The sequence below is a fragment of the Olea europaea genome, chromosome 1 (genome assembly GCF_002742605.1).
Source record: "Olea europaea var. sylvestris chromosome 1, O_europaea_v1, whole genome shotgun sequence".
Lineage (NCBI taxonomy): Eukaryota > Viridiplantae > Streptophyta > Magnoliopsida > Lamiales > Oleaceae > Olea > Olea europaea.
In genome coordinates, this window is record NC_036237.1 from 20,027,378 (window position 1) to 20,099,466 (window position 72,089).

At 33.2% G+C, this 72,089-nt stretch overlaps 5 protein-coding genes across 10 annotated transcripts; 3 read left to right on the forward strand and 2 right to left on the reverse strand.

The window, feature by feature from the left end:
* The first annotated feature begins 31,315 nt into the window (after positions 1 to 31,315).
* LOC111405667 (mitogen-activated protein kinase kinase kinase YODA-like) lies at positions 31,316 to 37,456 on the forward strand. Its single transcript, XM_023034664.1, has 12 exons — positions 31,316 to 31,423; positions 31,551 to 31,645; positions 32,998 to 33,285; positions 33,543 to 33,630; positions 33,736 to 33,798; positions 34,071 to 34,231; positions 34,342 to 34,417; positions 34,901 to 34,960; positions 35,050 to 35,157; positions 35,344 to 35,556; positions 36,280 to 36,371; positions 36,571 to 37,456. Exons 1-12 carry the CDS (start codon positions 31,316 to 31,318, stop codon positions 37,058 to 37,060), a joined length of 1,842 nt encoding a protein of 613 aa, XP_022890432.1. The 3' UTR covers positions 37,061 to 37,456.
* A 3,790-nt stretch (positions 37,457 to 41,246) lies between these two features.
* On the reverse strand, positions 41,247 to 49,359 carry LOC111396678. 5 transcript variants are annotated; one of them, XR_002703047.1, is made up of 11 exons: positions 49,096 to 49,359; positions 46,779 to 46,970; positions 46,355 to 46,491; positions 46,139 to 46,183; positions 46,007 to 46,060; positions 44,954 to 45,058; positions 44,635 to 44,841; positions 43,690 to 43,775; positions 41,848 to 42,818; positions 41,541 to 41,759; positions 41,247 to 41,432 (listed from the first exon to the last, which is right to left on the reverse strand). XR_002703047.1 is itself a non-coding variant. In XM_023023141.1 (11 exons), exons 3-11 carry the CDS (start codon positions 46,957 to 46,959, stop codon positions 41,602 to 41,604), a joined length of 1,944 nt encoding a protein of 647 aa, XP_022878909.1. In that variant the 5' UTR covers positions 46,960 to 46,970; positions 47,486 to 47,776; positions 49,096 to 49,359; the 3' UTR covers positions 41,247 to 41,601. The 5 variants fall into 5 exon arrangements, 3 of the variants coding, with proteins under 3 accessions (XP_022878909.1, XP_022878901.1, XP_022878923.1); XR_002703048.1 differs by having other exon boundaries at positions 41,247 to 41,435; XM_023023141.1 differs by adding an exon at positions 47,486 to 47,776 and having other exon boundaries at positions 41,247 to 41,759.
* Positions 49,360 to 55,754: 6,395 nt separating this feature from the next.
* Positions 55,755 to 56,847, forward strand: LOC111405676. Its single transcript, XM_023034676.1, has 4 exons — positions 55,755 to 55,858; positions 56,002 to 56,065; positions 56,379 to 56,471; positions 56,627 to 56,847. Exons 1-4 carry the CDS (start codon positions 55,755 to 55,757, stop codon positions 56,729 to 56,731), a joined length of 366 nt encoding a protein of 121 aa, XP_022890444.1. The 3' UTR covers positions 56,732 to 56,847.
* Positions 56,848 to 57,635: 788 nt separating this feature from the next.
* LOC111396697 (60S ribosomal protein L36-2-like) lies at positions 57,636 to 59,994 on the forward strand. The gene is made up of 4 exons (XM_023023163.1): positions 57,636 to 57,758; positions 58,034 to 58,138; positions 58,749 to 58,948; positions 59,637 to 59,994. The coding sequence occupies exons 2-4, from the start codon at positions 58,037 to 58,039 to the stop codon at positions 59,665 to 59,667; spliced, it is 333 nt and encodes a 110-aa protein (XP_022878931.1). The 5' UTR covers positions 57,636 to 57,758; positions 58,034 to 58,036; the 3' UTR covers positions 59,668 to 59,994.
* Positions 59,995 to 62,465: 2,471 nt separating this feature from the next.
* LOC111396704 (signal peptide peptidase-like 1) lies at positions 62,466 to 66,468 on the reverse strand. Of its 2 annotated transcripts, none has more exons than XM_023023176.1 (4): positions 66,322 to 66,468; positions 64,808 to 65,699; positions 63,288 to 63,488; positions 62,466 to 62,810 (listed from the first exon to the last, which is right to left on the reverse strand). In XM_023023176.1, exons 2-4 carry the CDS (start codon positions 65,612 to 65,614, stop codon positions 62,694 to 62,696), a joined length of 1,125 nt encoding a protein of 374 aa, XP_022878944.1. In that variant the 5' UTR covers positions 65,615 to 65,699; positions 66,322 to 66,468; the 3' UTR covers positions 62,466 to 62,693. The 2 variants fall into 2 exon arrangements, with proteins under 2 accessions (XP_022878944.1, XP_022878953.1); XM_023023185.1 differs by having other exon boundaries at positions 62,526 to 62,810; positions 64,808 to 65,688; positions 66,322 to 66,450.
* Positions 66,469 to 72,089: the final 5,621 nt, after the last annotated feature.

Genomic DNA, 72,089 nt, shown 5'->3' on the forward strand with positions numbered 1-72,089 from the left:
CAAATTACAAAAAAAATAAAAAATAAAAGAAAAGTAGAGACTTGAGGGTAAAATGGGAATTTTGTAACAAAATAGGCTAAAACATGGTTTTTGGAAGTTATAAATTTATGTGTGATGTTACACAAACAGGGTTGGTGACATGGTGACACATGTCGATCATTGATTGGACAGTTTGAAAAATAAAAAACACTTAAACAGACATGATACACAAGCGCCTATCACCTCTCTCCTATCACCAACCCTAGCCAAGTATCTTTACTCTAAATTTATTTAGGTGTATTGTGTATTATTGTATCTCGATTAACCTTTGGCATGAATTTTGAGGTCGATTGACAGATTTTTGTATGAAAGCCATTTGGTCTTTTCAGTGCACATTTATTAAATATTCGGGACCGCGCTGCAATTTCTAAAAGGTTTGGAAACTCTGATGTAAATTTTCCTCGTTTCAATTAATTAAAAGTAAAATACCATTTTGCTCCTTTTAAAATAGTCAAATGCTTGATTCTTGATCAACTTACTGATTTTGGATGGAAACCGTTTGGATGTCCTTTTACCACACGTTTTTGAAAGGTTTGGAACATATATGCTATGATTTAAAAGCTTGACACCTATATACACAATTTTGAAAAGTTTAGAACCTTTGCTGCAAAATTCCGTATTTCCAATGAGGTTGAAAACATACAATGCTTATTATAAGATACTGAGCTTTGCTTGTGTGATGAACAAAGTCAAAAAGAAAAGGCTTCCACTAATATGCAAAGGAGATTCGGTCCAATTTCAAGTCAAAAAGAAAAGGCGTCCACTAATATGCAAAGGAATTGGTCCAATTTCAAGTCAAAAAGTTGGAAGAAAGTGTTAGACAGCTAACAATGATATTTAGTCTTACGGGTGATTAGCACCAATTTACGTAACAATCATGCTACTTATACATTTTATTTAACATCAAGTTTGATATTGTGTCACGTGTCGTAACATGATTAAACAATTTTTAAAAATCATAAACTTTCCCGCCAACAACATTTTGAATTTCCAAAGCATGTCAAATTTCATGTACAAGAAACTTTATTGTTTACGTAAAGATAAGGTTACTAACACATTGTCTAATTTATAGAAATATATTATGATTTTATTGGACAATATAACAGTGATCCTATTGTCATATAAATTAAGCATCCATGAAACTGAATATCATTACTCTTAGATAACCTCGTATGAAAGCATTTGTTATATAAAAGAGTGACATTGGCAAGTTCCTCATTTTTATTTTATTTTTTTCTCGTAGTTAAGTCCTCAACTACGACGACTATCGGAATGAGGTTGAGTATATTATAGATTTTCCTAGCAGAATGGTTAGGTGACGAATACTTCTTAGACTACAACGATAGCAGCTTACTAGCTGTTTTAAATGATTCTGAATCATCATTTCGACAACTAACTAATCTAGGTCTGTTAATTTTAATTGTACCTAAAAGAAATCCTCCAAGCACAAGTTAAATTCTTTTTTTCGTGCACGATTTTCATGAATGGAATTTGTAAGACATGAAATCGTGACCTTTGCTGTTTAATATGATTCCTTTTCTGAAAACTTAGTTTGTTAGAAAAGTTTATTTATTTACTTAAGTGTTCAAGGGGAGGTTCTCATCAAAATTTTCATAGCATAACCTGACTTCTACACCCCGTTTAACAATATGATGTGATTCTGTGTTCAAAATGCCTTTTGACAAAAAATAAAAAGAAGGCCGAGCGTCACCAGAAACGGAATATGAACATGAACTGATCTTTGATCTACTTGTATTAACAGAATCTATAGTCAGGAATGACGCATATTTATAGAAATACCGTTTTAGGCCCCATCTCCTTTAACAGTAATAAAAAAGAAGCAAATGTGGAGGCAAACTTGGTCCTATTGGTGGTTGCAGCATTAAATTCAGCTGTAATTGCCGTCTGAGCTTATAATAGAAAAAAGTCTCTAAACCTCGCTTGGGCTATTCTTGATAAAAGTTTTCTTGATAATTTTGTTACGTCTCATCTAACAAGACATCGGTCAAAGCCAAAAAAAAAATTCTGGCCTATATATGATTCATTTGCTATAGAAAATTGTCCTGCAGGGATATCAATTTTTGTCAAAATATTTTCTGCTGATATATATGATTTTATCACTTTTTTTGTATCAACAAATATGTCTGATAATTAATTTAGAACTTTTTGCAAATGAATGATTTTTTCAACCTCTTACTTGTGTTGATTGATGTGGGAATCAAATTGAGATAGAGTTGTTTCACTCCAAGAAATTCTATCTTGTTTTTTAGGATGTAGTTTCTTCTCTCCTAAAGTTGGGAAAGTTACTTCGTCAATACAAGCTAGTTGTTATTCCGAATGAGGCATTTAGGATGTTGTGTTTATTCCGAATTCGTGCATAGTGCGATGCATTTTCATTGGAGGTTCGAATCTATAATTATTTGTCAAATTACAACAAAAAAAAAAATAATAATAATAAAATAGTGACTTGAGGGTAAAATAGGGAATTTGTAACAAAATACGCTAAAACATGGTTTTTGGAAGTTATAAATTTATGCGTTGTGCTACACAAACAGGGTTGGTAACAGGGTTTGGTGACGGATGATATGTGTCGGTCACTGATTGAACAGTTTGAAAAATAAAAAAAAAACACCCAAATAGACATTGACATGCAGGCGCCTATCACCTCTCTCCTGTCACCAACTCTGGCCAAGTATCTTTACTCTAAATTTATATAGTTATTATTGTATCTCGATTAACTCATTTGGCATGAATTTTGAGGTTGGTTGACAATTTTTTGTATGAAAATCATTTGGTCTTTTCAATGCACATTCATTAAATATTTGAGTCCGTGCTGCAATTTTTAAAAGGTTTGGAATCTCTGATGTAAGTTTTCCTTGTTTTAATTAATTAAAAGTAAAATACCAGTTTGCTCTTTTTAAAATAGTCAAATGCTAGAATTTTTTTATCAACTTACTGATTTTGGATGGAAACCGTTTGGATGTCCTTTTACCACACGTTTTTGAAAGGTTTGGAACGTATATGCTATGATTTAAAAGTTTGAAACCTATATATGCAATTTTGAAACGTTTAGAACCTTTGCTGCAAAATTCCCTATTTCCAATGAGGTTGAAAACATACAATGCTTATTATAAAATATTGAGGTTTGCCTTGTGTGATGAGCAAAGTCATAAAGAAAAGGCGTTCACTAATATGCAAAGGAGATTAGGCGTCCACTAATATGCAAAGGACAATAGGTCCAATTTCAAGTCAAAAAGTTGGAAGAAAGTGTTAGACAGCTAATAATGATATTTAGTCTTACGGGTGATTATCACCAATTTACGTAACAATCATGTTACTTGTACATTTTATTTGACATTGTGCCATATGTCGTAACATGATTAGACAATTTTTAAAAATTATGCACTTTCCCGCCAACAACATTTTGAATTTCCAAAGTATGTCAAACTTCATGTATAATGTGGAATGTACAAGAAGCTTTATTGTTTATGTAAAGACAAGATTACTAACACATTGTCTAATTTATAAAAATGTATTATAATTTTATTGAATAATATAACAGTGATCCTAATGTCATATAGAGTCATAGACTAAGCACCTATGAGACTCAATATCATTACTCTTAGATAACCTTGTTTGAAAGCATTTGTCATATAAAAGAGTGACATTGGCAAGTTCCTCATTTTTATTTTATTTTCTTCTCGTAGTTAAGTCCTCAACTACGATGATTATCTGAATGAGGTTGCGTATATTATAGATTTTTCTAGCAGAATAGTTAGGTGACGAATACTTCTTAGACTACAACGATAGCAGCTTACTAGCTGTTTTAAATGATTCTGAATCACCATTTCGACAACTAACTAATCTAGGTCTGTTAATTTTAATTGTATCTAAAAGAAATCCTCCAAGCACAAGTTAAATTCTTTTTTTTCGTGCACGATTTTCATGAATGGAATTTGTAAGACATGAAATCGTGACCTTTGCTGTTTAATATGATTCCTTGTCTGAAAACGTAGTTTGTTAGAAAAGTTTATTTATTTACTTAAGTATTCAAGAGGAGGTTCTCATCAACATTTTCATAGCATAACCTGACTTCTACACCCCGTTTAACAATATGATGTGATTCTGTGTTCAAAATGCCTTTTGATAAAAAATAAAAAGAAGGCCGAGCGTCACCAGAAAAGGAATATGAACATGAACTAATCTTTGATCTACTTGTATTAACAGAATCTATAGTCAGGAATGACGCATATTTATAGAAATACCGTTTTAGGCCCCCATCTCCTTTAACAGTAATAAAAAAGAAGCAAATATGGAGGCAAACTTGGTCCTACTGGTGGTTGCAGCATTAAATTCAGCTGTAATTGCCGTCTGAGCTTATAATATAAAAAAGTCTCTAAACCTCGCTTGGGCTATTCTTGATAAAAGTTTTCTTGATAATTTTGTTATGTCTCATCTAACAAGACATCGGTCAAAGCCAAAAAAAAATTCTGGCCTATATATGATTCATTTGCTATAGCAAATTGTCCTGCAGAGATATCAATTTTTGCCGAAATATTTTCTACTGATATATATGATTTTATCACTTTTTTTTGTATCTACAAATATGTCTGATAATTAATTTAGAACTTTTTACAAATGAATGATTTTTTCAACCTCTTACTTGTATTGATTGATGTGGGAATCAAATTGAGATAGAGTTGTTTCACTCCAAGAAATTCTATCTTGTTTTTTAGGATGTAGTTTCTTCTCTCCTAAAGTTGGGAAAGTTACTTCGTCAAAATGACAATCTGCAAAACATGCAGTAAATAAATCACACATTAAAGATTTAAGATACTTAATAATAGATAGTGAATCAAAACCCATATAAATCTCAAATCTTCGCTGGGAACCCATTTTAGTGCCTTTTGGGGGGGGGGGGGCGTGAAATAGAGGCTTGAGCAACACAACCAAAAACTCGTAAATGAGAAATATTAGGTCCATGACCAAATGCAAATTGCAAAGGTAAATATTGATAATAGACAATTGATTTTATACGAAGCAAAGATGCAGCATTTAATATGGCATGTCATCAAATAAAAGTTAGGAGTTTTGTTGTCACAAGTAATGGTCTTGCAATAAGTTGTAGATATTTAATAAATGACTCCGCTAAACTATTTTGTGTATGGACATACGCAATTGAATATTCAATAACAATCTCAATTCTATGTTATCGAATATTTGTGATCTAAATATACCAGTATTGTTAAGGCGAATAGTCTTGATTGAGTAATCGAGAAATTGCGCTTGTAATTTTATGATTTAAGCAAGTAATCTAATAAAGGCTACATTCCTGGTAGAAAGTAGGTAAACATATAACCATCTAATGGAAGAATAAATCAATACCATAAAATAACGAAATTGTCCATATAGTGGATGTATTAGCCCACATATATATCCATAAATTTTTTCAAGAAAGTTGGAAATTCAATATGGACCTTTGTAATAGAAGGTTTAGTGACTAACTTGTCTCACAAATAAACAATACATGGATAATCATTGGGTAAAAAGAGTCTTCTAATTTTTTAAAGGATGTCCATGTGAGTTGTCTATTACTCGATGCATCATTATAGCTCTTGGACATACAAGTAGACAGTGTCAAAGTATAAAACTTTTAGGTTCAACGAACTTTTGATTTGTGACAATATTTGATTCAACTATTTTTGTAAAAGTATAATACATGCTAAATGAGAGTGTGTGTAGTTTATCTTTTATCTGCATTTGATCAGTTATAAAAGAAATTATACAGAGATATTCAATATTATTTTCTTGCAAACTAAGTAAACTTTTTCTGAATTTGCTAGAATATAGTGCATTATCAATGAAAGTACATCGTTAATATATAATTTTCTTGCGTTATTATGTCGATTTTTTTTTTTGTCTTGAAGAATAGTATGCATTGCTATATTATCAATTAAACACATGTCTTGACAATCTATCATGAATAAATAAATATGACAAAATAGATATACTAAAAAAATTCGAATTTAGAAAGTAAATTAATATATATATTCCATCATATCTCTCCCAATTAAATGGTCAATATTCTCATTTGAATCAGTAAAGAAATTAAAGATATCAAAATGAGTCTCATCAATTGGACCATCATAATCAACAAAATTTGTCTCAACCTTTTCCTTCTCTTTGATTGATTTTTGATAAAGATCCACGAGATGTTTTGTCTTACAGTAGGTACGTGCCTAATACTCTTTCATTTTACATCTAAATCAACCTTCTTCATACTCCTTTTTGTATATGCTACTTTTGTTTGCTTTGTACATTTTACAATTGTTTCCTTGTTACTAATAGTTTTGTTGATTATTGCGTCCATAATTTATTCCACATTCACACAAATATTCTTAACATGCATGGAATCAACACACTTTTAGATAATATCATTCACTGACTCAACCACCTCCAAAGTTATCTCACAATATTGTTAAGTAAAAGAGAAGTGATATAGGCTGATATAAATTTTCAAGCAACTCATAACATCTACCAATTCCAAACTTTCTTCATCAATCAAAAATGTTCACATCTAGATAACAATTAATCAAGACTATTTTGCTCAAAGTAACTAGGGATCTCACATGGACAAGCGAAATTTTTGAAGAGTTTTAGGCATAAATAGCATATTTGGTCATATATAATGATTTAACAACAATTTTAAACATCAAACAATCCTAAGTCGGCAAGACTATCTAACATGTCAACATAAAATCACCAATTTAAGCACAATCACCCCAACATAAATCACACATTATCCTCCATGCATTAAATAAAAAAAAAAAGGAGAGAGAGATAAAATAGAAGAAGGGTTAAAGAAACTTCTGGACATTTGTGAAGGGGTACCATGCTCAGTTTGGACTTATGATGCTCTTGAATAGCTCATTTTTATTTCACCTCCAAGCTTGTGATTGGGCCTCAACTTGATTTCAAATCATTTCATTCACAAGCATCTCATTGAATAACTTGTGGTGTCCTACAAAATCACAAGAAATATGCAAATTAAACAGGTTAAATTCAAAGTTGATGAGTATGACCAACATAGTCAAAATGAACCTTCAATATGTTGAGAACCATGATAAGAGTAGGACTTCAACAAGTTATTTAACTATAAAAATTATTATCTAATGACAAAAACAAAAAATAAAAAGATTAAGGTTAAAAAGTTGGATTGCCTTGCAACAAGCGCTTTTTTCTATTATTTAACTTGACTTTAACAATTGACTTATGGGCATCTAAAGAAGGCTTTGGATGTCTTGGCCCATTTTTCTTCTTTTGATTTGTTCCACTCTTTATTTGTTCTCTAAAACTCAACATCACTCATTCCATATAATAGGACTTGCTTATTCCATCCAATTCAAATTCAATAATGAAGATTTCTACCTCCTCATTCGGCTTAATCACAAAATCAATATCTTGGCAATCAATTAAATCAGAAAAATTTAAGTAAATTTTCTTTTCATTGATGGCCACATCCCCGTTTAGCTCTGTTGTGATTAAATTTTCACTCATTTTAGGCTATTCTTCAAGGGTTGAACTCTCATTGGATTGAATGATTGTTCCACAACCAAACTCCATGGGCAATGATAAGCCTTTCCTATTAACTCCGTCGAGTAAATTTTATACCCCAACAATTGAAATCCTTCTAGTACATGTAATCTCCCATAAGCATATCGCTTTCATCCAATTTGATAAGCTCTTTGAAGTACTTTGTAATTACCTTTTCGTTCAATAGGGGAGGACCATCTCCTACAAGTTTAATATCCTCATCCTAGTCGTTAAACACATAATCTCCCATGAGCATGTAAGTATTTTTTAACTCCAAGAAGTTTTGACATGTGCAAATTAGTGTATGAAAACAAGCATTGCTCAATATAATGTCTCATGTAACAAATATCACAACTTTGATGTCTTCCAAGCATATCCTTATAGTCCATGTAGAACCAACATCAATATTATGCGTAGAAAGCTGAAAAGTACATAGAGAAAATACAACACACAAAATATATTAAAACTAGGGATTAGCCAAAAGATAAAAAAAAAAAAAAAAGTAAATAAAAAATTGTTAAAACTAAAATTAACCAAAGTAGTAATCAAAGTTAAAACATTTATTGGCAACGGCGTCAAAAATTTGTTCACCAAGAAAGTGCACCACAAGTGCACTGGTCGCATTCAAGTAATCAAGTGAACTTTTTAAATCCGAGTTGTCAATTTCTCAAGAAATGCTTACTTTCAATTATACAACTTTAATTAATCAAATTATGACAAAGAAAACAAACGCACAATAAAAATTTAATTTTGGAAAATAAGGAACATTAACTAAAAATCTGAACAATAAGAAAACATGAACACTTGGAAATTTTGGAGGAAAAGGTGGTTGGGATTCATGGTTTCGCTTAACCGTTGTTTCATTAATTTCTCTACAAGCCAATTAACGAATTACTCAATTACAATGTTAGACCTAATTTTCCAAATTTATTTAACCACCTCTCTCTCGAGAAATTAACCCTAATTGATTGATTTATCCTACGAATCTCAATGTCGATTAAATCAAATAGCCACCTTTGTTAAAATAGCTTATTGCGTCGCCTAGGATTAGGGGTATATCTCTGTTTCCTACTCAAACTTAGTGTTTCTACTATGTGGTCTAAAATGAACAATCTTCTATCGAGCGATATATAATCAGTAAACATAATCGTTCATTGGCCACATAAATGAAAATGCAAGATATACAATAGTACAAACATATGAAAATAAGTATTTAAACATTAAAAGGCAAATATAGAACTTAATCAAGGCTAGGTGAAATTTCAATGATAAATCCCAACACAAATATTTAGCCCACGTTATATAAATGATAAAAAAGGAGAATATTTATAGCCATACATTACAAATATGGCAAAATAATTGAGAAAATACAAAGTTATAGATATAACCCTTTTTTGAATCTTAGCCTTGACTTTTCCAAATATTTCTTTATCTTCCTTAATGTATTCTCCTTTTACTCTAGATTGTATTTCCAAAATACCAAGAAAAATGAAAAGAAAAATGAAGAAGAAAGAAAGGAAAGAAAAGAAAAATGAGAGGAAAAAATGAAAAGCCGAAGAATAAGAAAGAAGACCTGAAGCTGCTGCCATTTTCAGGTTTTAAAAACCTAGCTAAAAGCAGAAATTTGCAGCACAAGTCCATGGGTTTTGATTGAGTATAATAAAGCCCCATGTTTTCAAAAGTGGCGCCTAAGCGCCAACTCTCTGCCAAAATCATCAATTGACCTCTTTTTTCCACCCTTTTTGCACACAAGTTCCCTAGATAACTGTGCACTAGTCTCTTAAGTTTGATCTTGTACAATTTGGTCCTCAAATTTTAACTTTCATATCAATTGTGCCCTTCATAAATTGTATCTTCAACTTTGATCTTGTGCACTTTGGTCTAGGTTTCACATTTTATCCTCATTCCATGGGTACTTTTGGCCCACACAAGCAAATGCTACCTAATTATGAGTAGAATCTCATTCATTTAATCAATAATTTATCAAATTAAGTGCCAAATAAGTGTGAAAAAACATGTCAATGCCCTTTCATTCCACATTTCAAGCAACTTTCTTCGTGATCCTTTTTTTAATGTGCCACTTTTGTTTTTTTTGTGCCCTCTACAATTATTACCTTATTACAAAAAATTTTGTTGATTTTTTCATCCATGGTTTATTCCACGTGCATGTGCACGTCTTGATATTGCATTTGCTTCAAGTAATGGTCCATGTGCTCTCTCTCTCTCTCTCTCTCTCTCTTACGTAGCTCATAGCATATAGAAGTCCCATAATATACCGTATGAAGCCATCGTCGAGATAGTATAGCATGTGAAGTTAGGCTTAGGCTGCGTAAAGGGTCACCATTCCTCATCCTAAGCCTCTTCACATCCTAAGCAGTTCCTTGGAAGCAGATAGGTCTTCCTATCCCAATCCTTCATTGTAACTTTTGCGAATCGAAGTAGCTTCCTTTGGATAGCCTATGACCCATGATTTTCCATCAGCGGTTTATTATTTTGTTCAATCACAAGTAGGCAAGATATGAGTTTTGAGTACTTTTTGAAATTATGCTCACGATATTGCTGGTTCAGAAGTACATTCGAGGCGTAAAAGGTGGAAAAAGTTTTTTCGAACATGTCTTAATCAGTTATTTTTTCTCCACAAAAGATCAATTTTAAACATATTCTGAACAGTTCAAAATTGTACTCACTAACAGTTTTGAAGTTTTACAAACGAAGGTACATTCACTCATAGCAGGCTTTGGGGAGGATTATAATCCTTTGATGATCAAATCTTTCAGTTATTTTTTTTCCAAAGTACCCATAGATTTTTCTCTATGAGATATTGAATTTTCAATTCATCGTGAAGATAATGACAAAGAAAGATGAGTACTTTTACATGATTCTGCAAGGATTCTTTGTTTTCTTCTTCTATTGTCCCTCCCATACCTTTTGAGACAAGATGAATATCAGTATCTAGTATCCATGATAAATAGTTTTTGCCAAACATGTCAAGTGCAGTAAACTCAAGTCTTTTTTATGTTCACCAAAAAATGCAATTAGTTTTGAAGAATATGATTAAACATCACATAATAATTAATCAAGTAATTAATATCAACATGACATAAGTTACATATTTTTCTTCAGGGATAAACACTAATTTAAAATAAGTTGTTCTTTAAAACTTGTGCTACTTCGAGAGCACATTATATTTTACTATTACTTCTTCAAGAATAATATGTTAATATTCTTCTAGAATATTGGAAATTATAATGTATACTATTCAGGATCATACAAATTTCAGCCCAATCTATGGAATATGAAACTATGAAGTTGTGTAAAGAAAAAAAGTACCCATATGCATTACCAAAAAAAAAAAAAAAAAAAAAGGAAGCAATCACGTTATATGTACACGTAGGTAAAAAAAAATTCACACGTGAACGTAAATTGGTTACTGTAACATAACTAAGGCAATGGAAACTGGTTATATTGAATTGGTACATATTTATGAATGTAAGCTGGTTACTGTAGCCTAATTGGTAACTCAGCGGAGCAATAGTAAGAGATGTAATTGGTTGTGAACGTAAGGCAAAAATATTGACATGCTACCAAATTAATTTTGGCATACTTCATAGATGATTATGTATATAAAAAAAAAAAAAAAAAAAAAAAAGAAAACTACCTTCACTAGATTTTGAAAAATAAGTGTTCGTGTTGATAACGTGTTATGAAAAAGAAAAAAAGAGATGAGAGAATAAAAGTCAATAGACTTGTGTATATTATAATGAGAACCAAAACCCCATACTTATAGGGAAAAATTAAGGATACATTGATAATGGCTTGTAAAATGCCCACTTGTTTCCAAATTTTGCAATGCTAGTTTTTGCTCATTGATACTTTTCAATGTAATAAAAGTGGTAGCAAAACAAATCATTGCTAAACATACAATTTTCCTCCATTCAGGTATTTTTCTCAACCAAGACAAAAAAAATTGTGGGATCATACACAAATATTGTAATCTTCAAAGCACGTAATTCAATGAAATGTAAGTGAGGCATATTACTAATATCTTTCAAAATAAGATTCAAGTAATAAGCAACACAAGACAAAAAAATGTGATCATATTTGTCATGCAATAACTTCCCATTCAACACATAATTAGCTGCATTATCAGTTACCATATACATAACCCATTCAACTATCTCAAAAAACAAATTACATTTTGTTCCAACATCTTTCACTTCATCTAATGCAATTTAAGAATTTATAAATACAATCCTAGAATAGCAGTATACTAAAAAATAATCAAAGTTTTATGTCTTTGATGGCTCCAAACATTGGCCACAATCATGCATCCATTATTTTATCCATTGGCATTGATAAGTATCAACAAGCAATTGATATTATTTCTTGCAACCTCTCAACAAATTAACACGAATGTCATAATAAATTGAACCTTTAAATTTTGGACCAATTGCAGCAGTAACATCAAAACCAAATTGAAAGTAAGGTGATTGCAAAGCATTAAATGGAATGCAAGCGTCATAAAACTACGTAGTCCAAGCTATATGAGCTCTCTTTACTGCTTGTTTACTCGCTAAATCATTCTTTAAACTAGGTTGAGATTCAATAATAGTCCTTGGAGCAAAATATGTTTAGTTCCTTCACTTGTTTTTCTCTTCCCTTTTTCTTGCTTTCATTATTCTAATGATATATTTATTTCTCGTTTTTTTCTCCAATTTTTAATCCGTTATACAATCATGAGCCTCTTTTACATCTTGTTTCTTTTTAGATAAATCTCTAAGAATTCCTTGGAAATTAAATCGAACATTACAAGGAGCTTTCTTACATTAAGATATTTGACCTTTAATTCTAGCAAGATGATACTTCACTCTACTAATCCCCCCATGTTTAAAGTTAGTTGCAATAAAGACATGTTAAACGAATTTTACTGTCAATATCACGACTTGAAGAAACATTTTCCCATGTAGAATCAGTCTTTGCAAGGCTAGAATATGTGGAACCTATATATTACCTTTTCGAAGATTGAAAATTGCTATCCATCCTAAATAAAAGCAATTATGGTAATATGAGTATTAATGCCATTTCTATTAATAAAATAATTGAAAAGAAGGGATTATTAGATTAAAATTAGATCAAAAGTCAAAATTCATTCAGCAGCAATGGTAATAAACTCATAATTTAACAATGCTAATAAATTTAGTATGATTTCCTTCTTTGCTGATTTGTCCTAAGATAAGGAAGAGGTTGACCACACCAAAGCGAATTCAACTTCCTTAGAGTGGTAGGAGAGAAATCACATTCGAAAGTCTTTCTTTGATTTTTTTCTTTGCTTTGCCTTTGAATAAGGATTTTGCCTTTAGTCTTGCTTAGGCAGGATACCTGGAAAGCATGATATCATCATGAACATAAAGTCTCAAAGTATGGAATCCCAGAAAGATACTGACCCAACTTAAATGAGATATGATAAATTATTTATGGTCTAACATTCTTTCCAACATTTCAAGCATAATTTGAAAGCATCAAAAGATTCTTCCTAACCATAAAATTATTCAATAATCACATGTTGTCTATATGCACATTGGAAAATCAACAGAGGAACTTACATGAGTTACAAATCGAAGAATCAATAATAACTTGATTACAAACTATTGAGAACGACTGCATAGATTCTCTATTCTTCACTGGATTTAGAAAAATTAGACATGTCAACAAAATCCTGAAAAATATAATATTATATAGAGAAAAAATGCAAAAAGTAAGATCCAACAGGTGCATGTATAATTTTCCTCTTGCAACACTCAAACAAATTATCTTTCTAATTTGTGGAGTTAGTGTAGTTTAAATCAATTTCAAAGGAAAAAAAACAGCTATAAAGAGGCTAGTCCACACAAATTTTGTGGCAGAAATTGATGAAGAGGCATAAGCAAACAAGGAATCTCAGTATGAGTACTAATAAGTGTTTTTACACAATCATTATGCACTTTAACGAGCTAATTATTGATGAGATTGAGTGTATTCTTATTTATAATTGTGTAATTATGATGTTTGTCGGCTAAAATTCCAAATTGGAGGAGAAAAGAGCCAAATGAATGAAAGGAAGACCAAAAGTGCACAAAAACATGACTCTGAGGACCAAAGCATACAAGTGTCCAAAGTTTATGGACCTAGTTTGCAATTTTTGGAGGGCTTGATTGAAAAGGAAAGTTAAAATTTGAGGACTAAAATGGACAAGATGAAAGTTGAGGGACCAAACGAGCAATTACTAAGAGGACATAGCTACAAAACAAGGAAGGTGACATTGTAGCGCCATTCTACAGGCACAAACACAGAGCCGTGGTGCTGCAGTGCACTCACGGCGCCTAGGCGCCATAGCTACCGAACAGGGGTCTATTTGGTTGTTGTTTTTAATGGCTGGACCAATATTGCTATTTTTAATGGCTGGACCATTTTTGCAATTAAGGGACAAGATTTTTGGTCCTTTTTAAAGGAAAATTGAACCCTTTTCTGGCATCTATCTTAATCTCTTAAAACTAGACTTAGAAAAAGAAGAAAGGGAAAGAAAGAGGAAATTCAAAACAAGATTTGGAATTTCAAAAGATGATTCAAGATTTCAACTCTATTTTTCTTCAAGAATACATTCAAGGGACGGGTTGCTTCTATTATTTTATATCCTTTCATTATCTCCCTCATTTTGTAATGAATTTCATCCCATTTTCCATGTTCTATCCCTATTTGGTAATGAGCTAAGTGTTTAAAGTTGGGATTTCTGATGTGACTCGACTTCAGTTTCATTAATATAAATATATTTACCATTTAATGCTAAATTGCCATTGTTCTTGTGTATTTTTTATTGTGTTTACATTTTCATCATTTATTAAGCCAATAAATGATTGGGTTAGGTGGTTTGTGCTATTATTGAGAGATTGTTGTATTTTCTAGACCAAAATAATTAATGCCCTACATTGTTTTAGGAGATAGAGATATACTCTTAATTCCAAGTGATCCACTGAGTTATTTTCACTACAATTTAATAAGGTTGAGTATGTTTTTATCAACGTAGAGATATAGTGGGTAAAGCTAATTAACTAGAGTTATTTTTGCTCGAGAGAGGGAACTAACTAAAATTGAAAAATTGGGTCTAACTTTGTAACTTGGTAATTTACGTTCTCGGTTTATTGCGATATTAATGAAATGATGGTCTAGCGATATCGTAAATCCCAAACCATCCAAAAAATCCACACTCTTTTTAATTTCACAATTTTTAATCTAGTTAAAGTTGAGAATTATTTTCTTTTCATTTCTAATTTCAAGGATTATAATTGTGTGTATCTTTATCGTTAATTTGAATCAGCTCTCGTGAGAAACACTCTTCGAGGGATCGACTCGAACTCAAAAAGTCCACTTTATTACTTGAACGCGATTCATGCCCTTGCGGCTTATAATTTTAGCGAACAAGTACTAATTGTAGGCCTAAAAATCATCATACATATCTTTAAAAAAATAAAAAAAAGCAATAATAAAATTTTATTACAAATCAATTTTTTAATGTTTCAATCTTCATTTTTTTTTTTTTTTTTTGCTTAATGGGTTATCCAACAATAATTTTACAAGTTTAAGGAAAGATTAATAGGCATGTGATCTGCTACGGATTGAGCCTTTATAGAGGATACTGAAGAGTTTAGTGCGCAACGCGGGTAGGATTGGCACAGGCCCACATACCACTCACCGGAAGAATTGGACTAAAATTTCGTAGGCCTAATAAAATGGGCCCTACTAGATTTGTACTAAAAGGGAACGATACATAACTCGTATATTCAATAATCATATTTCAAAACTATCAAACTTGTTAAATCATTTCAAAATTTAGGTATTTATTCCAATTAATAATATATATATTAATTGAAATTAATTATCCACACCCATACCCATCCCCATCCTCACCACCATATGCCAACCCCTACCCCCACCTCACCCCATGCCACTCGTAAAAGATTTTCAAAACTTTGAAAATCTTCTATGGAGACCTTACCCCATCCCACCCCACTTTACCCTACCCTATCCTATCTCATCCTACCCTACATCCCAAAAAAATTTCAGAAATTAAAAACGGGAAATAACACCCCATCCCATGGAACCACCTACCTTACCCTCCACCTCTACCTCCAAAAAAATTTCTAGAAATTAAAAACTAGAGATTACATCGTACCCTACCCACTCCAACACATCCCTCATATCTAAAAAATTTCCAACTCACTATATATAACCAAGTCATTGACATATGTTATGTATGATTAATTGTGACCAGCTGTGGTCGAAAGTTGTTGGAAAATTGCCGTGAATCTCACCTAAAAATTTGGGCAGATTTTCAGATTTCGAGAGCTAAATTTGTGGGCTTACTCCGGCCGAATCCTTTGGAGTTATAGGGAGATTTTGGGTGTTAATTGAAGAGCACATTGAGGGCTTTCCAACGACATCCAAATTCAGTGGTCTTGGTAGCCAGAGGTTGCCTGAAAATTTTCGCAAATCTCGCCCATAAATTTGAAAATTCTAGGTAGATTTTTCAGATATCGGGTAAGCTGACTTTGTGGACTTATTTCGATCGAATCCTTTGGAGTTATGGGGAGATTTTGGTTGATAATTAAAGAGGACATTGTGGGCTTTCCAATGATATCCAAATCTGACGGTCCTGGTGGTCGGAAGTTGCAAGAAAATTGTCGTAGAACTTGTCCAAAAATTTGAAAAATCTGGGCAGATTTTCAGATTTCGTGGAGCTGACTTTGTGGGCTTATTACGATCGAATCCTTTGGTTTTATGAGGAGATTTTGGGTGGTAATTGAAAAGGATATTGTGGGCTTTTCAACGGTATTTAAATCCGGTGTTCTTGGTAGTTGGAAGTTGTTCAAAAAATTGCAGCAAACCTCGCCCAAAAATTTAAAGAATTTGGGTGATCGTTTCTACAAGTTTGTAAACTTTAATGACCATTTTTGAAAGCGCTCCAAACGTCAATGACTATTTCTGTAAGTTTTAAACTTTAGTGACCGTTTTATATTTTTTAGGTAAGTTCAGTGACCGTTTGCGAAATTAATCCTAAAAAATATTGTCAACAGCAAATGAAAGTAAACTGCAAAGTCAGGTCATCAAAATAGTTGCACCAACGAGTCTAATGGCTTACATTCCAAAATAGTTACAATATTGTACTACATTAACTATTCTTCCATCATCAGTGTCAAAATGCTACAATTTACTCGTACATGAACTTAAGTAAAATGAAATGATAATCATATTACATAAATTAAATGTATTGCGGATTAAATGCATACACGATACACCTTTGAATAATTTCTAGGGTACATTTTTAAACTATTTCGATAGACAGTTAAAATGTTTATCCGAACAGTTATAAGATGTCGAGATGAACATTTCAAATGTCTATCTTGACAGTTTACAATTGTGGAATTGGATATTTAAGGTTAAATATGAAATATGTATGATTTTCTTGATTGTCTTTATTTTGTTGATTATGATTGGATGATTGTTAAGGGGTTTTTTTTTTTTTTTTTTAAGTTTTTAATTCATGGTACAATCTTGGGATTTTTGGTTTTCTCTCGTAAGATTTGATTCATTATAGAATTGTGTGAGAAAACTTTAGGATTATTTGTTTTGTTATGTGGATGTTTTGATTATAGATTCAAGAAGAAAAAATCAATTTTCAGAATTTATTTTCGATTTTTGGCTCAAGAAAAGAAAAATCTAGAAAAACCAGTGCGCTTGGCATCATAGTGCCAAGGTTGTGGGAAAAAAAATTGTTTGCACAATTGTTTTATATCTTAACACAAACTAAATTGAAGCAATATATTATCAAAGTAATCTCTATTCCGTAGATTTATTTATTTCGGGATATAAAGTTGTGTATGTTTGTTATTTTAGCGAGCAATGATCGGTCAAAAGGAAAATTATTGGTTGGCCAAATAATAAACATACCCATGAGAATAAATGTTTGGTGATTGTCTAGTTGTCATGTTAACAACAAACCGGCCAAAAGGAAGTTCATTGTATGATAGAATTTATTGTCAGCATTTGATTACTGCATGGGGAGCAACACCTACAAGTTCATGTTTCCATCCAAAGACTAAAGACTAATTTTGCGGAAGGTATCGTGGAATGGGCTCACCACTATCATGTGGTTATTTATGTTATACATATATGTGCTATTATTGAATGGTTTTATATAATTTTTTGTTACTTTTTTTTGTTCTCTATCTAATTACAGCTTCTGCTTCTACTATAACCACCAACATTAATTTCGTTCATGCGCTTAACGGTACAAACTTCAAGACCTGGAAAGAGAACCTTTTTATTGTTCTCAACTGCATGAATCTTGACCTTGCGCTGAAGAAATAACACCCCGTACCTCTCACCGCCCAATGTTACCTGAGATAAAAAGGAACATGAGAGGTGGGAGAGCTCTAATTGCATAAGTCTTATGATGATGAAATGTAGCATTTTGAAAGCATTCAAGGATGCTATGTCCGAAGAGGAAAATGCTAAGAACTTCCTTGAAAAAATTGAGAAGTATTTTGCAAAGAATGAAAAGGCAAAGACTAGTACATTTTTGGCTAACATTGTCTCAATGAATCTAAAGGAAAATGGAACATAAGAGTATATTATGGAAATGTCTAATATCGCTTCAAAACTAAAGGCACTAAATTTAGAGCTGTCTGAAGACTTGCTCGTACATCTGGTACTCATTTATCTTCCTGCACAATATCGTCAATTTATAGTGATCTACAATACTCAAAAGGATAAATTGACTCTTAATGAGCTCATATCTCATTGTGTGCAAGAAAAAGAAAGAATTATGCTGGAAAAGACAGAAAATGCTCAATTAGCCACTATCTCTAAGGACAAGAAATGACAAGGGGATAAGGGTAAGGAAGCAACAATTGGAACACAGTAGACCAAAAATAACAGTTTAAGAAGGATGCGAAATTTACCTATTACGTTTGCAAGAAAGCCAGACATATAAAGAAAGAATGGATGGCGAATCAAGATTGCTGAAACGAAGAGAAAAACAAAAGGTTTGGAGAATTCTTCAAAGGTACAATCTTTATCACGATTTCTATCTAAACACAAAGGGATCCTCAATGGGAATCGAAATAATTTTAATTTTTCGTTGTACATGTATAAGTAGATTCATAACAGTGGTATCAGAGTCTACTTTGTGTTTGTTAGAAATTGCTTTGCATGTTGGAACAATTAAATGTTAATTGTTTTTTTTTTTTGTTTTAGCGATTAAGGAAATAAATAATTTTTTTATGTTCTAAATTAGATTTTGAATAGAAATTATTTTTGGGATTGGAATAATTTATGAAATATGTTATTAAAATAAAAAATAAAGAAAGGAGTGGATCGGGATGGTGTCGCCGCCAGCTCTGGCGGCGGTGGCTGGAGCGGCAGAGACGCCACTGCATTCTGCAGCAGCGTCTATCGCTGTCGGTAGAGGCACAGACGCCACTGTAACAACGGCGTCTGCCGCTGCATTCAGCAGCGCTTTCGCTCTGCTAAAGGCGGCGGGCTCCTGCCGCTGTTGGAACCGGCGCCCCAAGAAGATTGGGTTCGATCTATGGTTTTCTTCCATTCGGGTGAGAGGTGATTGGAGACGGGGGCTTGATCTGCAATTTAGGAAATTGTATGCCCTTGGCTGCAATTATGAAAAATGGGTCACTCTTGCAATTTGAAGTAAGGGGCTATTTTTCAATAGTTGATATTGAGGACCCTTGCTTGCAATTCCACTACCAGGGTCGATTTTGTAAATAACAAAAAGGGCCTTTTATAATTTAAAGAAATTGGAGGGCCTGTTTATAATTTTAAAATGGGCCAATTTGCAAATTTCAAAATAGTTTTGAATTTGAATTTTAAAATGGTTTTAAAATTGTATTTCAAATGGGTTTTGACCTATTTTGACTAAAGATTTAATTTTGACCCAAATTAAAATTTTGTTTAAAATTGACGACATTTTATATGTTCGTTAAAATTGGATTTTGACTTAAACATTAAACTTTGACCCAATTGAATTTTTATTTTATTTAGAAGTGTTTTTCTAGATTAAAATATTAATTCAATTTAAATTAGAGTTTGACTCTAATTTAATACTTAATTAAAATTTGATTTTAATTAATTATTCACCCGAATATATTCTTGTAATTAGAACTGGATTCTAATTTCACATTTAATTAAGATTTGATTTTAATTAAATTTTCCTGCCCTAAATTTCTTCTTGGAATTGGAGTTGAACTCTAATTTGGTATTTAATTAAAATTTTCATTTTAATTAAATTAATTCGCCCTTAATTATTGGAATTAGAGTTAGACTCTAATTTTGTTATTTAATTAAAATTTGATTTCAATTAAATTCCACCTCCTTAAATTGTGAAATTAGAGTTTGACTCTAATTTGATTTTTTATTAAAATTTGATTTTAATTAAATAATCCTGCCATGTAATTGTTGAATTAGAGTTGGACTCTAATTTGATATTTAATTGAAATTAGATTTTAATTAAATATACCCGCTACTTAAATAATTGGTTAATATGATTAATTAATTATTTAATTGTTCCGATTCTTTTGTCTAAAAGAGTTTAGACAACTTAATTGCTAGAAACTTGAAACTTATTTGCACATAATATTAGATATTATATAGGTATACATTTATGTGATGAATGTATTATTACTGAACAATTATGAACTCGATCATATGGATATGTTGAATGGTTAATTTTTATTCTTATTGTTTTTTGGGCCTGCGAGCCCGTTATTATTATTATTATTTTGGGTTTGCGAGCTCTTGATCATTTTGGACATGCGAGTCCGTTGTTATTATTGCTGTGAGCCTGCGAGTCCAATTTCATTTAGGCTTGCGTGCCAACTAGTATAGGATACAGGTTGCAATTGGACTAATTGAAGAGACAAGAAGAGGAGGAGACCATGGAGATGGTGCATTGATACTGTTCAATGCTATACCCCCAAGGAATTGACCAACTAGTTTTCCTTATGGCTCAAGAAGATTAGATAGTAAAAGTCCATTATCGTCCACACTATTATATTATGTTATATATTTATTTATTTGCATGGTAGATGTATAATAATAATAATAATAATAATAATAATAATAATAATAATAATAATAATAATAATAATAATAATAATAATAATAATATATTATTGTTTTAATGAGACTTTTGAATGCAAAATCCCTCTACAAAATATTAAGTCATATTTATGATTGTCTTCCATCATTATAGTGAAAAATCAGAGTCCCAAATCGTCTCAACTTGTTGACTACACTCAAGGCTAGTCTATTAGGGATATGTTTGATACTAGGAAATATTAGATATTTCTGAATGATGGGTTTGACTTAACTAAAATTTATCTTTTGTTGAGTATATTCAAGGAGATAAATTTTAGAGGCATGTTAAGCTAACACGTAAGATGTGTGAAGACAAAGATTTGTCAGTTTAATGATCTGAGAGTAGTATGGAGATACAATTGATAATAGTATCTACCCAAATGTTATATTAGGGCTTGTTGAGTACACTCAAAATTTTAATATAATAGATGAGATCCCAGCCCATTGGGAGTCAAGCATGAACTCCATAAATTTATGTAAGAGGGTCATAAATTTTAGTTAAACAGTGGGAGCATAATTAATTTAATAAAATTCCATGTTAAATTAATTGATGCATTTTATATATTATTCTTTCCTTTTTCGTCATTTATACTTATTGAATCATGAGTAACCACATGTATTTGAATGGCATACTAGATGTCAACAACCAAACTAGATTTTCTTAATTGACACAGCAATTTGAGAATTGTTCTCATGCATGAGAAAGTTGGTTGTCCTTAAGTAGCAATTTTTCAGTAACACCTGATGATGACTCAACTAAGGAAAATGTGACTACTATAATAAACACAGTGATGAGATAGTATTACACGCATGTGATGCTTGCAATTATGTCATTGAGTTACAAAAGCAACTTGAGAATATAGATGTTAACATATAATTCTTCATTACAAAGAGTTGTATGATAAGAATCATGTGTGGAAGGATATGAGACTTCCAAACAACTATACCGGTGCAAAATGATAGAGTAATCTTCAATCGATACTTAGACACTGAAGATGATTGATGTTGAGAAATGTCTCAATTGAGTTCAATCATAAACCATGAACTAAGTAGTGACTTGGTTCTGCAATCTCTGTCAGAGAAACCTATTCATAACTTATTATGAATTTAACGTGAATAAGCTTGAATGCACAATTATTGAGTTGCTTGACATGCTTAAGGCTGTTAAGCCCAACATCGAAGTTAGTAGTGGGCAAGCCATTGATTCCTCTAAAGATATTAAGAGAAAGTCTAAAGGGACTTTGTGAAAGCATCCAATATGGTTAAAACTATCAAAGCGAAGGATAATACCAAATCTAATGACCCTTGGTTTCATTATAGAATGAAAGGTCATTGGAAGGAATATTGCCTGACTTATGTCTACTTCATGAGTTTCTTAGGTATTTGATACCAGATGTAAATCCCATATTTATACAAATATGGAGAAACTAAAAAGAAGTAGACCACTGCGAAAGGGAGAAGTTGACATACACGTTGGAGATGAGCAAAGGTTGCTGCATTGCCTGTACGAATATACTTCTTGCAATTGCCTTTTGGTTTAGTATTAGAATTAGAGAAATGTCGCTTTATACTCACCATAGCTGGAACATTAAAATGAATTTCATGTTCGGACATGAACTATTTTAATATTAAGGACAATTGTTGTTCTTGTTTATTTTGACAAAGATCCCAATGGCTATAGGTAAATTACAAAACGACGTTTATATTCTTTAATACTAAGGATTCTATAATGAGTATAGAAATTAAAAGGCATAAATGCGATAATCTAATTATTACCAAAATCTGGCATGATAGACTTTGTCATTTAGATGAAATGTAATTCCAAAATTACATAAAGATGTATACTTGGGATTAATTGATTTTGACAAGTACAAATTATGCATGTCTGGCACATTGACCAAATCTTCTTTTACTTGAAAAGAAGAAAGGTCAACATAATTACTGGTCTAATGCATGGTGATGCATATGGACTCGTGTCAATTAATGTCAGGTAATGTTTCTCTTATTTCATCAATGATCATGTATACTTGATAAAAGCTCAAACATGAAACTCTTGAAAAGTTCAAGGGATTCACACTAGAATTAGAGAAACAAATAGGTAAAGATACCCTCACATTAAGATTCGATCAAGTGAGAGTATCTTAAAGATAAAATTTAGATTATCTAAGAGAGAATGAGATTCTCGTGCAGTGGACTCCTTCATATACACTGCAGCAAGGTGGTGTATCTAAAAGGAGGAATCGTTAATTATTACATAAAATGCGATTAATAACAAGCTATGCAAATCTCCCAAAATTGTTTTGGAGTCATGCATTGATTGTAGTATGCAACACACTAAATCATGTCCTATCTAAATTGGTTAACAGACTCCATACGAGTTATGAAAAAACAATAGTCCCAATTTATCTTATATGAAAGTTTGGGACCATGACACTTATTTGAAGCGCCTTGAATCGGATAAGTTTGATGCTAAATCTAATAAATACATATTTGTGGGGATATTCAAAGCAGACGTTTGAATATTTATTCTATTATCATAAAAAAAGTCTTCGTCTCACGACATATCGTCTTCTTAGAGAAAATGTTTACTCTAAAAGAGGACAGTGGAAGTAAAATAGAATTTGAAAGAGTTCAAGAGTCCACAGATATAGTTAACCAAGTAGATAAATTCAAGTTTGATCCCATATCTGATATGGGACATACTTTGGATCAGGAAGTAAAGACTCCTGAGGACATGATAGCTCTATGTGAATCTAGTAGGATCATACGACCTTCAAGAAGGTGCGAATCCATGATCATTAATCAGGTATTAGTGATCCAGGATAATAAACATGCTAGTTGTAACAAAATAAAGTCAAGTGTTGACTTAAAAGAGACAGCAAGAGGCCATGATACTCGAGATGAACTCAGCGTATGTGAACAAGGTTTGGACCTTGGTCGAGCCTCCTGATGGAATAAAACCCATAAGGTTTTGTAAATAGTTTACAAGGGAAAGGTCAATGTGGATGTGAATATCCATATATACGAAGCAAGGCTAGAAGCAAAGGTTAAGTATTGACCTTGGTGAAACCTTTCTCCTGTGGCCTTACTGAAGTCCATTCGGGTTTTATTTGCAACAGTTGCATATCATAACTAAAGGTTAAGATAAGTCTCTATGGAGCTGAAATCTTAGATTTGGTGGAAAAAAAGTCAAAGTGTTTGATTTTATCAAATTTGAAGACGAATTATGTGTTTACAAGAAGATAGTGGGAGCATTGTCGTATTCCTAATATTATAGAAAACGACATCCCTATGTTTCAATCGTTGAAATAATAGTTGTTAAAGGATTTATTTTTGAACGATATGGGAGAAACAACTTGATCTATAGAGATAGATCTAAAATGTTGCTTAACTCGTCCCAATCTATATAAAATATTGAGAAGATTTTATATGGAGAAATTGATTTACTCTTAAATGGTGTATTGGAAAGGTTCCAAATGTGAAGCAACCGTTGATTCAATAGTAGAAACCTAGTATATGTTTACTTCAAAAGTAACAAAGAGTTGCAATCTGGATCATGATGTTCATAAATGAACTTGGAGTATTTCTTGATATTGTTGATCACATGCCATTGTATTGTGATAACAATAGAGCCATTGCAAAAGTGAAGGAACTGAGGTCTCATCGATGATCCAAACATGTATTAAGGTGGTATAATCTCATTAGAGAGATAATACAAAAAAATGACGTAAAGAGAAGAATAAATTCCCACATTTAACAATATTGCAGATCCACTGACAAAGAGTTGTCGTAGCATAAATATGATCGTCATGTGGACTTATGATATTGGATACATAAGTGATTGGATCTAGTGCAGGTGGGACTTTGTAAGTATTATGACCTAGGTCCAATCAACTTTAGACATAAATACTTTTGATATATAATTAATGCAATTTAATGGCAGATCTATTATTTAATTAATAGACAATTAAATAAATAATAGAGTCCGTAGATTCAAATCTTCGTAATTTGTTAATCATAAGATTTATGATTGTGAGATACAAATTACATCTGATTGAATCTTAAATTGTCCGTGGTCGTAAGTAATAACGAGATACAGATATCGTTATTACGGATAGATCATCACGTGTAGCATTTCTTACTTGTGAAGTAAGTAGCTGATCTCACAAGTTAAAGTGTGGTGACACTTAAATGAACACGTGGATGTTTTGTTATAGAACAAAACATTGGAGAACCGCCGAGAGATTCTAGATGGATAACTATCTGAGTGTCAGTAGTTAATCTCTAAACGTTCGGTAGTGAAATTGGTCCTTTGACTTGAGGTCGTCATGGTACCTTATATGAGGGCAGTCATACTTTGATGGTGTTGGATGTTGCTCTGCAAAGGGCCGCTAATACGACATCATTCGGGTACGACAAGAATCGTATGAAGGTTGTGATTGACCAATAAAGAATTCGTCACTCTTAGATAGTAGGAGATTATGATATGCGTTTCATTCAATTAAGTCAATGATGAAATCCTTGGTTAAGGTGTACTCATAAGTCGAAAAGAAGTTTTCGACTTATATTGACTTAATGATGGAGTGCAAGATATGATCAATATCTCGTAATTGATTGGATCATATTGACGAAGGGATTATAGTTTCACGGTAAACGAATGAGTTTGGTTTTGTCATACCACGTGATATTTTTCGTCACATGTATTGTCCTGACACATTGTTAGATGTCAATCTGGGACGGCGAGTGTGAATTGATGATAAATTAAAATAGTGTTTTAATTTATCAATTTTGATTAGATCAAAATAATATTTCACGTCGTTAGGTATCGTAATCCGGAACCTGATGGGTCGCACACAAAAGAGAATTGAAAGATTGTAAATTGCTAATTGATTAATTTAATAATCGTTGGATAAATTAATTAATTGAATTTGTTATTTATATTCCCGAATTAATTAATTGGATTAATTAATTCACGGACCGGGTTTAATTAAATGGATTAATTAAATATTGGACTGGACCGGACCGAGTCCGTTTGGGTTTATATAAATACATGACTAGGGTTTGAGGTCCATATGGTTTTCATTATTCTTGCTGGCACAAGAGAGAAAACCCTGGTAGCTGCAATCTTATTCTTTGTGTGGATCACTGTTGGAGACTGGATAATTGGACAGTGGTGGATGGCGAATCAAGATTGCTGGAACGAAGAGAAAAGCAAAAGGTTTTCAGAAATTTCAAAGGTACAATTTTTATCACGATTTCTATCTAAACACAAAGGGATTCTCAGTGGAAATCGAAATAATTTTAATTTTCTGCTGTGCATGTATAACTAAATTCCCAACACCACTATCACATGAAAACTTTTGAATACTTATACTCGGACCATTTCCCGAGGGAGTGAGCCGTCGCTTAAATATGTGGTTAATGTAATGTGTTAGAAAGTATGTAATGTATACTATAAGCAGTTCAAAAGGTTCAATAGGGAAAATTTTGATATTTTGTAATCCTCTTTTGAAATTATGTAAACGGCCTATATTTAATACCGTTTTGTACCATAGGTTTCCTTAATGTGTTTAAAGAGTGAATGTGATCAAAATTTTGTAAAATTTTAAATTTAATTTGCTCACGTATCAACAACTAAAAGACATGTACCAAAAATCTTTATTTAGCCATTTTTATTTTATTCAATCCTAGATGCTTAATTAATATTTTAAAGGTCGGGGTGTCACATATGGTGCAACCAAAAAGCTTAATGTCAGGTGATAAGCTTTTCGTCAACGATGTTACAAATTTCATCAAGTCATCATCTCGTATGTTTTTGATGTAAATGCGGTTGTTTTGAGATAAATGCAGTTGATGATTGTGTATATTACAAGTTCAATAGAAGTAAATTTATCTTCCTAGCATTTTATGTCGATGGCATACTATTGACCAGCAATGATATAGGCTTATTTCACCAAATCAAAATATTTCTAACAAAGAATTTGGAAACAATTCGAGATCTATTAGTAAAAGTGTTTTACTATGGCCAGTGCGGGTATGCGTTAGAAATCCTACAAATAGTTGTGAATAAAAAGATGATATAGCTTTAGATGTTGCCGATTGGAGATTTCAATATCTTAATTAATGGGAAAAAATAAGTTATGAAAATTCAATCAGCACTTCAAGAGTTAACTCCTACACATTCATTTGATAAGAACAGTGCTATCTAAAGAATATTTTAAGATAAGTTAAATTTTTAATGATACCTATAGTTAGGACAAACCAAATGGAGTATGATAGATACTCTTAATTGGGAGATTACTCATGTAAATATGAAATGGGGATACTTTTATGAGAATGTTTTAGCACCTGAATTCTCTAAAACAATTATGAAACACAATCGTTGATCGGGGCCAATAGGAATACAACCGTGAGTATTGTGTTAGTAATATTGTCTTGGTTTATTTCAAAGCTTGATAGTTCAAGAGATCGCATTCATTGATTAGCAAAGTAAGTTCGAAAATATTTCCGCTACAAAAGGTTCAAACACATAAGGTAGCCCGAATGCAATAGCTTTTTGCTTCAACTCTCTTTAGTGTTTGCATAGTCATTTGCTTTAATTTTCATTCATATGGAGAATTGTTAAAAATTTGTATAGAAATTTGATTTTAACCAATTTTAACTGACTATTTAACTTAAAATCGTTAGTCAGTGAAAGAGAAACTAAAGCCAAATTTAAACTACTTAAATACATTAAATTATTGAAAAATTATGTAGAATATTATGGAACATCGTAGAACTCATTTTTTTTTTTTTGGATGAAGAGTTGTCTCTTTTTAAATAATATTTTTCAAAAGTCACATTTTTTAATTTTAGAGATGCCTTTTTGGACATGTATTTTTCGACAAGACATGTCTTTTTAGACGTGCCTTTTCATTAAGTTATGTCTTATAAGACTCAACATTTTAGATCACTATATATAGATCCTATATATTTGGAATTTCCTTTCATTCATTTCATTCTTACCTTGTCATATTAATAAATATTCACTTCAAAATATTTTTGCACTTATAGAGTTTCATATTAAGAGAGTTCAAAATTTCAGTAAGTTCGTTGGTGTATGTAATTTGGACGCACTTATTGCAGGAAGTAGTTGTTGTATTATGGAAGACAAATGCTAAAAAATTGTTAGCATCCATGCAGAGCATTATCGTTTGAAGGGGTCTCGATCGAATTCGTATTCATGCATTTCTCGTTTTTACTTTACATGTTTGATTTTTGTAATTCAAAATTCTATTCGATTTTGTGCACGTAAAATATTTATTATTGGAATATAATTTATGCACGTCAACACTTTCAACAAATATGACAACAAATCAATCAGAGTGATTATCACAAAAACTATATAACCAACTTCGAATTTGTTAAAAAAACACTTAAATTTTGTTCAGTGTTACAATCATTAATTTTACATTGTTTGCAAGCCTTTAGAATCCTACTCCATGCGCTTGTCGGGGAGATGAATCAATCCAAAAGCACCAAAGTTGTTGTCAACTAGTGCAAATATGGAGGTGATTAATAATTTCAAATCGAAATCTTATTGTTGGAGTTGTGTGTTTTAGTGAGATATGCCCTACAAGTAGCTAAATGCATTCCCCCTTGCATGGCTCTGGCCATCTTTCACTTTCAATGGACATTCTTTCTTCAAATTTTATATTTGGATTTTTTAATATTGCTCAACTTTTCCGCCTAAAGTTTGGAATGATAAAATTGCAATGAATTTTGATTGTCAAAGTTATGTTGGTTAGTTTTACCAATAGTATGGTGATATTTAAATATTTATAGGATTGGTATTATTTTGAAATTGAGCTAATCGAGATTGGGAATTTGTTTAGCCGTTTAGGCAATAGAAAGCTTCGAGTTCAACATTGAATGGCCTTTGGTGGGTTTGTCATTGATGTCAAATTTTGTATATCCACGTTGATTAGTAAAATCAATGTTTTAAATTTCGGACTGAATTGCAGTTTTACTAAGAAACCCGTGACCTGGCCATCAAATCAACCAGGATCGCCCCAATTAACCTATCGGGACATTGCTAATGGAAAATTTTCATATTTTATTTAGCATTTGGACTGTTTGCTTATTTCTATATGCTGCAGTTTTCACATTTTTAGTTTTTACCTTTATTTTGCCCTAAATTGTATTCTTCCTGGTGATTGATATATAACAATTTGGAGCACATTACATTTGACATTACAAAACTCTAAAATCAGAAAATATATATATGATCAAGTTAATGCGCTCTTTTTTGAAGCCCTATCACTATTGACATCTAAATCTGCAAGGAAAAAATCGAAAAGACAAAAAAAAAAAATTAGCATGATTTAATTTTATTTATATATGAACTTGAAAATGTTTCATTTCCTTGATTTTTGGAGCAAGGATAGAAAAACAATGTAAAATGAATTTACTGAATGACAACTATGCCCATGTTTGGTATGGATTAAAATTTAGATTTTAATATAAGTAAACGTTAACAATTAATTTTAATCATATATTTCGTGGAATCCACAACTTTTCAATCACATATTTCATCAATTTTTATCAAAATTACTAAAAAACTGATTTCAATTCCCACTAAACAGTGATTTATACATTGATGGAGCCAGCACTCATCGAGAGAGCATGATTACGCGTGCCGACTTTGCCTAAATTTACCGTTGTCATTAGGGAGCCATTGATGAAACTTGAAGCACAAGAGAATGCAGTTGAAGCGTTTGGAAGACGGAGAGTGGATTGGGCCTTTTCGTTTTGGCCTCTTGTTTTAAAAAATAAAAATAATTGGCCCAATCTAGTGGATCTTGGTTTAATGGATTGTATAATGGGAAAATTCACAAGTCATGTATTAAGCACGAACAATTCAATTATCAAGTTTTAAGTTTCAAAATTCAAAAATTAGGTATTAATTAATTAATTAATTAAAAATATTTTTCTAATTAAATATATCAAGATCACAATTATATAATTCATAGTCACAGATGCGTACTTATAAGTTATATTACATATTATCAAATAAATTGTCACAGATTTTTCCGTCGGTCATATATTAAAAACATTATAGGTCACAATATATTTGTCGGTCACAGATTTTCAAATTAGTTAGTCACAGTTACAAATTATCAAATTTTTAGATCAAAGTTAAATAATTGGTTACATATACGAAATAGTGGATCACATACCACTGCCATTACCACTACGACCACTCTCTCTTGCCACAATTGCCACCACCACCAACAAAAGCCTTTACCACCACAACCACCACTATCAGATCTCAAGCCACGAATAACCACCTTCGCCATGAACAACCATCTCCACTCGCATATTAACTATTTAATAGGTTAAAAATGTTGATCCACTCCAACAAAAACGTACCACAATCGCCATCGTCGCCACTACCACCACTATTTTGCAAGCTACCAAAAACAACCTGCACCACTACCATCGTACCACTATCACCTCACCACCACTGCCCTATCCAACACCACCATTTTACCTTCTCTGTACTACCATATTTGCCACCATCTCATATCACCCAAACCACCCCAAAATCACCCAAAATTGGTTTAGATAGTTGAGACATCAAAAGAAGCAAGTTTCCATAAAAACTCCCTACCAAACTGTAGCAGCAGGGAGGGCGATGCCTCTGTTGGTGCTCACATCGTCAACTACGAAGGCGTCGCACAACAGCGACGATGTCGATGCTTGACTTTCACATCAAGTGAGGCCTTGTAGCGACTCTTGGAGGTGATGTGCTGTCGTTCACAGTAGCATCAACCCTACTGAGAAATCTTAACAGCTCGATGCCATTTGTGTCGGTTGGGGTAAATCCTTCATCGTCGATCGGTGCAAATCCTTTACGTCGTCGTTGATGTTCAGAGAGAGAGAGAAGGGGATAGTAGAGAGAGTTATGGAAATGATAGAGTTTTGATAGATGGGTGGGTGAGGTGTGTTTTGAAACCTAATTTGTGAATAACGAAACTTCATCTCTGATTTTTAATTGTAATCTTTAAACACTTAGGGTTATGTAATTTCCACTTGTATAATTGTATTCTTTTACAATTCAATTATACTTCAAATAACAAAGCAAGGAAGTGGCTACAAATCGCCTCCTGTTGTGTACTAACTCAACCTAAGCTATCTGACCTACTGTTGTGTCGGTTGCCAACAAGTCTTTGCACATCGCCTCTTCGTGACTCGTGAGCTTCTAGTAATTTCCACTTGTATAATTGTATTCTTTTACAATTCAATTACATTTCAAATAACAAAGCAAGGAAGTGGCTACAAATTGCCTCCTGTCGTGTACTAACTCAACCTAAGCCATCTGACCTACTGTCGTGTCGACTGCCAACAAGTCTTTGCCACATCGCCTCTTCGTGACTCGTGAGCTTATAGTCCTTGCCTCTCCCCCTTTTTTTTTGTTCTTTTAGACTTTAGTTCATTGATTTATCATTTATGAGTTATGATTTATGTTTTACGAGTTATGATTATTGACTGCCGAGGTTTATGTTTTATGAAAATTGGGAATTTTATGAATGTGAGAATATGTGATAATATGTGGTTGTGGACTGTGATTTGTTTGTGATAAATGTAATGGATAAATTGGATATTTGTGATTTGTGATAAATAATAAATTGATGTTGAAAATTGAAACTTCTCATTTTATAATACATGTTTTAAATTTTATTTTCACATAGATTATGGAACGATTTTTTCAACCGAAACGAAAGTCCCAACTTAGTTCTTCTAGTGGTGCATCTAATCCTGTCACTACTTCTAGTCGAGCACACAAGTTGTTAAATATTAAATATTTATAAACGACTCACTATTACTGTCGTTGATTGTTGACGGTTAATAATCAAAGGTCAATGACTACTCTAACTAATCTCTAATCCTAGATCCGCCACTGGATATATATGATAGGAGTTAATTCTCGATTCGACCTCGTGGTTAGCAATTGAACCATTGACCTAATCATCATCCCAATCAGTGCTCATATTGGATCTAAAAACTATGAGTAAAATAACCTAATATATGGTGAAGTTTTAGCAAAATATCAATCGGTGAGGGTGCTCAATCATTAAAAGCAAGTTATGATGCCTATACTAACAAAGTATTTACTTTTCTAAGGCTTGGATATATTTGACTAGTCGACTATTCTCTTAGTGCTTGTTTGAGTTTCATTATAAGTTGTAAAAATTATAATGTGATAAAATGAGTAGTAGATAATAATTGTAAATCCTATAAAATGTGTAGTTAAGACTAAAATTTGAAATTAACCTTTAAATTATAAGGATATTATAATGAAAGGTAAACAAACTCGACACATGCCCTTTGCACCTGTATATCTCGATAGGCCTATTTTTGGGTTGAGCAATTTCTATGTTGTGTTGAGGTTCTATAAGTATCTAGCTCAAGTTCTAATGCCTGAAATACGGGTTTTTGTCTGGTTCTTATTATGAACATCACATTGAGAAATATGGTTAAATAACACTTCAACTAAAATTTACGAGGAATTATTAAATAATAAATAAATGAATTTTATTTACGAAAATTATTTTTTATATATTATGAATAAGAGAACCCAAATTCATATTATTGCATTTGATGCTTTTATAATGAAAGATCAAGGACTAATTTGGTAAAGACCACCTCGTTACTGACTAATCCAACAATTTTTTCCCAAAAGTCAATACGGAAAATAATTAACGAGTTATAAAAGAACCGAAAAATATTTTTTCTCATATCAAATCATGGAAACAAAATATTTTGACGTAAATTATCGCCAAGGGCAATATGTATTTATTAATGAAAGATTGAAGATAAGGTTTGATGAAAAAGTTAAGAAAATAATTACTATAATGAGTAAAATTTGAGGATCTAATTGCAATTAAAATATAATATAAGAAATAAAAATGCCAATGCCATTAATTAAATTCCAATTAAGATTCTTCCATAAATTTGTTACGCAGAGTCCAATTATTAATATTATTATTATCACAATAATCATTCGCTTCTCTCTCCTGCTCTAACGCTACTCTCCCTCTCTTTCTCTCTCTGAGAACTTCAATTCTAGTTCTTCAATTGCGCATCGATTGTTGCTTGCTTGAATTTCTAAGGTTCTGTTTTTCGGTCGGTGTGGAGGAACAATAAATATCAAAGGCTAGAATATACAGGAGCTGGAGGGGGACACACTGAATCGCAGACTAATTGGCCTGATGAAACAAAACAACAATGCCATCGCTTGCCCCTTCCTCCCGTAACAAGTTCAAATTCCTCAATGTTCTCTCATTCAAATTCAGGGGCTACATCGCCTTCTGTACCGCGAAGTCCTGGACGAGTAGAAAATCTTACAAGCCCTGGCTCACGTTGGAAAAAGGGAAAATTGCTTGGTAGAGGCACATTTGGGCATGTTTATGTTGGTTTTCATAGGTGCGGGATTCAGTCTTTTCTCCATTGCTTTCAGAGTTATTATATGTTATATAAAATTCATTATTTGCTTCTCTTTTTTCTTTTAGATGGAAGGTTTTTGTTCTTATAACATATCATTGGAATTCTTAAACCATCTGTACCATTTATTAAGTTATTAGACATATTTATTATGTAACCATTTGTTAGTTTTTCAATTTATTCATTTCCTAAAGTTGATTATTGATTTTTATAATACACATGGCCTGATGATGCTTCAGTGAAACTGGCGAAATGTGTGCTATGAAGGAGGTCACATTATTCTCAGATGATGCGAAATCGAAGGAAAGCGCAAAGCAGTTGGGACAGGTGAATTTTTAAGTCATTAGATGCAAGGAGAGGTTTTTATTGATTGCAAGTATCGAGTCGGTTTTATCCGTTCATGTCTATTACAATCCTTTCTGTTTCTTACAGGAGATTACATTATTGAGCCGTTTACGGCATCCAAACATTGTGCAGTATTATGGATCTGAAACGGTCGGTTATATTCTTGCATCCTTGTCATCCCTCCTATAATGATGATGCTTCATGTATAATCTTCAGACTTGAGTCAACTATGTCAACAAATGTCTTACTGCATATTTAGTTATAGAAAGCACTTTTAGTTGACTTAGTAGGCACATTTCTTCAATGTATTATGAAATTTGTGGAAATACACCTTTTACTGTTTTCTGCATGAACTGCCATATTTACAACATTGGTCATAAGGCTGTTCTTGTAAAGTTTCTGAAATTATTTTGCGCGATTAGGTGGATGATAAATTGTATATCTATTTGGAATATATGTCTGGTGGTTCCATCCATAAGCTTCTACAAGATTATGGAGGATTGAGAGAATCAGCTATCTGTAGTTATACTCAACAAATTTTGTCGGGGCTTGCATATCTGCATGACAAAAATACCGTGCATAGGTAAATTTGGTTTCCTTTATTTGGATAAATTTTCCACTTCTAACATGGATGTGAACCATACTTCATTTCTAAGCATGTTGTCTTGCACTTATGCTGTTTATATATTGCAGGGATATTAAGGGGGCTAATATCCTTGTGGATCCAACTGGTCGTGTCAAGTTGGCTGACTTTGGCATGGCAAAGCATGTAAGTGTGGCTTTCTCTCTGATTTTCCTTCATTAACTTTTTAATGGTCATGAAATGAATGGTCCAATTCAAGGGCTTACTGCTGCAAAAGAAAATTCGAAGAATTATGTAATGGGAACTGCCTGCAATTTTCCAAACGCAAGGAAAGATGGAGGCAACACAGATTGATAAGCGTGATCTTTGAAGTGTTATCAGATAATGTGACTCCTAAAGAACTCTGCAATAAGGAAAATCAGCTAGTGATAATCGCTGTTTATAATTAATTGACTTCAAAATTAGCACTATGTGGCTGTACAAGACCTTTTTTTTTTCCTTCATTTGTTTTTCCTGTCATCTTAGCTAGCAAACTCTTAATTTTTTAAGTCTATTACACATCTTGATATTAATGTTATTACAAATATTTCTTGTCTGTTTCTTTCTCATTTAATAGAATTTTCATCCCATGATGGTATTAGCGGTTATGTGCACTTTTCTGTTTTACAGATTACGGGGCAGACCTGTCCATTGTCATTTAAGGGCAGTCCTTATTGGATGGCACCTGAGGTGGGAGATAATTGTTTCCTTCATTTTTATCTGCTATATGGCTTTCTTTCGAGCTCTATGATTTCATTTCTTCTATCCTGCTTTTTTAGGTCATAAGGAATTCAAAAGGGTGTGGCCTTGCTGTTGATATATGGAGTCTCGGATGCACCGTTTTGGAAATGGCCCTATCAAAGCCTCCTTGGAGCCAGTATGAAGGGGTCTGTAATTTGAGCTCTGATTTTCTATGAAATCAATTTTTTTTAGTTAGCATGTCTGATGGATGTCAGTGTTGTACCTTTCCCTTCTCATCTAACTTCATATTGTTTGATAAATGTTAACTTGCTATGATCTGGAATAAGTACTCTGGACCTTATTTGTCTGATGCTTTGTGTTCTGTCCTGAAGGTTCAGGCCATGTTCAAGATTGGGAATAGTAAAGAACTCCCTACAATTCCAGAACATCTCTCGGATAAAGGCAAGGATTTTGTGAGGCAGTGCCTGCAGCGGAATCCTTCGCATCGTCCTACTGCTGCTCAGCTTTTGGATCACCCTTTTGTGAAAAGTGCCATGCTTCCAGAAAACTCCAAATTTGGATCTACACCTCCAGATCCTCCCGTGGTAACTAATGCTGTAAAATCTACGGGATTGTTATCTATTTTATGTCACTTCTTCAATGTGCTGAGATTTGTAATTGTAATCTATTTTGTTTCACTCAGATCAATATTTTATTACGTTTTCAGGCCTAATTTCTGGCTAGCGGAAACAATTTTTGGAAGTATGACAACAAAATAGTTCTATGACCTCACAGCAACTTCACTGGGTTGGGTGCAAAGGGAAAATCCTAGCTGTGTGATTTCACAATACTAATCTCCTCCGTCTTAGCAAACAATTTCCCCCTGTTTTATCCCCATTCTTTAAAAACTGATTTTTCCCCAACTTATTTTCAACCACACATTTTCTCAATAGAACGATTTTACCCGTATACCCAAAATTTTTTACTACTTTTTAATGGATACATTCTCAAAAAACTCACTATTACAATATCTATTCTTTCAAAAAATGGGGCTCAAGCAATCCCTTACAAAACCTTGAGAAAGACAGACAGACTTGATTGGCATAGAGAATCAGGGTTGTGAAGCCCTCTCTCTTCCATATCAATAATCATTCTTGACACTTGTTTATATGCAACATGTGAACTTCAAGTTGAATCTTTATGTGTTGCCTGGTATTTTGTTACATTGTTGTTGAAGGATTTTTGAGTTGGACTGTATCTTGCTTGTCACTTGAGACATTTTGGCCACTTCATATATTTACTGCCACTTGGTTTCAAATTACCTACAGGGCATTGGACACACGAGAAGTCTTCAACTCTTGGATTCGGACAGACTTGCTATCCACTCATCTAGAGTATCAAATTCTAAGTTCCATTCCAGGTGCTCCTCTCTCTCTCTCTTCCTCCCTCCCACCCTCTCTGGTGCATAACACTCCCCGCCGTTTCTTCAACCGAAAGTAATTAGTCAAAGCCTTTGTTAATGCATCATAACATTTTTGATACATGGTAAAGGATGAAGATACAGTGATAATTGGCTTTGTTCACTGATTTTATTTTTTTTATTTTTAAATATTTTCCAGTGATATTTGTATTCCTAGGAATGTATCGTGCCCTGTCTCTCCAATTGGGAGTCCTCTTCTACATTCAAGGTCACCTCAGTACCCAAATGGGAGGATGTCTCCGTCGCCCATATCTAGCCCCCTCAAAACTTCTGGCTCTTCCACACCTCTGAACGGTGGGACTTGCTCCATCCCATTTAATCAATCTATAATATCTCAAGACAATTTTCCCAACTTGCCAAAGGTGCCGCCCAGTCCCCGTGTCAATAACCCACCCTACTGGGATCCCAACATTTTTCGAACTGCCAAGTCTGGAACTAATGCTTTTTGGGATCTGACATCAAATGATAAACATGCTCGAATGACCGTGAATGGAGAAATGTACGACAGACAATTCATTTTGGCTGATCGCTTATCTCAACAACTCCTAAGAGATCCCATTAAGCTGAATCCATCTTTTGATCTGAATCCTTCCTCTCCAATGGCAAACCACCGCATGTATGGAGTATAACTTGTTTCGATTCCGTTCAAGGAAGCTTGCCTATGAAGTCACTTCGTGCGACAAGGGACGCGGCTGCAAACACTTGTGACCTTGCACAATCATGTTGGCTTTCATAAAGTTCAAATGAAAAATTAATTTGGCTGGGAATGATAGCTTCAGATGTATATCTGATCCTGCACTGAATCTTTGGTCTGGAAAATATATATTTATTTTATTTTGCATAGAATAGAAGAGAAGAAAAAAGCAAGGGCGTACGGACAATAAGCAGGTGTAGAACTAACTATTTTTGTCTTCCAGTCTGCAAAGGCTGTACAGAGAATGTAGCAATTTTCCCTGAATTCTATATCTTCTCTTTCTGGGATTGATTGATCAAATAATTAATTGTCTAACCGACCATATAGAACATCTGAAGTTCTTCGACGATACTAGTTTTCAATGAACTATATTCATTCGTTTAATAAGAAAACAAATAAATACTCAAAAAATCGCGAGGGTTCAAGGCCCACTATCCTTAAAAAGCCTACTCGACTCCCCAAATGTTTATCCCATCTTCAAGGAGGAATCCTAGAATTCCGTCCATTTTTTGGGTTTGGAAGAGTGTGAATTTCCAAGAACAAGAATCTTATGCTTAACATGTCGACACGCATTGCGACTGGCCTAGAATTGGTTAATTCATGGAAACAAAATTTGAGTTTAGTTAGGATTTTCTTCGTTCAGGCCTGATTTTTTGTTCAATTTTGCTTTCCATTGAACAGGATAAAAATTTCTCACAATTATTACGGCAAGAAAACCTTATATTTTTTTTCATTTCAGAACTCAGAGGGTTGTCTTGTCCTACTGGCAATGGGAAGTTTTTATCTTGTCTACGGGAATCAATTTCATTTCTTCATAGTTCAGCAATGCCCATCTGTCTGTTTTTACTTCTCAAATCTGCTTGGGAAATGATCTTCAAATTTATTAAATACCATTTAAATTATTTTGACAAATCAATCTTCAGGAGCACTTGATTGCCAAATAAGTTGAAATAATTTGTTGCAATTACTATTACCTCCTCGTAATTTGAAGATAATTTTAACTTAGCCGAACATGCTCTTAACAAAGAGGTTTGACGCCAAAAAAATAAAAAAAGAAAAAAAAATTAAAAATAAAAAGTATTGCATTATTAATCAAAAAAACAAAGAAAATAACGACCTACAATATACAATTACAACACCTAATTGTGGAAAGGAGATTTGCCAATGGCAAAAGAGACATTGCAAACAGTTTAGTCCTTAATCTTGATGCATATTAATATATTTCGAAGGCCACCCTCGGGACATAACCCAGTGGTGCAAAGGACAGGAGTGAGGTTATCTCACACCTTGCTTGCAGTCGCAGTGTAAGAGTTCGATTTCTGAGATATGGAATTGAACTCCTTGTAGGTGCAGTGTACAGGCAGCTCTTTTTCCCTGGCCTGATGGGGTACATCCTGCGATTTACCTCCCTCACAAAGTTCTAGGAGCGAGACGACGGGAGCCCTCAAGATTGGGGTTCAACCTTTTTTTATATATTTTGAAGGCCTTCGGAAGAAAAACCAGCAGCAAAAATCCAAACAAATCCAAACTCCAATAAACCATGTTTGACAATTGCCACCGCAATAGCTCTCCCAACTGTCACCCTCCAACTGCCGCCGTCTTCTGCCTTGGAGATTTCAATCCTCAATCACTCCATCACCTTGAAAATCCTCCTCGAATTGTAGAAAATCAGGATGAAAACCCGAATCGGTAATGAAAAACCACTAACTAACTAACTTCCTAACTTATTTGTTTACAGCTGGATAAACCGAGCTGAGCTGGGGAAATTTCTTCTGTTAGCTATGTCTTCGATGCTTACCAAGCTGCTGGCGGATACGATGATGATCACAGTGACGGCAGTAAGCTACCGGAAAGTGAAGAAGTCGCAAGGAGTTGGTGATTTTAAGGCCGTTTTTAGAGCGGTTTTGTCGATTAAGGAGGGTTCTAGCACTTCTTCTTTAGCTATACCTATATCTCTGGGCGGACCAACTCCACTGGACATTTTTCTCAGCTAATTTCTCTAAAGGAAATCAATTGTTTGAAACAAGGGAGGTTTTCTTTATCTTCTTGAAACAGGAAAATAAAGTCGCCAAGACAGAGGTGTCAAGGCAAAATATGAGAAATACACGTGGCAGATGGTGACAGTGAGCAAGTCAATTATATATCTTCCAACGCTAAATTCTGAAAAGAAATAAAATAATAATAATAAATAAATAAATAAATAATAATAATAATGATGATGGAGGTGGTCAAGCGACTTTGTGTAGTTTTATAAATAAAATTAATGTGGATTAATACAGGTAATTATATCTAGGAATAAGTTTAAGTTAAATTTGATTGTAAGAATGGAATTTGAGTAAAAAAAAAAATGAATTCCAAGGAATTAAATTGTTTAGAACTTGTTTTATTGAGAATTGTCAATTAAATGTGTTTGATTGGTATAATTTTTCACCTTAAAAATGTTGAAATTTTGGATCTTTTGGTATTCGTTTGACTTTATTTTTCATGAAAATTGTCAATTAAAATGATAAAATTTGTTACAATTATAAATAGAATTTGTTTTCATTGCCCAAAAAAAGAATTTAAAAACAAAAAGAAGCTCGAAATTCAATTTCCACCAAAACCAAAGGAAATTGAATTCCTTAAAAACCAAGAAAATCACGTCACTTGGGGGTAATTGGAAAATCAATTCCATGGAATTTTTTGGCCATCAAACATACATTTTTGGTAGAAATAAAAAAAAAAATTTCTCCATTTTCCATGAAAAAAAAAAAAAACCTTATCAAACTTGTATTTATGGAATACATTTTTTTACACATTGAGCAGATGGTCTTGAATAGTCAGGCTGGACATTCACCCGATAAGGTAAGATTTGCCTCGATCTAATGAGATAGGGTGGACCTACATTTGGTGCTATATGTTCGATTTTAAACTTAGGGTCGATCTAAAGCTTAGCTTTTGAGTACCTAAAACAAAGACATGAGGGGTGATAATGGGGCCATCATCTGATGCTTTAGGAAGAGTATAATATATGGGTAGAACAATAAATTGTACATAAATAATGAACTAGGAATGTGTATTTATATTATTTCATGATGTAATCCTATAGCATGTCTTATAATGCTTTTAAGTTCTTATTAAGTTAATGCTTAACTTAAATGGTAAGAACGAAGTCTTACCAAATTGATAACTTGAGTCAAGCCTCCTTTTGTGTGGATAAGTAAAATCCTTAGATCCCTTGAAAAAAAAAAAAAAAATTTTAAAAAAAGTTGGAAGTCTTACAAAATGTATGGATAAAAAGTATATTCGATCAATTTAAATTATAATTTAAACTTTGCCAAACATGCACCTAATTGGACTCCAACACGTGAGATTACATAAGATTTGATGGACTAGGATTTTCACACTTGAGTCATAGTGCAAGTGATTGTACGAATCGGGATTGGAATAAGGATTGTTCTACCTTTGTTGAGGTGTAATTAAGTACTAAACTAGTAAAGTTGTATTACGACTTTGCCATTAAGCACTCTTTGATATGACATCGAACTATATGCATGAGGTTGGCGAGTGGGCCCCTAGGATCGAGGTGGTGCCTCTAGCCTCTGAGCCCCAAGGTGATCTAATGACCCTTGACCTCCGAGGTGGCATGAAGTGTTGCCTCGTGGTAGAGGAATCCTCGATTAGAAGGTAAAGCTAATCACATTATGACATCACACCTACTTGATTTGTCGAGGATGGGTTTAGATAAACTGAGTCAAGAATGGCTCTCTTGATGGTGCAAAGCTTGTAATCAAACTTTGATTTGGCACCAAATGCACTTGGATGGCTTGCAATTAAACGAGCATTAAATGAAATTGACTCACATAAATTCAATTGAACTCCATTTAATTGAATCATCGTTTAATGATTCTAATATGCCACATAGATTGTGTTTTACATGAACTGTGTCAAATAATATTATTCTATCCCACGAAAAGAATAAGATGATGACACATTTACTTACTGTTTATGCTTGTATCAGAATAATGTGGCAATTTAAAATAACGAAGTCAATTGTTTGGTTGACAAACAAAAATACTAGCAAACATTAAGAAAATTGTAAAAGAGCTAAAATGTAATACTACATTCTCACAATCTCCTACTTTCAAAAAGACAAAATCTTCCATTTTATTTATGATTTCCTTTCGCATTTCAATTTGGGGTTTATTTCCATTCATCTCCAACCAAACAATTTAGTTAAAAAGAAAATGAAAATGTTTATCAACATAGTAGATCGTCTATGGATACGTACATGTTAATGACAGAAGACCCGGTTAAAATTGGAACCCCTGCTGAGAATGTAAGGGCAATAGGTTAAAAAATTGGGTATACATACTCTAATAAGACAACAGCATTTTGTTTGGGTATGTCTATTAATCTTAAAATATCTTTTCTACCTTTGTTTCTGATCTTAATCTGAGCATTTCTGCTTGACGCTTCTAGGCCTAGGGGGTGCTGCTAAGTCTCAGCATTGCCATTGACAGTGCCTTCATGAAAATCCAATGTTTGTGCTGCCTTTGTGAAGTTGTCGTCTTCAGCGCCGGAGAATAATGGAGGTTCTATCTCTGAGAACAGAACTAATTTCACATGATTTGATGACATAACTTCCTTCCGTCCTGCATATTTGAAGCCAACCAGATTGTGAAGTGCAAGTTTGATGCATAAAATGATACTAAAACATAAAACGGCAAGATATAGACGTACTCTGTGAAAGAAACTCTTTTGCAGCAACACTGCAGAAAGATAAACCTCTTTGTTTAGTATTTCCATCTGAAAAAATATTGCTGTGCTTTCCACCATCTCGGTCATCACTGTCGATAGAGCATGATTGCATACATCTTTCAACGCACACCGTTTGATCGCCAGCCTTATCCAACACGCTCCCTTCAGATTCTTCATCACCTTTATCAACTGGACAAATACCACTAGTTTCATGCCGGTTCACAGGAATCAAAGGCTTACCGGCACTATGTTTACCTATCTTCTCCAGAACATCACTTTTCTTAGGTATGGCACGTTTGGTGCTACAAGTATATTGCACTTCGTCAGGATTACTTAGCGTGACGGAGATAGAACCAATCATCACCTTAAAGCTATTTTTATCAGTTTGGTTACTGGTCTCTTCCTGCAATCTAGGTTTTGAGTTCTGGTCATCATTATCCACTTTAAATTTCTTGGTCCAAGCTTTGCTGCCATTAAGTAGAGTCCCATGATCTTTAGGAGTAAGCTTTTGTATGGTTTCAGATTTCAATCCTTCAAGATCATGACTAACGTAAAAGCCATTTCGATCACCCTTTTGTGACTTTGTCACCTGGCATCTATTGGTTGCTAAATGCCAACGGCCATCTGAGTCCATCTTCTGGGTTTCAACGGTCTGGAAATTGTCTGCGTCAATATGTTCGCTGCTGAAATCAAACATAGCTTCAGAAACATCTATTGCTTCACTTGTAAACTGAATGGATTTGGGCCAAGAAGAAACAATTACTGGCATGTCTGGAGAACTCAAATTGGAATCTGATGAAGATGTAGGGTCGGGCACTTCTGCTGAGAGAAACTCGTCTAGTGCATTATTAGAGATATTCAAGTATTCCTTGCATGCATTCAATTGATCCTTTGTTTTCTGTTCCTTCCGACGGAGCTTTTTCTGTTTTTTTCTCTCCAATTGTTCATCTTGCCTGTTTTCAGAATGGCACAATCAATTGGTGAAGCATTCAAACTTCCAATAGAACAGGACTGAGGAAGGAATATAGTGTCTAGGATTGAGCTTCGACACATCGTTGGATTAGTCATAATTCAAAAACACAAGTTTTGCTGTCAATATCATAAGCAGATATAAAACTTTTCCCCAGTCTTACAACTTCACCAGAATGGCTTCAATTTCCAATAGAAAGGCAATTAAATAAACTAGCTCAACAAAACTAAACAATGCTGCTGCATATTCCATATAACAGATCGGAGAGTTCTCATTGTGAGATAACAATAATGCATGAACAGGAACTACCAACAAAAGCTACATTACTACAACTCTCCTCTTACTGTGCATACCCATGTGGGTCAACATGATTCAGACTATATACCCATATTCAAAAATGAATTGATGCTTTAACATGTAAAACGACAAAATTTACTCACTGTTTCTTGTCTCATCATTTTTCAGCCATAATATTGTTCATTCTGGAAGATGCAATATTTATTACTCAAATTTTTTTATCATATTCCCAATATTATGTACAACATCTTTAGAATGTAGAATGGTAGCTTACTCATTTTAAGAATGGCGTGACCAAGTGCCAGTATCTACAAATAAGATCCTCTTTTCATATAATTCCCAGGATCCTAAAAATTGATAATTCGATCTATGAAACTTAGATCCCCCACTTATAACAACATGCAACATCTGTAATCGAATTTTAGGTTATAGAGCACAGGTATCGTGTACTGGATAAAGATAGATATATTCAGCGAGTTTCAAGCATCACATGTTAACCCTCCATTTACACACACTGCCCCCATTATAAAATTCATTTATTGACTAACAAAACCTACCTTTTCTGTGCAGCTTCTTCCTCCTCCACAAGCAACTTCTGACATCTTAAAGCCTCTGCATCTTTGTCATCTATCCATGCTTTCACCTGATAACAACATTGCAGTGGCTTAAAAGAAGTTGTATATCCTTATAAATCATTCCAGGGACAAAAGGCAAGCCATCCAAAAAGGTATACATGTAACACCCCCCCACCCCCCAACACCCTACTAAAAAAGTGAAAAAGAAGAGAAGAACCAATAATAATAATAATAATAATAATAATAATAATAATAATAATAATAATAATAATAATAATAATAATAATATTTGGTTCTTGAAAGCAGAAGGGATGCTAGTGAAGAAAAGTGCATACTCGTACGCAAGTTAGACATATTCTGGTTCCCATTGCAAGCTATGGAACTTGAATCCCACATCGAAAGTATGGACTTGGCTCTCCAACTTCAACAACTAGCTTTTGAAATATGAGTCTCCTAAGATAGAGTAGACACCACGTCTCCTGGTTACAATTGACAGGTGAGGATGGTGACACCAACATAGCAATGTTCACTTGGGACTAGTCACGGGCTAGTGCAAAAACAGTCCAACATGAGAGCCAGTATCGCGGAGCATGGTGCTTTGTCATATTTCTCATTGTAAGTTATGGGATTTGGATTCCATATCGAAAGTATAGATTTTCGGTGCATGGTTTATATAGACTTGGGCTCTCCAACTTCAACAACTAGTTTTTAAGGTATGACTCTCGTAAAATATATAACATAATCATGGGGTTTAATATCATACTTCTCAAATTAAATTCCAAATTTCAAGTCCCATAAGCATAAAACCTTGCAAATAAAATGTATGCGTGGTGCATGATGCTCTTTTTATAAATGAGATACAAAAAGAGGCAACTCAAAGTAAGTAAACATACCAACAGGGAAAGAACGAGAAAAAAGAGGAAATACCAGTTGCTGTTCGAAAAGAAAGGTGGTGCAAGCAATTAAGTTCGTCAACTTAAGGCTATGTCTAGCAGTTTCCTCATCAAAAACATATTTTTGCAGAGACTCAGCTGTACCAGCACATAAGAATGTATTCTCACTAGCATCATCTAGGATACTAAACAATTCCTGTGAGGATATTGGAAGCCTGGAAGAATTGGCTTGAATAATATCCTGCAAAGTTTATAAAAATGACAATGAGAAGGGAAATAATTTTTTCAAATAAGATGATATTGAAGAGGTGAGACTAAGGGGCAGGCAGGACGATCAACAAAACCTCCCTTACCAATAATGTGGAGCCAGCTCTCACATAAACCTGTGGAAGAGTCCAAACACCTGGCTGGTGGAGAGAGGATGCCAAAGCCCTAATGACTGATGAACTAGGAATTTCCTGAAGTCAATAATATATCTATTTCAAATTAATATTTGGAGATAGAAGAAAATTCACTCTACATAAAAAAAGGGAATGGAAAATGGGGAAATTGCAATTTCTAAGCATTGCTAATGAGTAATGTTATCTATCTAGACTGCTGATCATTAACAGTTTGGGTGACAATTAAATGACATTAATTGATATTAAATCTAAAACGTAGGGACCTGATCTTTAGCAAACTAGATAGATAGCATTACTCTTGTCATATTCCACAATTAAGAATAAAATCAAGTATTCCCAAAATTTTATAGATCACTTTCATGTCATTCATGAATGTTGACACTCGAATAGAATAATCTCTCCATGCACATTGCTGTCTGCAAAATATTTTGACTCTTTGCACTCAACATATATTTGACTTAAAAGAAGTCTATTGTGACTATAATGACAGAAACACGTAATTTCAAAAGAAAGGCGAAGATAAAGTCAAGCTAAATAACTTCCTATAACGTAGAAAATTATGTTGACATCCTTGTGATGGGAGAACCAAAATTAGGGAGAATTATCTTAATTACATGAATTTAAAAACAATTCTTTCAGAATATGTACAATGGAGCAGTACATTTATAAATATGTTTCTCAATGAAATCTCCATGGAACTTCTGAATATTTTTCAATTAAGACCATGCTAAAACAGAACTTGACTAGTGAATTAAATGCAAGTTTGAATGAAATTTAAAGCCAAAAAATTCAGAAAATTAACTACAGGAAATTTCAAGACCAATACTGTTTACACAAACTACTGTATTTTCTTCATTATAGATGACAATTTTCACAACCATTGGTTCCCAAAAATCAACCACCTTAAAGAATTATCAAAGATAAGAACTTTCATGAACTTTAGTCCAGACATGAACACGTGTATATAAATATATGTACAGTTGATAGGGAAGAACCAGTTACAACCTTTAGCGATGCATCCTTGAGGGATAGAACTTCCTTAGCCTCCTCCACTGAAAGCTATACCCAACACAACATAATCATTCAACAATACCAAAAAAAAAAAAAAAAAGATGTGGAAACCGAGATAAGTAATACCTTATCCCAAAATGCAGCCAATAAATCTCTATTTTTGTGAGATTCCTACACCGTATAAGTTATAACATCAGAGATATTGTAGAACATATGGTCAGGAAGAAAATATTCGACCTGTCTTGAGGGAACGAGCAAATAGAGAAGAATTAATATATCCACAAGCACACAATTGCATGTATGAATCTAATTAAATAATAAGTCGTCTAAAACTCAGACAACCTTATTGACATTTAAAGATCGCAGGTGCACACGAATATGTCTCCTGTAGTTAACTGGTGAACAAAACTCCCGGGAACACTTCTTGCACTTTTTGATTGTAACTTTCAGAGAAGTCAGCAGGGGCCAACCAGGGAGATCTGCACAAAAAGGAGAGTCTACAAATCAATATTCCTGATTGAGTAAAAAGACGATTTCAACAATCTGCTTACAAATTACAAAATGTCTCATAAAATTAACCCATTAACCATTGGCTTTTGCAACATGCATATCAAAGGCACCAACAGCCATTGGCATTTCAGAGATGAATGTCCAGAAGCATTCTTTCTTGTTCCCACAGTTGTCCATTACATTCAAATAACAAAAATAAATCCTTAACCCCATGGACAAGTTCATGCACACAAGACTCCAGCTAGTAGCTCGGTACCTGGCTGATCTAAGGCGTTAAGGAACTGGATCCACTGGACTGGGCTGTCACCTGTCCTTGAGAAAGAGAGAAGAGGCTCCTTTTGGATAGCTTGCCTGCTGAAAGTGTCAAGAGAATCATTCCCCTCTTCTTTTTTCATAGCATTGAGAGCTCCACTTGTGCTGAGTTTAGCTACTGACATCTATGCTTCAACTAATTACAAATAAAAAACAAGCATCAGTCACAAGGATGAAATGGGAAGGTCTATGAACAGAAAAGGAAATATACCCGCTAAAACATTTAAAAAATAACATATTTATTTAATCAGAGAAGGAAAGCAAATTACTTTCATCTTAACAATTTAAAAAATAATAATAATAAAAATAGAAATAATTAATTAATTGGAGATTTACATTCTTCAAATTTAACAAATTTCTTCAATCACAAACCAACTATTTAAGGAGATTTACTGAAACAATCACATTTTGAGGAAAAAAACCTGGATCCAACAGTCATATATATGGGATGTAGGAAGTCGAATCTAGTAGACACACACAACGTATTGACAAGCGTTCATATCATAAACCATACAGGTATATAGAATGAAATATAAGGAGATAATTCAGATGATGAATGCACATATGATAAGGGCAATGGATAGCTACAGCAAGTTCACGGAGTCTAAATATATATTTTCCAATACTAACACAAAACTAGTTTGGTCCTACCTAGTCAATTGTTATTCTTCATTAGCCTTCATTTGAAATGTTTCCTTGAATGTTCAAAGACTTGTCACAGAGCCCTGATATATATGGCTGAGAAAACCTGTATTTCGTTCAGTGCTCCTACTCATAAAAGTTAGAGGCATTTCATAGATCCCAACCGATGGACTGATTTCAGTACAAACATATCTTAGCTGCTAATGTCCCAACCAAAAAACCAGAATAAGAGGTATACAGACTGCTTGGTGTTGAACCAATTATAATTGGAATAAAGATGCAGGCAACTCGGTCTGTCACCTGTTGATATCACCAGCATGTCACAATGTATGGAAAACCTTAATGCCAACTCAAGTACTTGCATGAATCTATTCAAGCCTATCAAGCCTTAATATATGCTAGCAGTTTAAAATGTAAGTCCAGAATGTCTTCAACATGGAAAACGTTGAAACACATTCTAAGATTTGGGCAAAAAACATAAATATTTTTCTCATGAGCTGAAAAGAAGAAAAGTGAGCAAACTGTAGTCTCTCTCATAACAAGCCCAATCACTGAAGCATCACATTTAATACTGTGATTGGACTCCACTTTTCAAATGTCAAAAGATGTTGCCTACTGCTCTAATAGGCCATGTTTCTCTGCATTTCATATGTATTCATATTAATATAAAACTAACCTGAATAGCTTATCAATGCATTATTTTGGAACCAGAACTCAGATTAGGAACATAAAAGGAAGTTAAAACATAAAAACAAAACACACTTCATACAATCTTGTAACATGCAATCAAATTTAAAGGGCACTGTTATATCAATACAAAGGCAATTATTCAGTCTAAACTGAACATCGCAACTAATTCTACAGGAAACATAACAAACACTAGATCCAATGCATTCGTACAGTATATATTAGGAATAATGCTACTTGTACACACTGGCGGACCCACATGGGGTCATGTGGGGTCAAATGACCTCACAGTTTTTATTTTATTTTTTTATTTTTTCCCTGCTTAAAACGTAATTTTTCTGCCAAAATAGTGAGTCAATCCAATTAATTTCTCAAGTCCAATATCCAAAAAGCCCAAACCCAAATTCTATTGTAGTAGCATATTGTCTTATTTTTGTTAATGATACATTGTTCGAAAAAAATTTCAATTTTGACGCCACGGCTCAAACTGTCTGGATCCGCCCCTGCTTGTACATAAGGAGTTACATGATGATTTGTGTACAAATGAGATATCAAAAAGAGAGCCTGGAATTTTTTTTATTTGATTGAAGATTTTCTGACCCAGTTATATTTTACCATCATGTATATATAAATCATCACTACATGAAGCACAACCCATATATTAGATAGAATCAGTCAAACAAACAAAACGCTAAGCAACAACATAAAAACCATAAGACATACTTTGCTAAAACCCGACCATACACGAAATAAATCCTAATAGATAAAATGAAATAAATCAATAAAAACAGTTCAAAATAACAATGACTAAAAAATGAGTGAGGCTAGCATCGGAGCAAAGCAAAATCTACGGGAATAAACCATAGGAAAATTTCTAAACTAAATAAATACGAAATCAAAAAAAAAAAAATTGTGCTAGGGTTTGAGCTCACATGATCTTTGATCAGCACGTTACTCACGGCACTTAGAGTTAAAGTTAACATAGCAGTGTCAGGTGGATGATTGGAGAGATAGCAGGCGATCGGAGGAATCAAAGATCGCCGGAAAAAGGCCTGTATATATAACTAAATACACAACAGTTTCATGAATACCAACTTTTTTTTTTTTTTTCGAGAGACAGAGAGGGAGAGAGAATTGAAGAGTGAAAGAGTGATAAAAACGAAGGACCGCAGGAGGAGACGTATACACGAAGAAAAATAAACCCATTTTGCAGTGGCATGTATTGAATATTTTATTAATATTTTTTTTTTTTTGACTAAAATAAAACTCTTTATTGAATAAATATTTGACTAGGAATTCGCCACGAGAATCATGCAATATGAATATCCATGTGCTGGAAACACGTTAAATACGTTGTATTGAATTGTACTAAATGAAGAGAAAAAAAAAATTATTTTTTTAAATTGGTTTAATTTTGTTTATGACAAAATATGTTGGTATGATTGCTTTTAATTATCAATATTTTCTATGAAAAATGTCATTTTTCATAAAAATTTCTATTTTTGTATAATTTGATTGATAATTTTTTCTTACAAACAATTTTCTTATTTTGGTCACATAACCATATTTTCCTTGAAAACAAGGAAAATATTTTCTTATTAGAGAGTAGATTTTATTTTTCAGCTAATTCTTTCTTTTTCTCTCTCTCTTTTTCTCTCTTATATATACAACATTTATCTCTCATTTACCCATCAATAAAAAATAGACAAGTATAACATTTTCTAGGTTAAAAATTAAATCAAACAAACATATTTAAGTGACATTTTTTTTAGTTCTAGACAATTTAATTGCCTAAAATTTATTTCTTTTTGTGTAAATTTCATGTTTGTAAGCAAACATGTTACTAATCAATATAGAATAATCAACATGGAGACCTTGTTACTGATCAATACAGAATAATCCACGTGAAAACCTCACATTTATACACATGACAAGCACCCAAGAATTGGTATAAAAAGGATCAACATTTGAAGCTGTCACGATGAGCGCCGAGGTTGTCTCATTGAGAATGGTCGAAGTAGCCCTATCTTTCTTATCGAAGTGGTTTACCTTCTGCTGCCAAGCTCCCTAGGTATCCAAAGTCCTTTACAACTAAAAGAGGGTCGGGCAAGCACGTCTTCAGAAATTGACTATTGATATGAGCTGATGTAACGTGTGCAATTAATAAGTGTAAGTGATGTCAACTTAGGTTTGTAGAGTGGTTGACCACTTGACCTTTTGTCAAAAGTCTATCAAAGTAATTAATGTGAATTAGAGTTGATGTGACGCAAAGGGTCGACAGATCAAGCCACATGGATCCAATCCAACGGTGGCCATGTTGGCCTGGTCATCATAAATAGGCAATTCTTGTATCAATTAAAAGGATCTTGGAAAATATATACAAGAAAACACAATATACTTTCATTGCTTACTATTCATCTTCTTCTACAAACATACTCTTTATATTTTACATACAGTAAACTACGCCCACGTGTACATCGTCCTTTAATGACACCCGTTGGCCATTTTCGAAGTTGAACAAAACACATTCTAAAACATTAATGGCAGGTGGCTTAAATGAATAATTTGTTGGATATTGGTTAAATAAATCAAGAATTGAAAATCGATTAAAGTGACTTCGTATCGATTTCGGCCAAATACTCAAAAGTTCGACTCAATCCGTTTAGGCAAAATTGTTTGCCACTTCGCCGCTTCGGGACGCACAAAAGAGAATTTTGATTTCTCTGCATGTATTGAAGGGTATATTTGGCATTTCGAAAACCAATATCGGATGAATGAGAAATTACGAAAAAGGACGAAAATCAGTGAATAGACACATTTTCATAAAGGTGCATTGTTTGGAAAGGGTGCATGGTTTGACCTCAACCATTAGTGAATAGACACCTTTTCATAAAGGTACATTGTTTAGAAAGGGTGCATAGTTTGGCCTCAACCATTTCGTCCACACCCTTTCATGGTCTATAAATAGGACCCTTTGGATGTCCTATTCCACACAATTTGATATGCAAAACATCTCTCATCCTCTCTTCTATCCAAAATCAAAATCATTTCATTTATTTTGATTTTCCTTCATTTTATCCTTGGAGTACATAAACCTAAATTTGGTTCGTTGTACTTTGTATTTTGGAGTGCTACAAACACAAGTGTAGCCGTTGTATTTTGGGAGTCGATTGTTGAAATCTGTAGGCACCGTTGCGGGGCAAATTCGACTTAAAGACAAAGAGTCCAACTCTTGCCTCGGCTTTATCCCTACTTTCTTCTTCTTCTTGCTTGTGGTTTCTTTGCCGTTACTCTGTCCCATTTTCGGCACGGATTTACAAACCATCATTATACTTGTTTTGGCGTCACTATTCACAAAATTCCTCCAACATAAATAAGTTAATTTAGTTTTATTTTAGACTAATTTAGTTTTATTTTAGACTAATTCTCCTGTAATTCACTACTAATTATGTTATAGATGTTCAAATTCAATTAAGAAAAAGTAGCGTTATGCTGCAACAATTCTCGAAGTGAGAACGTGACTATTCAACACATTTAAGTTGTTTGAGAATAATGCTATTTATTCTTAATATGTTGATTGTCAGTTTAGGTGTCAACATATCATATGTCCTGCTAAATAAGTCATAGTTCCACGTATTTAATTGAATATGTAATTTAATATCACTATTGTTGTCAGCAAAACTTGTGTTAAATACCGTGGTGGTCAAACATTACTTAACTTTTGTTTAATCTCCATTATTTTCAAATACATTTTTCTCTCTCTCTTCTTTTCGATCACACATTTTTCAATAAAATAATATTACATACAAACCTAAAACTTTTATTTTTTATTTTTAACCACACATTCTCCATCAATCTATTATTCTAAAATACATTTTTAGCTAAAAAGGGGCTCAAACACTTGCTTAATGTTAAAAGAGTGATACAACACCAACATAATTGGCACTAAATATCATTAAATGAATTACATAATTTTTCCTTTAATGGAACTTTTTACAAAATATCATATTAACTGGTGTTATAGCACAATGGATAGCATTATTCATGATAAAAGGACGGTCATATTCACATCTTTTTATTTTATTTTCTTTTTTTAATATGAATACTCCATTTTTTTATTTTTTTTTATTTTTTGATATTCAGGTATCCCATCTTACACCAAACTAAATCTTGAACCTCCAAGACCCATGTCCCTAGAACTTTGGAGGGGTAAATCGCGGGTTATGTCTCAATTGGATCACAGGTTCCCCCCATTGACTGTACACTTCTGCGCACAAGAGACCCTCCTCCACAATGATTGCTCCATACCAAATTTTTGGTCGCAGGTTCCCACCAGGAATCTAACTCTCCACCCTGCCGTTGGAAGCAAGCCAATGTTTATTGATCTATCAGTTGAGCTGTGCCCCGGGGGGCGAATACTCCATATTTTGATTACATTAAAGGACGTTAACATTTAATCATTATGACACTTATATTCTTAACTTCTTCTCTTAATCACAGAAACTTTTTACCCTATCTTAGAGAGAGAGAGAGAGAGAGAGAGAGAGAGAGAAATCATAATAAAAAATAATTCATATTAATTTGAGAATAAAAATGCAATGAAAAAATTAGACATAAATGTGATAGTGTATAAATGTTATAAGCTTCCATGCAATTAAGACGTAATCTAGTTATTAAAATATGTGGTGTGAATATATTTAACCAATAAGGAATGTTGGAAAGTTAAAATTTCTTTAAAAGAACTATTATGTCATCACTAATACAAAAACATAAACAAAAGGGGGAAAAACCTATCAAAGAAAATACGATAAGAAAAATGGGGAAAAAAATTCAAGTTTTTCCCCATTTATCCCGCCCCACTCCGTCTCCATTACTATCACCATCGACACCCCCATTTCCATAGGCATTGGGACCATTTTGCAAATCTAAGCCAATGTCTCTACCCTACGATCGACTCTAGCCCTCACCCCAAGTTCATCTTGTGGAGGATCCTAAGAAGTGCCTTCACTTGTCATATCAACCAAGATGACCCTCTAATCTTCCAATGCAATATAAAGGAAGCCTGTGTCAAATTATGACTTCATTTTATCGATGTGTTTGATCACTTCAACCAAACTCACGACGTAGGCATGTAGGATAAGGTAACAAATGAAGGAGATTCCCTCCATTTCTTGGCAGCCCTAGCTATGGCCTCATCAACTTGGCCTTCTCCTCTAAGGCCTTCTTTGTCTCAATTTTAGCTCGAGGTCGAGCCTTTCTCTCCAAAATTTGGTAGCCCTGAGCTCTTCCTTCAAATCGGCAAACATCAGCATCTTGTAAATCCGCTACTGATTCAATCCATCCAATGATCATGGACAGATCGTCCGATGAGTGAACATCTTCTTGAACTTCGGCCTCTAGCCTCTTTATTTTTTTCTTCCTATTCTTTCTCTTCTTCAATATGATGAGCCCTTTTAGTCTCGACTATTTGGAACATGGCAAGGGCATCATTCTTCAATTTCATGAACTTCTTAACCTCAACCTTAATCTATTCCAAAGTCCAAAGGAAAAATGTAAAACTTTAGGAAAGTGAGAAAAGGAAGTGTTGAATACCTCGTACACAACCAACATCATGTAGAGCATGGAATGGCGATAATCGAGCTCAACAGTTATACCTTGCATCATCCATTAACATCTGATTCAAGAACTTATGCTCTGCTTTCTTCCAACTCCATGTCAAAATATAATGGTAGAACTTTGGGACAGGTTCAAATTCTTTAGCTGTGGCAAGGTCCCATTTCTCATTGTCATGACCTATAGCATATAAACACCATTTCCATGTTAATCATGTTGAGCTCTTCCTTCAAGTCAGCTTCTGCTTAAACTCGAGCCCCTTCATGTTTCATCCCGTTATTTTTTTCTCCCCAACAAGACTAGCCATTTCAGTCTTAGCTATTTGGAACATGGTAAAGGCATCATTCGTCAATTTCATGACCTTCCCAACCGTGGTCTTAACCTATTGTAAAGTCCAAAGGAAAAATGTATAAATGCAAGAAAGACTGAAACAATAGGAAAGTGAGATAAAAGAGATGTTGAATACCTTATCCACGACCAACATCACATAGAGCATGGAATGGTAGTAATGCAGCTCGACAATTATACACGCATCATATGCTGAAATCTGATCTAGGAACTGCTCTATTTTCTTCAGATGAGCACTGCGTGTACACCATGCTTTGTATAGCGTTACAACCGCCTCACAAATAGGGGGTTCGCGACTTTTTTTTTTATTCATGGTGGGCCCCCTCATATGAGGAGGCTGTACACATTTTGTATAGCATTGTGTACAATTAGCAATAATCTTCCGTCCAACTCTGTATCAAAATGTAATGCCAGAGCTTTGGGGCAGGTTCAAACTCTTCAATCGTGGCATGGTTCCATTTCTTGTTGTAACATAGAAAATATATAGTTTTAAATTTCAAAATTAAAAACCTTTTGAATTTTTAGTTTTGATTTCAATTTCAGATTTAATAAAAAATTAGAAGTCTTAATTTTTAAGTGTAACTTATTTTGAATAGGCTAATTGTGAGGGTTAAATTTATTCCTATAAATGGTAGTGATTTTCATGGTTCTAAACATAAATGGAAAAAAACAATTTAACAAAATACTCCCTATAAATTTTCATGTTATATTCCTAAAGTTTTGGCAATTTGATAAATGCTCATTCTTTATCTCCTTATGGTTGTATTTGTAAGCGATTAACCCATAATACCAAAATCTTAAAATTCATGAGTTTCACGTATAAGTTAATTGATCAAGAAACATACTTTGATCCATGACAATAATTGAGAATATAAATCTGCAAAAAAGAAACTGTCAAATTAAGTAATTTAATTAATTAATTGACGTGTTTCATTTAGTTTATAGGTAGAGAGCAACAGTTTTTTATATGCCATAAAAACTATCCACTTTCCATCAAAGTGAACAGTTATAAAACTGCCACTTCTCAATTGGGCTAATAAGATTTTAGCAATATTAACCACTTTTAATTAATTCTTTAATACTCTACATGAGCCACAAAATTAATTGATTTTACATTCTTCTACTTGGACAATGTAATATTGCTTCGTTATATGATATATAACATAATGCGTATATCATGAACTAAAATCCATCATACATTGGACATTTAATATATCATCCTTAAGTAAAAATTAATAAGAGACGTGGTAGTTTTACACCATCATTTCGGCATAATTCCTCCAATGTACTACAATACTAGTTCTCACTTAACATGATACATAATAAGAAGTTCGATAATTATATTCCAATAATGTCATTAAAAGGATTATCCCTGTTTGCATTCACATAATTCATTCATGTACATGCACCAACAATTATGACAAAAACAATACATAAATGAACTCAAAATGTCAATATATAAACATCATAAATTACATAATAATGTCAATGATAATTTTCAATAATGCCCATCCTTTTGACATATTCATTAAATGTCTTTAGTGACAATCTTTTCGTTAATAGATCTACAATCATAAGATTGATGCTAATATGCTCGATTGATACCTTTTGTTTTTGAACTTCTTTTTTAATGACAAAGTACTTCAATTCCATATGTTTAGCACCTTTAGAATACTTGTCGTTCTTTGAAAAGAAAACTGTTGAGAATTATCACAATAAAGTTTCAGCGGCTTGGCAATATTGTCGACAATTTCAAGCCCTGAAATAAAATTCCGTAGCCACTTTCCTTAAACTATGGCCTCAAAGCATGCTATAAATTCCATTTCCATAATGGATGCAACAATAACCGACTGCTTCGCACTTTTTCCTTAATACAGCCCCTCCAGCCAAGAGGAACAGATAGTCAAATGTGGACTTTCTAATATCCACACATCCAATAAAGTCCGAATTTGAATAATTTACCTGGGTTGTCGGTGGACATAGACTTGCTACATTATCTCTTCCTCTCTTTTCTCTCTTGATTGAAAGTGAGGCGGGTCATTCCTTTTCAAGTTTTTTAACATTTTTGCTTTTTTATTTTATTTTATTTTATTTTGGTCAAAGGCTATTTTGGAGAGATGACCAGATCCCACTAATTCCTTGAACGTAAGTTACAGATGAAATTGCCTGAATTGAACTAATAAACAAAATAACTACTTGTGGGGCAGCACAAAACAGTTCTAGAAACTGAATTGAATCGTGTTATCAATTTTAGGTTAAGGCCGCTTACAGAAAGAAGGTTTGGGAAACTCATCCCGATCGATTTCCAAATTATGAAAAAGTTCAGGCCGAGTCTAAATTCAAGTTGGTAAGTGAAATTCAAGTTGGTAAGTGAATGACTGCACATTAAAAAAGAATGCCTGTATAAGATATTCTTCTTCGACTTTATCCCCAGTAGAAATTTTTATTTTTTGAATCCTTGAGCAATTGTTGCTCCGATCTGATGTAATAGTTTTAATGCAGATTTCTGAAGCTTACACTTTCCTCCTCAACTCTGGTAATCCTCTCATCTTCATAGATTTTTATTTATTTATTTATTTTATTTTTAAGGTATCTATTGGTCATTAGTTTTTTAGTTAGTCACAGAAAATTTTGAAGCAGCTACCATTTTCAACTTGACTTTTCAAGTTTCAATAAATTCTGGGCCAGTAATGTTTCAATAGCTCGGAATTATGGAATGTGCCTAATAATAATAATAATAATAATAATAATAATAATAATAATAATAATAATAATAATAATAATAATAAAGTTCATTATTTTCAATAATATAATCAATAATAATTAATGATTTTTTAATTTAGTAATTATTTTGTAAATTTAACGTAATTGTTTATAATAAATTAATAATGTAATCAATTATTTTGTCAATTTAACATAATATATAAAACATGTGAATAATTTAGTAATCAATAATAATTCAATATATTTGTTAATTTAACGTAGTTATGATTTAAGAATTTATATAGTTATAAAATAAATAAATATATTTTTTAAATAAATACATTGTCAAAAATCAAAAAAATGAATAAAATAATAAAACACTATTAATTTGGTGTAATAGTTGAAGATAAATTTTAGTTTGATGCAAAATAGTGCAAAATTTTAGTTTAGGGTTGTAGATAGCCTAATTCACTCGAGTTGGTGTGAATTTTGTGCTCGAATATTTTTATAAAAAATATTGTGTGTACAGAAGATGACTAACAGAATTCTTTCAGACACTCACATAGATGAATTCCATGGTACAATAAAAAAATGCCAAAAAAAAATCACCCATCCCACCTATTGTGGTTATTTTATGACATTTCTATGAACTAAATTTCTGTACACGTAACATTGTTCCATATTTATTCATTTGGATCCAGCCTACCTTTTTCTTATATTCATTTGCATCCAAATTCTCGAACTTCTTGACGTTGATTGGATATTGCAAACCTCACTCCGAAATGACAATTTTACCCAGTGAAATTCCTAGTATTCCAAAAATCTCCTCATCCCCATTTTAATATAAAAGCCTCTATTTTAACAAAACCCTACTTCTTCTTCTCCTCTCCGCCTCAGATTCCAGCGGCAGATCAGACAGCTCGAAGAAAAGGTGAACCTTCAATTTACATGATTGATATGTACTCATATGTATACGTATCATTAACCTATCTCTGTGCGGATGTGGTTATATACATGTTTCATGTGGGTACTGTTGAAAAGAATTAAAAACCCAGTTTATGTTTTCTTATAAGAATCATTGTTGACATACAGATAAATGTAAATATTTAGGGGCAGTTTTTTTTATTAAGAGAATTTGTTGAAATTTTTTGTGAAAGTTGGATAAAAAAATATTTTATTGCATTTGTGTATGTAATTGGTATATAGGTAATGGCTCCGAAGCAGCCAAATACTGGCTTATTTGTTGGCCTGAACAAAGGCCATGTCGTAACCCCAAAGGAATTAGCTCCTCGCCCATCTGCTAGGAAGGGGGTAAGTTATGTCTGTGCCATTTTTATTTTTTTAATTAATTAATTAAATTTTTTTTTTTTTTAGCTAAGTGATGAAAATATGAAAATGTTTGGCTGAGCTTAAAAGGTTAATTGACAAGTAAATTTACTTATAAGTGAACAAATAAGTTTTAGAACAAACAATTTTTTTACTTGTGAAAATTAGAAATGGGTAAGTTTTCCAAACATTTTTGGACATTTTATTTAAGCTTAACGAAACATGCTCTTGATTCAAATAATTCAAATTTGCATTACAGATAATTTTTCTTAGTGTGTTAGGTAGAACAAGAATGATAAATTGCCAGGGTATATTGGGAAATTTGATTATAGGTTCTTAACTCTGTTGTGTATATGGTTGTCTTAACATACAAACAGTTGTTAACAACCATATAGCAAATGAGTTCTAGGAAATTTGACTTCTTCAGCAGGAGATTTCGCATTTTGAGGTTTCCAGAAGTAGAAGTTATGGTTTATAGTCTTATATTAGCTGATCAAAGTGGAGACTGGAGACTATAAGTACAACTTAACAAGAAGGTGAAACTGTTAGACGTTAGTCAATTTTTGATCCTATTTCTTCTTTTTTGTTGATTCAGAAAACGAGCAAAAGAGTGCACTTCGCAAGGAGCCTTATCAGGGAAGTTGCTGGTTTCGCACCATATGAGAAGAGAATTACTGAACTGCTTAAAGTTGGCAAGGATAAGCGTGCTCTAAAGGTAGCTAAGAGGAAGTTGGGCACTCACAAAAGGGCCAAGAAGAAGAGAGAGGAGATGTCCAGCGTTCTTCGCAAAATGAGGTAATCTTTCTCAAATTACATGACATTATTTCTGACAAGATTACAAATTGTTAGTAATGAACTAGAATTGGAATATGAAAAAATATAAGAACAGGAATACAAGGTTTACGTGAAAATCCGAATTAAGAAAAAACTATGGGCAGAGGGGGAGAAATTTACTATAAAAAATATGGAGGATTACTAAGTGTGTAGGATGATTTTCCTAAGAGGTTTACTCTTCATATATATAGTACAAAGAAGAGCGTAACATAAGGTGGAGTCCTAATATAACAAGCCTAACAAATAATAGAGTGTGAGCTAGAATAGAAATGAAAAAATTGCCAAAATTACAAACGGGTTACACCATATAAGACGACCGCTCGAGCCGTCACTTAGTGGTTAGCGAGCGGTCAGCTCACTGCAAAATCCTCTTGAGCGGCTGATTGGTGGCCAGCAAGCGGTCTTCACGTGAAAAGGACTCCTTGTCTATCTTTGACTTTTTCAAGGCATACTACCAACTCTTGATAGAATTCGGGTCACAACCGAACTCTTAACACAAGTTCATCATGCTTCTACTATATTTTCTCCTTTCAATCGAGAAATTTTAAGTTGTTTTTCTTGAAATGAATTGAGGTTTTCAATTTATTTCTGCAATGTGGTTTTTAAAATGACTTAAATCGTTTCTAACTGCTTTGCTGAATTTATTTAGGGCTGCTGGAGGCGGTGAAAAGAAGAAGTGAAGACTTGTTTCAGAGTGAAAATCATAGATTTGATGGCATTAGTTAATACTGTTTCATTTTGCTTTCAATCTATGTTGTTGTTGGTTTTCCATTTTTTTTTTTTTTTTTTAGGACAAAACCACGGTCAGAAATTGATTAACGCGACAAATTCTTATGTTTCCCTATTGCTTTTGTCCTAAGCTTGTGGACACTGAATGTGAGAAGTAAAGGCTGTGAAGTGAGATTCTCAGCTTCGGTTATGAGAATTCCTTTAATTTGAATGTCATATCGGATAATTCCATTAAACTGGATGGAAATTTATATGTGGATGAACGATGATTGCCTGTGTATAGTAATGTTGGTAACCCCACCTAAGAATTGTTTTTCAGGTTGCAATTTGCAGAACCCCAACTAATCAATCTGGTAATTTCCACTCCAAGAAGCAAAGTTTCTGTTATATTCGTCAGTGATGCAAAAATCCATAAAAAAAAAAAAGTAAACTTCCGAAGATCAATCTCATTATGGGACCATCTTACCTGCGATTTCTATTGTGTAAAGAATAAAGTCAATTAGCTAGGGTTAAAAACATGGATTATGTCATTTGTACTTGTTGATTTACATGTTGGTTGACACGGTCCCACCCGACCTTTTCCATGGGAGAGGTCGGGGGTCCAAGCCCAAATGTGTGGCGTCGACCTTCCCGTGTGAGAGGGGAGGTGGGTCGGTGTCAATCAACATGTAAACCTCCATGTACCAATAGCAAGATCCTAAAAATATGGAAGGAGTAGATTTATTGAGGTTATGGTAAATGGTTGGATGTTTTCTGTTTTCATTTTTCAAACTGTCCAACTGTAAGATGATACGTGTTGTCCCTGTTTTTAACCTTGGATGTGTAGTACAATTGTTAAGTTGAACCCCCCAAAGTCCATGGTCTCTTGGACACTTTCATCTAGTGTTGCATACCATCACTTGCATGTTATCTAGGAGACTTAAAACATTATTCTTTCAAACCATTCATGGACATCACAGTATCTAACTGTTGATTTTAATTATCATTATTTTTAGCGTAGTACATATTTATGCCAATCATGCGATTAGTACAACTAGTTTGACAATGCGTGAGTTGGTAGGCATTTTGTTCATTGATTTGAAAAATTATTTTTGAAATCAATGACAGATATCCTTACATGTCACACATTCTCCAACTACCAGTACAATTTCATTGTAAAAATACATTAATTGTATTTATGCTTTTGAGTTTTCTTTTTGTCGTATGGTATTTGTACTTTTATGTCTCATTTAGCACTATGCTCTGCACTGGTATAAATTCTTTAAAACTCTTTTTTTTTTTTACATGAATTCATATTTTTTCTTTACTTTTTAACCACGGATTCTATCATATCAAGTGAAAAATCATTTTTTGATAACTTTGGCCCTACTATAATTTAATTATTTCAACAATACATTACATTTCATTTTTTAATATGTATGTTAAATGACATTTAAATTTTTGATGATTTTAGTTTACTATAATTCAATTATTTCAATAATACTTTACCTTTTGTTTTTTAATATGTATCTATGTTATTTAACCATTTAGTTATCATCAACGCATATGTACATTTGACAGATTCATTTTACTTGTGTGCTTCCATTAATTTATGAATTCGTCATTATTAATTCTCAATTGATCAATATTTGCATATTCAAATTAATATTTATCTTCATTTATGTATTTCAATGGTATTAATTCTAATTAGAAGTTAATTAAAATTTTACTTAATTAGAAATTAAATAAATGATCTAACATTCATTGTCACGTATATATAATTCTAAATTAATTAACATTCAAATATATTCAAATATTATCTTTACAGCAGTTATTAAGCATTTAATAATAACGTTCAACGTTAACTAATTTCAAAAAATGTATTCTTAAAAATATCTTCATTAAGCATGCACTTAACCTCAAAGATATTTCTGTAGATATAAGATTCACTCAAGATAAATTACCAAACCACCACCTTCTTTTAATGCTGTGTATGGTTTAGAAATTAGTAAATGTTGAAACCTAAAAGAGGGACGGGGTACTTGCCTTGCCCATGCATTATATCGAAATGAATAAAGCCCTTGTACATCGAGCTTTGTAGTTTGGTGTATACTCCCCTCACGTGAGGAGAGGGGCTCACGCCCAATTGATGAATGGCCCCTCTTCCCATGTGAGGAGGATATACACCAAGTTTGTCCAGGCCATTATAAAATGTGCGTCGCCCAGGACATAAGGGACATGATAACTTGACGTCATTCTTGCCTTCCTCCTACTTATCATCGACAATCTGCTCAGGGTTCCAACTAGAAATTCTCTTTCTTCATCATCAATCGAACCACTGTTCTCAACCCAGGATTCTATTTTATCATCAATCCAATCCCCGATAAGGTTCAATGTATGTATTGCAAGACTGTATCGAAATTAAGTTACATGCTTCACCATTTGTCTATACTCCGTATACATGTTTAGAATGAATTCAACAAAATTTATATAACCAATTTGTTCCACTTTCTGCATTTTCTATTCAATTCGTAAGATTGCCAAAAATTAGTATGCACTGAAACAAGAAATCACTCAAAACGTCCATCCCCTATCACTTCCATGTTCAATCTATCGTAGCAAAAATGTTCCTTGATTGGGCTCAATTTTTTCAATCATACATTCTCTCATAAAATAATGTTATACGTAAATCCAAAACCTTTTCTTGTTTTTTAATCACACATTCTTCGAAAAATCACCATTCCAAAATATATTCCCCCCCAAAATCTCATTTTAATGAAGCTCCAAGGGAATATTGCCAGTTTTTAGTGGGTGACGGAATACATTTTCTCTGTCAAAGGATACGAGAGCCCAAGTTTTATCGAAGAGCCTAACAGCTTGGTCAATTACATGTAACTTGATATTTTCTCTTTAAAATCTTAATATAATCATTCCAACTGGAATTTTTTACAAATTCCATATGAGTTTGGAGCGAAGATGAGCCGACGCTAATGAAATTTTATACTTCTGCTATATGGGTTTTCTCGTTGATGTTTGGTGTCGTTCCTTCCCATAACTCTGCTAGCTCATTTCTCATCCAAGAGATGACGATTATTGGTCCCAAAGTAGATGGTACCTACATGCACCAAATAGGAAGAAGTACAGAAAATGAGTATTATCTGTACTAAAAATGAGTTATAAATCTCAAGACGTAACATAGTCGACGAATACTGATTGAAGGTACTGTAGTAATTGCCTAAGTCAAATTTTCTCTTTTCCAAGAATTTTCAGTATCACAGCCAATGCCTTTTTCTGGGGCATGGCCAAATTATGGGTACTAGTGTCATTGTGCCATGTTATGTTGATACAGCCTTATTCAATCCCAAATCAAAATAAATTAGAAACCGTCTAGTGACAATGTTAAGGAAGAAAACATCAGAAAACTAGTATCTATATTACAAGCAGTGAGCAACTCGCTCTCTCTCTCTCTCTACAAAAATGAAAGAATATAGAATAGGCACATGCAATAATATCCGAAGTAAACTAAATCATCAAAAGTTTTTCGTATGCATCCTCAGTCTAAAAGTTCGAATGCATGAAAACAATGAGATACCAGATACAGAAGTGCTGGCTGAGGAGAATGCGACAAAGTTCCAGCTGATAAGGCAGCAACCAGTCCAACTGCATATCCAGAGAGGGCATACCAAAAATACTTAAACCCCTTTGAAGATTGTATATCGGTGGCACTCATGGAATCCTTGCTTTGTCTGTTATCAAAAAAGAGAATCAAAGCTACAAGCATTGAAGGAATAGCCTGCAAGACCACGTTCCAATATTACAAGATGTCAGGAGGTTATCAACTGTATTTCTTAAGCAATATTTGGATTATACAAGAAAGACAAAATGCAATGAAGGTTAAAAAAGGAGGCATGCCATCATGACATCCTAAAACCACTAAAGGAAAAAAAAAAAAAATGCTATAAAACTGTGACACAATATTTTACACACACCGTTTGGTATCATATAATAATAACTATTCATACATAAATTTTCCTTCAAGGTAGATTTCAATCTTCATTTATTTATTTTTTCAAAATGATATTCCCAACACTAAGTCACTAACATATAAAATGCTCATATCCTAAGGTAATAAGGGATAATGGATTTTGTGACCTTCTGCTTGGTAACAAAATTTGGTATCATAAATATCATATGAGGTGACTAAATATACTTCACATGATTAGATGAGTGCACCAGAGAAACAGAACATGAGATGTAGAGGAACTAAAAACAAAGACAGATTACTATGCAGCAAAGGTATATGGTCATGGTTTTACAACCCTTACAAGAACTGACCAACCTAAACGATAGAAAAGGAAAAGAAAGTCAAGCCAACTTAACCCAAGTACTCAATGAGTAGATGATCATGTAAAGCAATAACTCAGACAGGTCACCTACAGTGACAAACAAATACTTGGATAGAAAACTAAGTAACATTAGCTCAAAAAGAAGTTATTTTGAGGCCTCACCAGATGCGGTATACTACAGAATCTACCATAGGGAAGCATTACCACAGTCAGGGACAGGAATATTTAGCCTCATCCGAATAGACCCCAACTAAGACATCTAGATCTGATTCAAATTTAGAAAAAATACAAAGGAAGAATCTGTGCCTCTCATTCTAGCACAGGAGGCAACATCTTACATTGAACTCAGATTAATATTGCATTCTGATCACAAGACTTCGTGATGCATTATAGCACAATTTCTTTAACAGCTGATAAATGGTAAATTAATAGCAGAAATAAGAACTAGAATCTAGTGAAGGATGTTACATGTGAATGAGAAAACTGATTTTGTTTGAAGTATTCTAATTGAAACTACAGTAACTAGAGCAAAACAATTTGTACCAAGCAGAATTGCACAGAATGTTTAGACCTAGAGCTCAACCAAAGATATAATACAGGTAAAGAAACATGCCAGAAGGCAGGTAGAAAAGTATTCTAATGCAACCCACCATCCCCAATACCTTCGATGAAAATAGAGAGGGGATGGGATTGCAATTAAACATGCTAAATCATTGTCCTTAATGGAATAGATGCGATTCTTAAAACTAATAAAAAAATATCTTACCATGTCACCAAGACCTAGCATCAAGTAGTCAAAGTCACTATTTCCAGGTATTGCACTACCTAGCATATTCCTTGGAAAGACAATCTTGACTGGCAACTCGAGTTCTTTTGTAATCAACTGCAGTCCAGGAAGACTTAAACTATTAGCCACTGTGTGCATGGGATTAGATGCTTGTTGTGTCGCTACAGATACCATAACATTTTCTCCAAAAATTCTCTCTGAATAGAATACCCAGAATATGTCATAGACAAACAGACAAACAAGGAGAAGTGCACATATCTTGATGTTGGGAAGTCGAACATGGCTGACAAAAGCAATGCAAAGACAGATACCCAACAAGTTGTTCAAAATCCAGTGCCCAGATACAAGCCACGATACTACTAAAGCAACACAGATCAACAGTAGAAGCCCTTGGGTTCGGGTAAATGATTGAGAAAAGCATCGAGACACATATGGGTCAGATAAACCAAACTGTGACTTGACGTGACTAACATATGGTGATAGGCAGAAGTACAGAGCTGATGCAGAGGCAACTGCAGTAAAAGCAGTGAGGAGTTGTGAGACAGAAGAGAACAAATAAAACATCAAAAGCAGGCTGCAAGAGCTCATTACTGGGATCATCAGCGCCTGAGACCTGTCTAACATAATAGTTGCTTCAGATAAGTCCCAGTTCCGCTCAATTTCTCTTCCATAATTCAGAGCTCGAGTAGCAGATGCAAATGTCACTGCTATGGCTGTCAAAATGAGGGTAACTGGAGCAGGTTCCAGCAGATAAACAAGTTTCCACAAAGACTCCATGTCTGACATTGTCCAAAACTTTGTATCTTAAAGTTCTTTTGAAAACTCAAAAGCCACTTGGATCAGTCACCGTCCAAAATTTTCTGTAGAGCAACTATATTCAAAAGAATCAAAACCAACCAAAACGAAGAAGAGCTTCCCAGATAATCAAAAATAATAATTATGGGGTTGCACTTTTTTATCTGATGAACATTCAACCAGATAAGTATTTGCAACCAGGGAAAATGAAACACAAAATAAGGAGCAAACATTCCAACCAATTCAATAAAATCAAACGAAGCAATTTCTCAATTAGAAGACTGACTCACTCGCTGAAATATCCGAATAAACCTTCTTCCACAAAAATATAAAAAACTTCTCATGTTCTTCTCCTCAGAAGTATTTTACTTTTAACATATTCTTTCGATAATTTTGATCAACAAACCCTTTTATGAAATCTTTATTCAAACAACAATATAAGTGCACTTCAAAAGCCACGTGAGAATAAACACCGCCCCCTGCATTTCATAAACTGGATTTCTCTAAATCGAAATCATCCGTAAATATTTAGTAGAGTTCAGTACTCGAAGAGCAAAAACTAGTTAACAATATTTAGTACAAGTACTAGCAAAACCAGAAAACATAGAGATCTCAAAGTAAAATAGAAATGCGATGAATTATTACAAAAAATTGAAAAATAATGTCTATTATTTAACAGTTTTTAAAAATGGAATTACCTTTGACTTGAAAAATCTGATTTTCCAACTTCTCTAACCTAACGAGGGCTACGTTTCTCACTGGAGTGTGGTTTCACGGTAAAGGAGAAGAGGCGGATTTTATACTTTATCCCCTTCCTTTTCTGGTTATTTTATTTTTCACCCCAGGGGTTCGAAGATTTTCATTTCTTGTTTTTTGTAGTGAAAGGATAGTGCATATGGAATATGGATGGCAATTCCAACTATTAAAAATCTCAGTTAATCGTATTGGATGGGACGAAAAAATTGAATCGATAATAGGATGGATATGGTATTTAATTTTAATGCTCTAGTTTGGGACGGGATTGGTATGGTATTTATGCCGTCGCCCCGCCTCAAACCGATTATCCATTAAAAAAAAATTGGACAATTGGACTTTTCATTATTTTTTCTATAATTTTGTCCAATCCAAAATTTTGACCTATTACTGACTTGCTAAGTCTAACTAACTTAACCCAATAACTCTACACTCTACTACAAATACTAAATTTATATGGAAATTGTTTGTTAAATTCTAATTTTGCATTTGGGAATTATGGTATTGTTTGCATTTTCATTTGGGATGCTGTTTGCTAAATTAGTTTAGTATTGTATTTTTCGCTTTCATTAATTTTTTTCATAAATCGTTTTTTCCAATTTGACGACTGGACTTATAAAAAATAATTTATTTTCGTGGTTATTAATCTCCCGAATTGAGTCGAATTGAAATACGAACTGAGCTAACCAACTTACGTGGTTATGGTATGACTAGAGATGTCAACGAGTCGAGTCGAATCTACTCGCAAGCCAAAACTCAAGGCTTGAGCTCGACTCGAGTAAAAGAAAACAAGCTTTTTTCGAGCCTGAGCCGAGCTAGCAAAAGCTCGGCCATAAAAAAATGGCTCGACCCTTAGCGAGCCGAGCGAGAGTCATAGAAAAATTGGTAGGTCAGTGATGGTTTTAGCTGAACCGACCTCGAGCCGACCGATTGCTAGCCCTAATATGGAACTTGGGCCTGGAATTTCGAGCAACTTACTAAAATACACTTAAAATTCAGGATATTTTGAAAAATCATATGAAAAGTTTTTTTAAAATAAAATATATTGTGTAATATTAAAAAAGTGATATTGTGTCACTTTTTTATAAAAAATTATGTCACCTTTTTTTAGAAAGTGACATAATATCACTTTTAAAAGTTAAGTGTCAAATTTTTTTAATTAAAAAAATGACATATAATGTCACTTTTGTTAAAAAGTGATATTTGTCACTAAAAAAATGATAAAAATCAAGAACGTGATTGAATAAAAGTGATAGACACTAAAAAAGTGGCAAATACTAAAAAAGGGATAAAAATTAAAAAAAAATGATAGTAATTAAAAAAAGTGACACAAATAAAAAAAAGTTACACATATTTAAAAAACCAAGTGATAATAAAAAAAAGTAATAAGCACTCAAAAAGTGATAAAATTAAAAAAAAAAAAAAAAAAAAAAAAAAAAAAACTCAAAAAAAGGAAAAAAAAAAAAGTAAAAAAATGGAAAATTTGATTTTTACCTATGTGTAATTTTGTGCGTACACGAGATGTGTTTTGGCTAAAACAGAATCAAATTTGCTTCTACTATGCGTACGTTAGGTTTATACTATGCTTACGTAAAGTGTTAAAAAATAGCCGTTCTTAGGCACCATTTTCGATTAAAAGTTGACAATTTTCATCATGTTTATATACCATTTCGTGGTGTATTGATTGATGCCTATAAATAGGCGATGAATGATCAATACAAACACATTAGAAACATTGAACATTTTGAGATCCACATATCATTCCACATTGAATCAAACTATTGATTTACATTCATATTCAATATCTTCCTTCGTGTTCTTAAAGTTTTGGAGGATTGTGCTTGTGCTTAAAAAATAAAAAAAAAAAAAAAAAAAAGTAACAAAAACTCAAAAAAGTGATAAAAAAAAAAGTAACAAAAATTCAAAAAGTGATAAACACTCAAAATTAACAAACACAAGTAGATGGTTAGAAAGTTTTATTTATACATTTCTACTCATCAATAGGGAATGTCTCATATAATTGCATTCTACTTATGTAACTATAATTGCTTACTGATGAAAAAGAATGAAAAAAATTATGGAAAAAACACTGTTTCACATACACAAAGTTTTCCTTCCACGTAGGCTTATTAAAAGGGGATGGCGCTATTTTATTTTATTTTATTTTTCTAAATGGTGAATATTGAACTATTTTGTTGTAAGACAGAATGTAAAATTGTGTTTTTCAGCGTATCAGTTTTGCGGCAAACCCTTATGAGTAAACACCTGGTAATTAGCCTCAAAGACATGGAGAATGTGATATACAACTCTACAAAATAGCTGTATGAACTGTTGGATCCCTCCGAGGATGTCAAATTAGGCCGTACTTTGCCTAGTTTCCCCTTTAAAGAATTGGTAAAAAGTCATGTATAACCAAGTAAATAAAAACAATTCATGAAATACTATACGCAAATATGGGCAAATAAATAAGCAAATTGCAATTTTAAGGATCGTATAAAATATGATCTAATTCAGGTGAGGAAAAAGCCCAAAAACAAAATTCTAACCATAGTTATCATACCTGACTCGATTATGGACTCGGAAAGACCATCGGGTCATTGGGCCAATGGTTCGACCGAGGGTAGTGGTTGAATCGATAGGTCGATGTTATTTCTTAATTTTAATTAAAAATATTTTTTAAACTAAAAAGACAGTATAAATGATATTTTATGTCATTCTGGTTAAACTAAATATATATATTTGGCTCACAATATTTTGTTGCAATTCTACATCTACTATGGTTGTCAAGGCTTCAACATTTCAACAAGAAATGTGGGTTCGAGTCTCACTCTATGCAACTTTGATATAAATTTTATTAGGTACCAATTTCACAAAAACTGGTTCACACCTAAAACCTGCCGTTTAGGACATATATGAACCGGTTTGGACGGTTCTTGTCTTGACTTCAACCTTTCAACAAAGTAATGCGGGTTCGAGTCTCACTTTATGCAACCTTGATATAAATTTTATTAGGTGCCAATTTCACAAAAATCAGTTCACGCCTAAACCCGCCGGTTTAGGACATATATGAACCTATTTGGGCGGTTCTTGTTCGGTTCCATTGTAAATGGACCAAATAGTGTCAATCAGACCGGATTAGTGTTCGATTCACCGATTTCCGGGTTGAACCGGCCAATCCTGTCCTATTTTAATAACTATGATTCTAACCATCCAAACACCATCAAAATCAAAAATTAAAACAAAAAGAGCCTTACAAATCGAATTTCTCTAATCAATCGCACTTCAACTACCTTTTTTCAAAGGAAGATCTTTTTTCTTTTCTAAAAATCTACAAATAATCGAACAAAATCGTATAATTCAGTAATTTCTGAATTTTGATTCAAATAGTTCATATTTAATTTTATTTTTTAATATTAGATTATAGATTCATAATTATTCAATAAAAATAAAGAAATTATTAACGAATTTCACTTAATTATGAACATGTTTGGACATATTTTGAACTACTGCTATACATTTTAGCTGTAATTATTAAATCCAACCAGAGCATCAAACCTATCGATGTACTAGGTCTTGAGTCAATGGTCGGACCGGTGAGTCATTACTTAAAAATTATAAAATAAAATTAAAATCTAAGTTTTTTTCTTTGAGATAAAATTAAAGATTTTTAGTTATTCGTCACTAATTATTTATCTATTTTAAAATTATAAATTTTTGAAAGTTCAATTTATCTTAGTCTTTCAATACAAATTACGTCTATAAAATAAACTAAAATATGGACTGTAATTATTTTGAAATATTTGGAGAACTATAAATGATTTAGGCATATATAATGATTATTACAAGAGAGTGTCAACATTGTTGCATATTCTAGTGGATAGCAGCCATAGAATCTACCTTAAAGGTCCAAGGTTCAATTTCTTTTAGAACCGGGCCAGCGATCTAACGTAAAACCATCGGTTTACTTGTTAAAAAATCGAGTCACCTACATTTGGACCGAATGGCCCCACCCGTCATCGGTTTTATTAAATTGATTTTACGGAAAAAAATCATAAATGCCTTATTAATATGAACTATTTTATTTTATACTACCCAATTGTTTAATTAACCATAATTACTGCAAAACCCCAATAAAATCCCTATATTACTATATATGAAACTTCCCTTATTGAATGCTTAATTGAAAATTCCCATAGTCAAGGAAAATGGGTGACATTAACTCCATATGCTGAACATAAGGAGATTCAAAATTCAAACAACAAATTAGGGGTGGGCGCGGGTCGGTTTGGTTCGGTTCTAAAGAGAACCAACCGAACCAAAATTTTCGGGCATTCAATAAATGGAACCGTCGGGTCCAAATATAATTATGGAACTGTTTGGGTTCGATTCGGTTCTGTACTATAATTAAATTTTTTAACATTTATAACAACATTATATAAATACAACTAATGACACATTCAATAGTTTTGAAATGTCAGAGACTTGTAGACTACCTTATTCAAATGATCGCTACGGTCAAAATTTCGGTTGGAGGAGTTCGATCGGAGGTCACAGCGTCGGTCGACGATTGTATAGGTTTTGGAATGTCAACGAGACTGCGAGAGTCGAAACAACGTTATGCACTTTAGTGTAGATATTTAGAGTTATTTAGTGGGTTGGATCTTATTGACCTAATAAATGAGACAATAAAAGAGGTAATTGGGCCAAAAATTAAAAAATTAGAAATAAAACAAATTATCGGGTCAAAAATTTGGATTTAGAAATTGTTAATTTGTTTAAAAAAAATTAAAATTAAAATAATTTGATTTATTCAATATAAAAAAATAGAAAGATTCGGTTTTTCGGTTCTTGGTCTAGAACCGAGAGTCGAACCGTACCTGTCGATTCTCAATATAGATACTCGTTCAGATATTTAATTTGACAAGAACTGTCGGGTTCGGGTTCGGGTTCGGGTTCGGGTTCGGGAGATTTGCCCAACCCTACAACAAATGATTATTATGATGCAATTAATATTACAATTGGGATTACTCATAATTGCCCTTTGTGAAAGAATTTTGCAGTAATATCTTCTCTGTGGATGCAGTCGGAACTTTGATTGATCAGATTTATCTTCCACTCGTTTCTTTTATAGAGAATACAGGTAATCGTAACATTTTAGAAGCTAACCTAGGCTATTGCTGCACTAAATTTGCCTTATTCCTATTTTTGTATTCTAATTTTTTGGGTAGATTGGAATTGAATCAGGTTTTGTCATGTCTATGAATTTCCATACTGTTGCATCCGGTACAATGAGTTGCATTTGTATGACGCCACATATATCAACGAATGCAGCTTAATATATACATAATACTGTTGATGTTAAATATATTATGCTAACATGACCAAGGAATTTATACAAGAATTTCGATTGGGGGCTAGGAATTTGCATTTGAATATATGGAAGTAGTCTTCTAGGTTCAGGTTTGAACTGGGGAAATTTTCGTTTAAGTTGGCTTTCTTTGAACGAAATTTTTGAGTCATCACTTTTTGATAAAGTTGAATTGTTTTCTAGTATATCTCGTCATGATCAGAAACTCCTCTTTGATTGTATTAATCAAGTACTAAAGGACATCTATGAGACTTATTTAGGAAGCTTCACGGGGATATCATTTGTTAAATAGGGTAGTCGCCCAATCCCACCGGGTATGACTCTTATTCACGGGGCATGGGAAAA

Excerpts from the sequence above, each read along its gene's own strand:
- LOC111396704 (XM_023023176.1), bottom strand. The coding sequence starts at position 65,614 with ATGTCAGACATGGAGTCTTTGTGGAAACTTGTTTATCTGCTGGAACCT. Across the intron at positions 63,489-64,807 it reads TGCTAGGTCTTGGTGACATG|GCTATTCCTTCAATGCTTGT; the intron begins GTAAGATATTTT and ends GTGGTCTTGCAG. Across the intron at positions 62,811-63,287 it reads AGCCAGCACTTCTGTATCTG|GTACCATCTACTTTGGGACC; the intron begins GTATCTCATTGT and ends TGGTGCATGTAG.
- LOC111396678 (XM_023023133.1), bottom strand. The coding sequence starts at position 46,959 with ATGTCAGTAGCTAAACTCAGCACAAGTGGAGCTCTCAATGCTATGAAA. Across the intron at positions 42,819-43,689 it reads GAAGAAGCTGCACAGAAAAG|GCAAGATGAACAATTGGAGA; the intron begins GTAGGTTTTGTT and ends TTCTGAAAACAG. Across the intron at positions 41,760-41,847 it reads AAAAGAGTTTCTTTCACAGA|GACGGAAGGAAGTTATGTCA; the intron begins GTACGTCTATAT and ends TCAAATATGCAG.
- LOC111396697 (XM_023023163.1), top strand. The coding sequence starts at position 58,037 with ATGGCTCCGAAGCAGCCAAATACTGGCTTATTTGTTGGCCTGAACAAA. Across the intron at positions 58,139-58,748 it reads GCCCATCTGCTAGGAAGGGG|AAAACGAGCAAAAGAGTGCA; the intron begins GTAAGTTATGTC and ends TTGTTGATTCAG. Across the intron at positions 58,949-59,636 it reads AGCGTTCTTCGCAAAATGAG|GGCTGCTGGAGGCGGTGAAA; the intron begins GTAATCTTTCTC and ends GAATTTATTTAG.
- LOC111405676 (XM_023034676.1), top strand. The coding sequence starts at position 55,755 with ATGACAAAGTACTTCAATTCCATATGTTTAGCACCTTTAGAATACTTG. Across the intron at positions 55,859-56,001 it reads AATAAAGTTTCAGCGGCTTG|CCCCTCCAGCCAAGAGGAAC; the intron begins GCAATATTGTCG and ends TCCTTAATACAG. Across the intron at positions 56,472-56,626 it reads CCGAGTCTAAATTCAAGTTG|ATTTCTGAAGCTTACACTTT; the intron begins GTAAGTGAAATT and ends GTTTTAATGCAG.
- LOC111405667 (XM_023034664.1), top strand. The coding sequence starts at position 31,316 with ATGATTTATGTTTTACGAGTTATGATTATTGACTGCCGAGGTTTATGT. Across the intron at positions 31,646-32,997 it reads ACTTCTAGTCGAGCACACAA|GAACAATAAATATCAAAGGC; the intron begins GTTGTTAAATAT and ends GTCGGTGTGGAG. Across the intron at positions 33,631-33,735 it reads GCGCAAAGCAGTTGGGACAG|GAGATTACATTATTGAGCCG; the intron begins GTGAATTTTTAA and ends TGTTTCTTACAG.